The 72089-nt window shown below is 42.2% G+C and overlaps 1 protein-coding gene across 4 annotated transcripts; it reads right to left on the reverse strand.

The window, feature by feature from the left end:
• Positions 1 to 16441: 16441 nt before the first annotated feature.
• oser1 (oxidative stress responsive serine-rich 1) lies at positions 16442 to 50447 on the reverse strand. Of its 4 annotated transcripts, none has more exons than XM_048550105.2 (5): positions 50246 to 50447; positions 32135 to 32252; positions 24700 to 24811; positions 21418 to 21537; positions 16442 to 19534 (listed from the first exon to the last, which is right to left on the reverse strand). In XM_048550105.2, exons 3-5 carry the CDS (start codon positions 24777 to 24779, stop codon positions 18832 to 18834), a joined length of 903 nt encoding a protein of 300 aa, XP_048406062.1. In that variant the 5' UTR covers positions 24780 to 24811; positions 32135 to 32252; positions 50246 to 50447; the 3' UTR covers positions 16442 to 18831. The 4 variants fall into 4 exon arrangements, with proteins under 4 accessions (XP_048406062.1, XP_048406061.1, XP_048406064.1 ...); XM_048550104.2 differs by having other exon boundaries at positions 49973 to 50447; XM_048550107.2 differs by lacking the exon at positions 32135 to 32252.
• Positions 50448 to 72089: the final 21642 nt, after the last annotated feature.

The following is a 72089-nucleotide window of genomic DNA, read 5'->3' on the forward strand; positions in this document are numbered from 1 at the left end:
ACAATCACTTCCTCCTAGAAAGCAGCCCAGAAATCTCCCAATGCAACAATATCCTTAGTGAGATAAACTGTTGTAGTACTTTAAGACAATGGTGAAATATGCCTAGAGTCCAAATTACTTGCCACAGAATCCTCAGCCTCAGACCTGCTCCTGTAGCTACAGCAGTTGTATAGCTGGTGCAGTTCATTCACTGGACAATGGTAGCCCCAATATTTTATATGGTGGCGGGGGTTGATGGTTGCAATGCCACTGGATGTTGAGTGGCAAAGGTTGGATTCTCTCATGTTGGAGATGGCATTGCTTAGAATTCATGCCAAGTCATTAAAGCACAGAGTTCAGGCTCTCAGCTAGAAGTTCATTTGGAGGGCTTCTAGCATAGCATTCAACTACAAAGGAAGCCAGAAGAGTGCATCACATGAAGGTGCACTCTCGACTGTTTTTGTGATATGGAGCCCATCTATGATGTCGTCTTTTGTTGTATACTACCCAGTCAGGCTGGGAGGGCTTGTAGATGTCCAAAGAGCATCCCAGGCTATCATGGGTGCCCACAACCTGTTAGTTGATCTGACCCATCACACCCAAATAAGAGAGTCTAAATGAAAAAGGCAAGTCAACTTGCTCAAACCCCAAAGATTTCCAGTAAGTCCTATTGCTCCAATTCCCCGACCTTGAATAGATGTTGGCCAAAACTGCTGAACTTGGGAAGGCAGCGTGCCAGAGGCCTGGTGATCTATTGGCACCATCCATTCTGCCCTAGAATGATAGCAGAACCTGAGAATAGTGCATGTTCTCTGCAATTATTAGGGCAGGTATGTGGACTACTGGTTTATTAATGCTGCCTGCCATTGTGCAAGTCTAATGCTAAACACTGCACTGAGCAGTACATTTAGCCTGTGCATGATTAGCAAACCAACGGAGAAAGATTTCCATAAAAGCAGCAGTGCACAAAGTTCAGATTTCATAAGAAGAATATAAATTGGGATAACATCTTACATTTTCATTTCAGTGCAAATTATAGCTGTTGTGTTAGGCCACTGCTGATGCACAGAAATATAGGTGCTTAATTTGAAAACCTTTTCCTTGAAATTCATGGCAAGTCTGAGTCAAAGTACCTTGATTTTTAATCTAGAATTATTCACCAGTCAGCATAATACTTCATAGATAATGAGAACTGCAGATGCTGGAGAATCCAAGATAACAAAGTGTGAAGCTGGATGAATACAGCAAGCCAAGCAGCATCTCAGGAGCACAAAAGCTCAGAGAGAAGGGTCTAGGCCCGCAACGTCAGCTTTTGTGCTCCTGAGATGCTGCTTGGCCTGCTGTGTTCATCCAGCTTCACACTTTATTAGCATAATGCTTCAGATACTTAACTAACACATTGCACAGCTGGGACTGTGTTGAAACATAATGCAGCAACCATGGCAAATAACACACCAACTCTAATCTCATCCTAAATTCTAAATAACACTGATAAAAAGTTTGTCCAGCACTTTTATTTATAAGGTTGAATTAATGTCATACAAAATTCACTCACTCATCTTCTGCAATGCCAGGAGTTGGTCCTCCTGACTGAGCCCAGCTGGGCTCAGTCTTTCTGGAGCAGCAATGATAAGTGTTATTGTCATATGCATTATGTTGGAAACTGTGAGAATCAAACAGTATTTATCTAACTCCAAGCATACCCAACATTTTAACTAGAAGACCACCTGCAGATGAATGGAAAAATATGACTTCTGTCATTGTAATATCAATGATACACACTACTGTGAAAGATTTTAAAATCTGTCTCCTGGAGTATTAATGGAAGTTTACTCATGCAATTGGTGGTGGTGGTGGTGGGGGGGGGGGGGGGGGGGGGGGGGGGGAGGGGAGAGAAGAGAAAGGAAATGTCATTGCCACCAGGCAGAGAGAGACCACCAGACAGAGAGACATCTAGTAGCATTAAAAATTTCAAAGCCATCAGGACAATTCCAAGGAAGCCCAACTGAAGTCAGATCCAACTGTTATCTTACCTAGAAAGGGAGATTGTTTAGTGCAGTAAAAGAAAAAAAATCAATTTAATGAAAGAGTAAAGTTTGTGGAACTTCCAGAACAGGAACACTTGTTTCGAACTGCACAGATTATTAAAAACTCAAATTCTAAACTCTTATGGAAAGTAGTCATGAAAAAGGCCTTACAACGCAAGACAGTTGGCCTTCTGCATCAACGAGGCAGTCCTAGCTCCAACTCGAAGTTGCTGTGGTAGAGTGAGTTTGGGTTCCTGGCACCATCTGTGTCCAGTGCAGATTCATGGAGGAAGTATCAGAGATAATGGGAACTGCAGATGCTGGAGAATTCCAAGATAATAAAATGTGAGGCTGGATGAACACAGCAGGCCAAGCAGCATCTCAGGAGCACAAAAGCTGACGATTCGGGCCTAGACCCTTCATCAGAGAGGGGGATGGGATGAGGGTTCTGGAATAAATAGGGAGAGAGGGGGAGGCGGACCGAAGATGGAGAGTAAAGAAGATAGGTGGCGAGAGTATAGGTGGGGAGGTAGGGAGGGGATAGGTCAGTCCAGGGAAGATGGACAGGTCAAGGAGGTGGGATGAGGTTAGTAGGTAGATGGGGGTGCGGCTTGGGGTGGGAGGAAGGGATGGGTGAGAGGAAGAACCGGTTAGAGAGGCAGAGACAGGTTGGACTGGTTTTGGGATGCAGTGGGTGGGGGGGGGGGGGCGGTGTGGGGGAAGAGCTGGGCTGGTTGTGTGGTGCAGTGGGGGGAGGGGACAAACAGGGCTGGTTTAGGGATGCAGTTGGGGAAGGGGAGATTTTGAAACTGGTGAAGTCCACATTGATACCATTAGGCTGCAGGGTTCCCAGGTGGAATATGAGTTGCTGTTCCTGCAACCTTCGGGTGGCATCATTGTGGCACTGCAGGAGGCCCATGATGGACATGTCATCTAAAGAATGGGAGGGGGAGTGGAAATGGTTTGCGACTGGGAGGTGCAGTTGTTTGTTGCAAACCGAGCGGAGGTGTTCTGCAAAGCGGTCTCCAAGCCTCCGCTTGGTTTCCCCAATGTAGACGAAGCCACACCGGGTACAGTGGATGCAGTATACCACATTGGCAGATGTGCAGGTGAACCTCTGCTTAATGTGGAATGTCATCTTGGGGCCTGGGACAGGGGTGAGGGAGGAGGTGTGGGGGCAAGTGTAGCATTTCCTGTGGTTGCAGGGGAAGGTGCCGGGAGTGGTGGGGTTGGAGGGCAGTGTGGAGCGAACAAGGGAGTCACGGAGAGAGTGGTCTCTCCGGAAAGCAGACAGGGGTGGGGATGGAAAAAATGTCTTGGGTGGTGGGGTCAGATTGTAAATGGCGGAAGTGTTGGAGGATGATGCGTTGTATCCGGAGGTTGGTAGGGTGGTGTGTGAGAACGAGGGGGATCCTCTTTGGGCGGTTGTGGCGGGGGCAGGGTGTGAGGGATGTGTTACGGGAGATGCGGTCAAGGGCGTTCTCGATCACTGTGGGGGGAAAGGTGCGGTCCTTGAAGAACTTGGACATCCGGGATGTGTGGGAGTGGAATGTCTTATCGTGGGAGCAGATGCGGCGGAGGCGGAGGAATTGGGAATAGGGGATGGAATTTTTGCAGGAGGGTGGGTGGGAGGAGGTGTATTCTAGGTAGCTGTGGGAGTCAGTAGGCTTGAAATGGACATCAGTTACAAGCTGGTTGCCTGAGATGGAGACTGAGGTGTCCAGGAAGGTGAGGGATGTGCTGGAGATGGCCCAGGTGAACTGAAGGTTGGGGTGGAAGGTGTTGGTGAAGTGGATGAACTGTTCGAGCTCCTCTGGGGAGCAAGAGGCGGCGCCGATACAGTCAATGTACCGGAGGAAGAGGTGGGGTTTGGGGCCTGTGTAGGTGCGGAAGAGGGACTGTTCCACGTAACCTACAAAGAGGCAGGCATGGCTGGGGCCCATGCGGGTGCCCATGGCCACCCCCTTAGTCTGTAGGAAGTGGGAGGAGTCAAAAGAGAAGTTGTTGAGGGTGAGGACGAGTTCAGCTAGGCGGATGAGGGTGTCGGTGGAGGGGGACTGGTCGGGCCTGGGGGACAGGAAGAAGCGGAGGGCCTTGAGGCCATCTGCATGCGGAATGCAGGTGTATAGGGACTGGACGTCCACGGTGAAGACGAGGTGTTGGGAGCCAGGGAATTTGAAGTCCTGGAGGAGGTGGAGGGCGTGGGTGGTGTCATGGACGTAGGTGGGGAGTTCCTGGACCAAAGGGGAGAAAATTGAGTCCAGATAGGTGGAGATGAGTTCGGTGGGGCAGGAGCAGGCTGAGACGATGGGTCAACCAGGGCAGGCAAGTTTGTGGATTTTGGGAAGGAGATAGAAACGGGCCGTGCGGGGTTGGGGAACAATGAGGTTGGAGGCTGTGGGTGGGAGGTCCCCTGAGGTGATGAGGTCATGAATGGTGTTGGAGATGATGGTTTGGTGCTCGGGTGTGGGGTCATGATTGAGGGGGCGGTAGGAGGTAGGAGGTGGTGTCAGAGTGTTGGCGTCTGGCCTCGGCGATGTAGAGGTCAGTGCGCCATACTACCACTGCGCCACCCTTGTCTGCGGGCTTGATGGTGGGGTTGGGGTTGGAGCGGAGGGCTGCCTGTTCTGCGGGGGAGAGGTTGGAGTGGGTGAGAGGGGTGGAGAGGTTGAGGCGGTTAATGTCTCAATGGCAGTTGGAGATGAAGAGGTCGAGGGAGGTTAGGAGGCCTGGGGGTGGTGTCCAGGAGGAGGACTTGTGCTGGAAGCGGGCGAAGGGGTCAGGGGAGGGAGGGTTAGGTTCCCGGTTGAAGTAGGCATGGAGGCGAAGACGGCGGAAAAACTGCTCTATGTCCAATCGTGACTGGTATTCGTTGATGTGTGGTTGTAGGGAGACAAAGCTGAGCCCCTTACTAAGGACTGACCGTTCGTCCTCAGTCAGTGGAAGGTCTGGAGGGATGGTGAAGATGCGGCAGGGTTCAGTGTGGCTGTCTTCTCATGGAGGAAGTGATGGTTTTGGAGCAGGTTTGAGACCCTGTGGCATCAGCAGTGGCTACATTGCTTTGGGTCTACCTCACCAGTCTCAGGGCAGCAGTGGGTCAAGTTTAGGCCAGTGTGGCACCTGGCAGCATCTGCATTGTGAGGTCCAGTAAGGATTCAATGATATGGGCATCAGAGCAGCCAGACAGTGCCAAAAGTAGCACCTTTCATACCAGCAGCAGCACAAAGACGTGTCTGGACACTAGGCCCATGACTGAGCACTTAAATGATTGTAAAGTTTGACACATTTTCTTTATTCTTTCGCCTTTATATTCTGTTTTGGTTTACTTTTCAGTGTTTTAAGATGGTAACACTAAACAACACTTTCCACTGTATTGATAAACAAAATACATGTGACCATAAATAAATCACAAGGCCAGAACTGAAAAGCAGTAAAGTTATATCCACAGATTTGCTAGGGTTCAAAATTACTGTGGGCTTTTGAGAACCGTGATGTGATAACATTGGGGATGAAGTGAGTTTTGTTTTATTGGTTTTTCATAATGTATCTGAGTATAATATTTTTGTTTTATTTTCTTTCATTCTTTTATTTTCTGGGAACAGAATGGGTAGTATTGTATAATTAGAAATTTTGAGTAACTCATTTTTAACATAAAATTGACTTTAAGTCATTAGAAGCAAAGTTGTTGCAGCATTTGAAAATATCACATGATGGAATAGTGAATGTCAGCTCTATATACCGGAACCAAGGGGTTATGGTGAAGCTGTACAAAACTCTGGTGCGGCCGCACTTGGAGTATTGTGTACAGTTCTGGTCACCGCATTACAAAAAGGATGTGGAAGCTTTGGAAAGGGTGCAGAGGAGATTTACTAGGATGTTGCCTGGTATGGAAGGAAGGTCTTACGAGGAAAGGCTGAGGGACTTGAGGCTGTTTTCATTAGAGAGAAGAAGGTTGAGAGGTGACTTAATTGAAACCTATAAAATAATCAGAGGGTTAGATAGGGTGGATAGGGAGAGCCTTTTTCCTAGGATGGTGACGGCGAGCACGAGGGGGCAGAGCTTTAAATTGAGGGGCGAAAGATAGGACAGATGTCAGAGATGTCTTTACTCAGAGTAGTAAGGGAATGGAACGCTTTGCCTGCAACAGTAGTAGATTCGCCAACTTTAGATACATTTAAGTTGTCATTGGACAAGCATATGGACGTACATGGAATAGTGTAGGTTAGATGGGCTTGAGATCGGTATGACAGGTCGGCACAACATCGAAGGCCGAAGGGCCTGTACTGTGCTGTAATGTTCTATGTTCTATAACAGACGGAATCCTGGAGAAACGGGGCAGGTCTAACAGCATCTGTGGAGAGAAAGCACCAACTGAGGCACACCAGACTTGAAACTATTTCATGTTAGTGCACTTGAATTCCTCTAGCATTCTCTACGTTCATTTCAAGTTTCCAGCATCGACAGTATTTCGCTTTTCGACTAATCGTGGTTTCTTTTCCGTATTAAACTTCTGTTTTATTGTTTAAAACAAAACTGCAGCCTTATGGGCTACTGTTTCAGTGACAGGTTGCCACCTTAAAGGAAAAGCAACTTATTGAGGCAGAATGCGAGGTGATGCATTTTGGAAGGTTGAATTTGAAAGCTGAGTACAGGATTAACGATAGGATTCTTGGCAGCGTGGAGGAACAGAGGGATCTTGGTGTGCAGATACATAGATCCCTTAAAATGGCCACCCAAGTGGACAGGGTTGTTAAGAAAGCATATGGTGTTTTGGCTTTCATTAACAGGGGGATTGAGTTGAAGAGTCGTGAGATCTTGTTGCAGCTCTATAAAACTTTGGTTAGACCACACTTGGAATACTGCGTCCAGTTCTGGGCGCCCTATTATAGGAAAGATGTGGATGCTTTGGAGAGGGTTCAGAGGAGGTTTACCAGGATGCTGACTGGACTGGAGGGCTTATCTTATGAAGAGAGGTTGACTGAGCTCGGTCTCTTTTCATTGGAGAAAAGGAGGAGGAGAGGGGACCTAATTGAGGTATACAAGATAATGAGAGGCGTAGATAGAGTTGATAGCCAGAGACTATTTCCCAGGGCAGAAATGGCTAGCACGAGGGGTCATAGTTTTAAGCTGGTTGGTGGAAAGTATAGAGGGGATGTCAGAGGCGGGTTCTTTACGCAGAGAGTTGAGAGAGCATGGAATGCGTTGCCAGCAGCAGTTGTGGAAGCAAGGTCATTGGGGTCATTTAAGAGACTGCTGGACATGTATATGGTCACAGAAATTTGAGGGTGCATACATGAGGATCAATGGTCGGCACAACATTGTGGGCTGAAGGGCCTGTTCTGTGCTGTACTGTTCTATGTTCTAATATAGCTCGATCGGAGATTTCAGCAGATAAATGGCAGATGAAGTTCAATCTGGGCAAATGTGAGGTGATGCATTTTGGAATATCTAATTCACGAGCAAACTATACAGTAATGGAAAAGTCCTGGGGAAAACTGATGTACAGAGAGATCTGGGTGTTCAGGTCTATTGTTCCCTGAAGGTGGCAACACAGATCAAGAGTGGTCAAGGCGGCATACAGCCTGGATTCCTTCATCAGACAGGGTATTGAGTAGAAGAGTTGTCAGGTCATGTTGCAGTTGTATAAGACTTTGGTTTGGCCACATTTAGAGTACTGTGTACAGTTCTGGTCACCACATTACCAAAAGGATGTGGAGCTTTGGAGAGGGTGCAGAGAAGATTCACCAGGATGTTGCCTGGTATGGAGGGCACTAGCTATGAAGAAAGCTTGAGTAGATTAAGATTATTTTCATTAGAAAGACAGATTGAGGAGAGACCTCAAATCAGGTCCATAAAATCATGAGGGGTATAGACAGGGTAGATAGCAGGAAGCTTTGGTCCTTGACGTTTAAAAAAAGAACAGAACAAGCAAGGCAGTTATTCACATACTCTTAAAACACATAATAGAAAATCTCCTGCACATTTCAAAATCCATATTGAAATTCAATGCAGCTATTCAGACAGAGCAACCAAAACAGCATTTTAGTAGATTTGTGGCCCAAGTATCAAATACTAGTCCTTGGAATTGTTTAAATCAAAAACTCAAACACAAGAAGCTAATTCAAGCCTTCTAGAGTTGGGCCTAGTCCAAAACTTGAGTCATCAGCATTTACTAATTTTTTTTTCCTCTTATGTTTGAGGTTTTTTTTCTCCCCCCTTCAAAGAACTAATTTCCAAAACCGCAAACAGATAAAAAACACATCTAGCAAAAGCGGGCATGCAATTCAATTCCTGTTATTTCCACTTTGGAAGCAAGTGCAATGGCTTCTCAAAATAAAGGAACTTGAATCCATGTAGTGCCTCCCACAATTTAGAAGACCATGAAGCATCTCGTTTCAGATTCCCTCCCACAAGTACAGTGGAGGCTAGTTAAGGCTGAAAGTGATGGACCTGTTGCACAGCTGGGCTTTAGATATGGTACTAGCATTGGAAGTTGACAGGAAAAGAGAGGTGGTACTGGCAGTCTTAAGTATTTCTGATGTTGGCACCATAGAGGCATGATGCATAGAGATACAGCACAGGAACAAATTCTGCTGTCCAACTCATCCACACTAAGCTTCCCAAACCAAACTAGCCTCATTTACCCAAGTTCGGCCCATATACCTCCAAACCTTTCCTATTCATTAGTAGGTCTTTGAAAATGTTGTAAACTGTACTTGCATCTACTACTTCCTCTGGTAGTTCATTCCACAGATGAACCACTGTGAAAGGTTGCTCCCTCAGATCCTTTTTGAATCTTTCTCTTCTCACCTTAAAAGATATGCACTCTAGTTTTTAACTCCCACCCTAATGGAACCTTTGCTATTCACCACATCTATGCCCCTTATGAATGCTTTGCTGCCAACAGTAAAGTTCATAACAAGATTTCTCATCTGCATAGCATCAAATTTTAATGATATTCTGCTAAACTGCAAGTGAAGGAAGAGATAGCCATCCTATAACCACAGGAATCATTTGTGCTGCAAGCCTGGCAGAATGTAACTGATAAGGCAACTTCTGCCTACTCCAGACAGAGTGAATCCAAGTGTGCAAGAAAACCAAAGCTGAACACAGCTAAAATAGGCAGCTTCCAAACAACACAAAACATTCTTGATTCCTGCTACTCATCCAGAACACTCATCAACTTACAACTTCTGAATGCTAACATTGCATTGAGGATAGCAGAAGTACAAGTTTCAACTGTAGCCAGAATTAAAAACTGATGAAATGATATGACCTGAAATGTTCACCATTTCCTTCTGTACAGGGACTATTAGACCTGAGTATTTCCAGTGTCTTTTGTCTTTATTTCAGATTTCCAACATCTGCTGTATTTTATATTGTGCCAAGATCTGGAACCGTTGTCACCCATATCAAAGGCAGCAGAGTATTGCACAGAATAATCTGGTGGAGGCTACAGATAAAAACCTTCCATTAACAGATTATGACATTCAGCCCAGTGCAGACTCATTCAGTCAGAGCGTTGTCAGTCTAGATTTCTCTGCTCAAGTTTCTGAAATAGGACCTGAAGACTCAATTTCAAAAAAGTGTTGAGATACAGGAGGATATTTGTTTTTGCACACCAACTCTCCAAATGAGTCTGGTGACAATGACAATGACATTCTTCATACCTTTCCACAATCAAAAAAAACATTTATTTATTGTTATGTGCATCTTGCTACAAAAAGTGTGTTGTGCAGTGGCACCGGAGAAGCAACATATTAAAACACTTAAAAATAAAATCAAAACGTCGGAACATAAAGGATAGAAAAATGAACAAAATTAAAAAAGGGTGTTTAACTTTACAGTCTTTGTTACGTGCTCTGTCATGGGCCATGGCCTGGCAGCCAGATAAGAGTCACCTTTGCTGCGCTGCCACCAGTGGACTGTAAGTCACTATTCTTAGGTAGCAACTTGCCTCCACCTTCTCTCACTAGACTTCAATGCAGATGCCAGTGATGCTATCAGGTACCTCACAGACCCAAAATCTACTCTGCCTCCACACATTCAGAGTACATCTAGCTGGTTCAGCTGATGCTGCCACAGGTCTTGTACTGGGTCCACACGCTCCTCTTTGAATCTGCACTGGATGCAGACATGGCCAGGAACCTAAACTCGCCCACAAGTCTGCACTTCTAGGGCCACACTGTGCAGTTGATGCCGTCGCTGTGACCAAGCTCTTCAAGATGTGGGCGGAACCAAAAGAGGAAAGGGGGCCCAGGCTCAGAAGCCCTACTCCATCACCTTATTGGAAGCTCAGTCTATTATTTGACTAAAAAAAATCTAGCACCTTGGTGAATGCCTCAACTGAACCTCACTTCCAGACAGACAGTGGATTCCAGTCCCAAAACATTTGGAGAAAAAAATCTTCTCCCCCACAAATTCACTGCTTCACGAACCATATTAAATATACGCTCTCTCATTCTCAATTAAAAGCTTGAACAGTCTCTCCCCATTTCCTCAGGAGGAAATGTCTTTCATAACCAGTCCTATACATACACTTGGTAGTTCCATTATTGCTTTTCAATGACACTATAAATTAGAAGAATCATTCACAAATACTTCTGACATGTCACTGTTGTACTGTAGGAAGCATGGTAGTCAATATATGTACACTTTTAGTAGTACTGGTTTAAGGACAGCGTTGCCTCACTAATGTGATTGTGATTTGTTTTGGAGAGGTGACAAAAACAAAAAAAATTGAAGGAAGCAGAGTGGTAGACACTGTCTATATGGCCTCCAATCAAACATTTGACAAGGTTCCACATGATAGGCTGGTAGTAAAGTTAGGTCACATGGGATCCAGGGGAAGCTAGCCAATTAGATACAAAATTGACCTGACAGTAGGGGACAGAGGGTGGAGGAGGGTTGCTTTTTGGACTGGAGGCCTGTGACCAGTGGTGTGCTGCAAGGATCAGTGCTGGAGTCTGCTGCATTTTGTCATTTTATAAATAGAATGTAGGAGGTATGGCTAGGAAGTCTGCAGACAACAAAATAGGTGATGTAGTGGAAAGTGAAGAAAGTTATTTCCAAGTGCAAGATGACCAGATGAGCAAATGGACCAAAGAGTGGCAAATGAGGTGTTGCATTTCAGCAAAGCAACCCAGGGCAGGATTTATACAGTTAATGATATGACCCAGGGGGACTTATCAAACCAAGAGCCCTAGGGGTGTAGGTGCATAGTTCCTTGAAAGTAGAGGCACAGGCAGACAGGGTGTGAAGGCAACATTTGGCACGCTTGCCTTCAATTGGTCAGAATATTGAGTATAGGGGTTACAATTCTGGTCACTTTTTTTAGGATGTTGTTAAACCAGAGATGGTGCAGAACAGATTTACAAGAATGTTGCTGGAATTGACATGTTTGGAGTTATAGAGCAAGCCTAAATAGGTTGGTGCTTTTTTTTCCTCCAGAGCTTCAGAGGCTGAAGTTTGACCACAGAGGTAAATAAAATCATGAGGGGCCTGGATAGTGTGAATAGACAAGCTCTTTTTCCTAGCATGGGGTGTCCAAAACTAGAGGGAATAGTTTTAAAGGTGACAGCAAGAAAATTTAAAACAAAAAGGACTTGAGGGATAATTTTTTCAGGCAGAGGGTGATGTTGTATGCCAGATCAAGTGGAGAGGCAGGTAGGACAATTAGTTTAAAAAAGTACATGAATGAGTATATGAATGAGTATATGAATGAATATATGAATGAATATATGAATAAGAGGGATACGGGCCAAATGCTGGCAGATAGGACTGTCAGATTGGGACATCTGGTTGACTTGGACAAGTTAGACCGAAGAGTCTGTTTCTGTGCTGTACGACTCTGACTAGGGCACCAGAAAGAACAATCTTGCTGTTTAATTAAACTGTGTACCAAAATTAACCCAAAGAAACAGTCAAGGCCTCATTTTAAAATCTGAATCAGCGGCTTCAGCAACACATTGCTCCTAGAGTGTGTCAGCTTAGATTTTGCATAAGTCTTCGGAGTTGGGCTTGAACCCACAACTTTCTACCCACCAAGTGAAGACTGAACACAACAGAATGTTGATACACTGTGTGGGGGAGGAGGCAGTGCTGATCAAAGGAACTCTGCCATGAGCCTGTCTGTTTACCTGGCTTGAAGGACATAAGGTACTATTAGGGTGGAGGTATACATGCATGAAATGAAAATGTGGTGAAAAGTATGCAATGCAATACGGTCTTATGTTTGATGTGGTATCAAACACAAAAACGCATGAAGAATAGCTTTCAAAGGGCTTTAAAATGCACACTCAACATAACTAAGATTAGGTAAGACTTAGTCATGGAGCACAGAAATAATAACCATCATGACAGGCCGATAGATAAAACAAAGTTTGTAACTACACAAGACTGCATGCCAAGTGACAATGAGTCTCCCATTTCCTTGGCAACAGCAGAAAGCAGTAGTCTAGATTGGAAGTGAGAAAGGATGATATACTGCTTTAAAGTCTTGATGCAATATCTATTTCTGAAGATTTTTAATAGTGTGTATTTGATAATAAGATTTAAAAGCCTAGGTATGTTAAAGTAGGGCATGTAAATAAAAAAGGCAAGTTAGCATTATTGATTAGTACAATCCAATGTAATAGAACTGAGATTAATAAACTAAGTTGCACAAAGTGACATTCAATAGTACTATTAAATTGCATACAGATAGTACAGTAAGTTAGGAATTTGTTAATAATGTGTACTCCACTAATTTTGTACAAAGTTATACCAAAGCAAAACAAATTACCAGCTCACATTCCCATCTCAGGAAATCATTAGCACACATACATAATTAAGAAGCATGAAAAGACAAGCTGGTTTATTAACTGTCCACCACAGCACAGGGGTCAGAAGATGACAACTAAACACTTGCTCAGGCATGTAATCCCCAGAAGAAAACCAACACAAACCACTTTAGGATATCACCAGGACATATAGTGCCATTTACAAAGCCATATTCTTCAATCACCAATCATGGATCCTTGTCTTCACAGAGGTGCTGTTTTACAATATACTATAAAAAGAGATCAGGAATTCAAACAGCACCGAGTTTCTTCATTGCAAAGGCCTTATTTATACTTGTGAATACCACAGAATTAGTGTTTATATCTAGTGCATCTCAATGAAATAGCACCTCTAATGAAACCACTAAGAATACAACACCATTGACTCCACCTCATTCATTATATTTCTGCACTATATTTGTCAGGCTACTGGGAGTGTAAGTGATTGGATAGCTTTCAAAAAGCCAGCACAGATACAATGGGCTGAATGACCCTTCGTGCAGTTATGTTAATTGTTTTAAGGGATTACAACGATTATCAATGAACTCAGTCACTCCCCGTTTCAGACAGCAGCTCTTTCATTTAATAAATAATATTTAAGCCACAAGATTCACACCATTGAACAGGAATAGGCCAAACAGTCCCACATTTTAAAATAGCTGATCTCCACTTGCCTGCTTGTTTTTCTTATCCCTTGATTTGACTTTAAGAATCAAATCGTCTCAACCCTGAATGGCTGAACACCTACAACTCTTTGGAGAATTAACCTTGTTTGAAGGAACTTCCTCATCTTAGTCTTAAATAATCATCTCGAACCTGAAACCCTAGGCTCCCACTTTAAATGAGAACCCAGAAAAGGGAGGGTTACAAAGGTGGTCAATGGTATAAACTAGTGTCAAAACGCCAAATGGTGACATTGCATAAGCAAACAAAATGGGCAAAAGAGTTTATACAGAGACAGAGCTTTTAGGGTTGAGTGGAGGTCACTGAATTGTGAGACAAAGGGAGTGGAGGTGGAAGATTGATTTGAGAGCAAGGAGTCACTTGCTGCAGAGTTTAACAGGACAGAACTGCATAACCTGAGTGTGCAGTATTCCATCAGAACAATAGGGCTAGAAAATAGCAAAGATGTTTGAGACAATGAAGTTGCAAGAGGATTATGGGTACAGTCCCTGCTAGTTTGAGAAATAGAGATGGAAGGTGGATTCAGTAAAGAGCAAGTTGTCAACATTCATTAAATCAAAATTTCAGATGCAGTCAGGATACCAAAGCAACTAATCATCAATTAAAGGCCACAGACAAGGGCTCTGGAAAATTTGGAATGTGTTTGTCAAGAAGCATACCTTCACACACAAGGGATAGTGAAAATTCAAATCACACTTTTACAAAAGGCTGTTAAGGTTGGGCATCAAGAGATAAATTTCAAAGTGGACTGTTACGATAGGTTATGAAACCAAGGTAGGCAGATAATGGAAGCGCTTATGATTAAATAAATCAAATAACTTGCATTTATAAAGCACCTTTGTCACAGCAAAGCATCCAAAAATATGAGCTTAAATAAAATTTGATACTGGCATGTCTCAGGAAGAGATTGCACACTTGGTGATGTGAAAGAAGGGATTGCCCACCTCTGGGTAAGCATTCTAAATGAGATCACACATCTGCTAAAAAAGAAAGTTAGGGAAATTCAGGAAGTGTTATGCTAATGGTGCTTGAAACCACTTGTTCAAAAAGTTGTAGGAATGAATTAAGTAAAATAGCATCTTTTTTAAAAAAGTGCCATATCAGTTTAATTCTGAACATTTATCTGACAATGTTTCTTTGAGTGGTGTTCTCACCAATACAAAGACACAGTGACTCCATTAAACAAACATTCACAGTTCGCTTTATTTTTCATGCGTAAAATACTCACTATAAAATGGGAACACAGTACCAGACCAAGATTCGGGAGAAATTCAAACAGGGTTTTGACAGCCCTTGTCGAACTGTGATGCTGTCCAATTAACTGTGCCAAACTAAGAATCTAGACAGTACAGCAATCCAAATTAGCTACTGGATGAAAACCACTGAGCTCTTATGGTTTAGAAAAAATGTTCAGAAAGATACACACATACATGCAGATTTGATTGTGAAACTACTTAATATGTATAAACAATTTCTTGCCTCAACATGCCAGTCATTGATTTAATTAAATGTTAGGGAAGCAAATAGTGTTAAAACTCTTCCAACTACTTCAATGCCACCTTTTGCATTATTAATACCTTTCCATTACAACCATTTTGAATAACACTCAGGGCAGTACTGTTGTGGGGTTAGGTGCTCAATTCTTAGTAAAGATGCAGGATCCAGAAGAATCCAACAGCAGCCAAAGCACACATATTCAGGATCTAGCTCTGAAAGATAATTAACAGGGGGATGGCTTCAGTATACCTGCCTATATGAACAGCAAGCATTCTTACATGCTAATGATCCTATGTTTCTGCCGATGATAGTCCACAATTATTGAAACCTGTAGATCAAAGTACAGGATTAAATGTCTGAGTGAAGGAATTCAAAATAAAGCTCAAAAATCAAACAAATGAACAATAAGCAGCATATTATGGTTCAGGTAATATTACACATTTTGTACAGTTCAGAGGATGTCACGCTGCAATCTACACCATGAACACTTTACATGTCAATCCATAACAGCTCTGTCAAGAGAACTGCCACAGATGATTTCTCAAATAGGGAACTTGGAGGTCTCCTGCACTTCTGAGAAAGTGGCTTCTGAAATCAAGTGAGAGCTCCGCACCTTATTTTGGAAATGAATATCGCACGTTGTGCATAATGCAAACGCATTGCTAAGAGCATCATCTGGGGGTGGAAACAATTAGCACTGCAAAACTTTGAAATGCATAGCAAGGAGGGAAGCAGTTCTTAAACATCAATGGGTTGCAGGTTTAGGTAGCACAAATCATTAAAAATATTATACAAAGTTGAAATACATTTTCAAAAGAGGGAATTTTATTTTTTCTAGAGGAAACTACTGCCTTCTTCACCTTATGAAGGATGCATTTAAAACTCAAATGCACTCTTGGCCACCGACGCTGTCAACACGTTTGTTTTAATTTAGCTTGCAACCTTACAGCAACTTTTCAATATGATTAGCAATATGTTTAAATGATGTTTTATTTTTAATAATTCATTGCATCCAGAGGGAAGAGGACAAAGCAAGAAGGGCACAACCATTAATAGGTGGTAAGCTTATGTAAGTTACAAATACTATTAGAGAGATAAAAGTTACACAGTTTAAAACTCAAAAATGGCTACACTCCATTTGAGTGTGAGCTGCTTTGTGAAAGGACCCTCACTTGGTTGCAGACCACCTTGCAGCCTTTTCAGGGAAATAAGAGCTGGAAATTATATGCCTACCTTGTGGGTGATACCCACACCGAGGGGCGTTTACAAAATTAAAGCTGCATTACTTTACAATCTTCCTCTACCATAAAGATGCTTCACCCAATAAAGTGCTCTAACCACAGCCTGCACTGCACCAGGAACCTCAGCCTGAAGCAGCTCAGGCCAAGGATCTCTATCAAGTCACCACTCCAATTAAAAGCAAACAAGAGGCAGTTGAATAAAAGAAATCTGAAATTTATTCCAAAACATGAAGTTAACAGAGCTTTAGAGGCACAAAGTCTTCCATCTTTTCACAGAGCCAAGTTCAATTTGTCAATTCAAAATGATGCAAATTCAAAATTCTTTTAGTGTAAGAAAGACAACAAATGGCATACAGATCCAGAGTACTCTGACTACTTCAAAACTGTTACTACGATTAACAATACCTTTGAGAACTACCACTGAGGGGGTGGCTGTAATACTGAATGGAACACATTAGTGCAGTTTATCCTCTCTTCAAGGAGAGCTTTAAAAACAGGAAAATGGGAACAATCAAATTTAACAGACTCAGCTCAAACTGTGATGAGTCACAATGCAAACAGAGTGGACAAAATATGCAAACTACTTTTTCCAAATTAGATCAGTTTCTTAGCATTGCACTTTCTCCAATTTTTTTACTAATTCAAATTTCTCCCCCATCTCTGTAATCCAGGAGTGTAAATGGACACACCTCACTGCAGTAGAGAGATCATCTAACTCAGCAGACAAGAGGACTCGAACATTCCTTGGTCTCCTTTACTGTGCTACTCAAAAAACCGCAAAAATCAAACTCTTCAAAAACCGGAGGGGTACAGATTGGATTCGATCAGATCAGAAGCAGCATCAGGTATAACTGCAATTTATAACATTTATCCAATACTGAACACCTGGTAACAACTCCCAAAACAAAGCACTACTGGTGCCAAGTGTCAACACAGCCACTGATATCATCAAGAGCTGATACTAGCAAAGGTCTATCTCAAAATGGATTAGCACCCCATGAACGTATTTATAAATAAGAGCACAAAATATAGGTGCAATATAATTAATGCAGATCATGAGTATATAATCCCTTAGGTCATTTAGTCCTCAGTTTTGTATACCATACAAGTCTAGGTAAATCATTCTCCTAATAGTTAATGTTTATAACGAGGAATTGGCATGAAGCCGAGCAAGAGCCTGACCAGTCTGATATCTCAAAGCGGTAGTGGGGAAATGAGGAACAAAAAGAGGTAACAAAAAAAACAAAAATCCTTTTCCACTGCCCCCAATATTACTCAACTTACACCATAATGTTGCCTGCTGAACAGTGATATTTTTCATCTTCTGACAATAGCCATTTCTCTGGTACTATTGGAGACAACTCACACATTTAGCAGAAACTGAAGAAAGAAGTCAATTAGCCTCATTTCAGGTTACACTTCAAAAAAGATGGACAAATGAGAATGAGTCCAAGTGTCTTCAACTTTCAATAAAGATCAGACTTCAAGCCATTTCTCAGATGGTAAAAGGCAGCACTTAAATACTTACCTGCGATTTTAATTTAGCTATTATAAACAGTTTAATTCATCTCAAGAATAGGTCAGATCTAAAGAACTGGAACCACTCGAAAGAGGACATGTTACAGCATTAAAATTCAGAGCCCTGGCAATCCTTTCTTTAAGCCATCTATTCAATATGGTACAGGTGACCCTCTGCCATCATCTTGAAGGGGCAATAAAAAAACCCACCACGGCAGGGGACCTTGGGATCAAAGCAGTTTCAGTCTTTTTGGCGCCCTCTCATCAAAAACAGCTTTTTTTGAAACTGCAGTGTTGGATCTGCATGCCCGAAATACGTGGCAGATGTACTTCTCGGGTTGCTGAAATTGTGCATATGTTTTGCATGGTGCTGTGTTTACAGTCCAATCTACTGAAGAGACCCAACTTCTGCAAATAATTTAGAAGGCAATACTCATCCCCATACCTCTCTTCTCAACGAAAATAAAATTTCATACAGCTCAGAGAGGAGAGAAGGACACGAGGCTGGATTTAATACTTACAGGAAAAATCAGTCATCAGAAATAACTGTCACACAGATAAAGTTCATTTGAGATCAATAGACAAAATGTATACAGCAATGCAGCTTTAAAATTCTAAACCGATGGAAGTCACAATATTTGTGTGTTGTAGGACAATACACACCTAGTTGACTGGCTGCAAGCAGTCAGCAAACCTCTAGCCCCACTACGTTTTCCTTTAGGTAAAAGTCATCTCTGCCCTGAATGTCACATGTGAATGCAATAAATTTTGCTGCTCAGGATGCTTGCTGACATTATATCAAGAATTAATTTCAGACATCGTAAGCCTGTGTCCTAAAAAAAAACACGTTAGTCTAACAGCTTCATGTTTTTACTTGCGACTTACACAAAGCCTCCAAACTACATCAAGGGCCAACACAAATGGTGGGAGGGGAGCGGGTGCGATTTAAAAAAAAACAAATCAAAATTAGGTCTTGCATAATTTCTTTAAGCCAGTATTCCTTGGGGATTTGTTTTCATTCCAGTCACATTAGTTTGTAAATAAATTGGCCATCGAGGATCGTTCTTAGGTGTACATCATTTCAGCCATATGAGACATTTTCTTTGGAATGTACAGGTAATATTCCATATACCCCGAAAGATCTTCAATTGTGATGTCTTCAACAAATGTCCTGGCCTCCTCAGAGCAGGAACGCGGGGAACCCGAGACCCCAGAGCCTGTCTGAGTTCTTCTGCAAGGTGACGTGCGCTGGCGGACCTCAGCCACGCCTCTCTCACATTCCGATATGACACTGCGAAGCCCAGTGAAGGAGTATACCTGAACATCTTGCCATCGTTTGCAACAGCATTTCTCCTTTTGTGAGCAGCAGCATGGGTTTGTCTGGTGAAGCTTTGACAGGGATTGGAAATCAGAGGTTGGCTGGCTCAACTCCAGGGCTGTTGCTGATGCCAGTTTTGGAAAATCAAGAGGGGAGCTGCTGCCAGATTCAGCATCATTACCAGCAGTGTCTTCTGATGATTCTAAGGTGAAGACAGTGGGAACTTTAGCACCGAACACATCTTCAGGCTGTCCGGCTTTGCAGCACTCTTTTGGAGTTTTGCCAGCAAGGCCCTGGTAGGCCTCTGTTTTGTTGCTATGTTTAACCTGACAACTGGCTGCAGGAGCTGCAGAACTACAATAGGTGAATTTAGGAGGATGAAGAATTGGTGATTTGGAACGTCGTCTTCGCTGTGTTCGGATAGCCCCTCGAGCTGGCTTTCTAGTTGAACTACAGATTTGCATTTTCCAGGAGTGGGTAAGTTAACAAAAAAAAAAGGAAAAAAAGGAAATATTTTAGAACATCTGGTTTAACAGTGCCAAAACTCTTACAATCTGCACATACTGGGTAAATTGACATGGAAAACCAACACAATACAGCTCTGTATAGAGACTAACATTCACTAACTTAATACCATCACTCCACTTTTGAATGGGCAGAGTAACAGTGAATTGTCTGATCTGAAGAGTGGCATTTCTGATTATATACTGTAATGTCGATGTACATGATATGCTCAAACGTTTGAGCTGGGGATTGAGCTTATACCCCACCGAGACAAAGAAGCTCTGACAACTAAAGCAAGCATCCGTTTTTGAAGGTGACTCACTTTCCGCCCTGCAGGCAAGCATTAGCTTGATTAGGAGTCTCATTTCAAGGGAAGTTTCAATTCCCTATTTTGTTAGTGTAGGCCATCAAAATCCATAGAGCAGCAATCTGCATGCACATTCATGATTTTCATATAGGCAGGGAATGAAGGAAAGAAAAACAAACGGAATGATGCATATTTAAATAGCACCTTTCATGTCCAGGGCACAATCCAAACAAACAAGGAAACTTATCACAACTAGTGATTTAAGGTTCTTGCGAAGATTTGCAGCTTGGGTGGTGGATGAGCTTGTTGGCTTGCTCATCGTGCTGGCTGGTTATTGTACAATCACCAGCTAGTTCAGAAAGCAAGCCAACAACCACAACTAGTGACGTTGATAAGGAGGTTGGTTACCTGTTTAAATCAGCTCCAAATTATTAAAGTCAGAAGTCACACAAAACCAGGTTATTGTACAATAGGTTTACTTGAAATCCCAAGCTTTTGGAGGAAATTCCCTCTGTCAGGTCACTTCACACTTCCAAAAACTTGCTATTTCAAATAAGCATGTTGGATTATAACCTGGTGTCTTCTGACTTTGTCCAACCCAGTCCAACAGCAGCACCTCAACATCAAATTAAAAAAAGAGAATCCACCCACTCAATTTAAGTTTTGAATTTAATTTAGCAGAATTTTCAACAGATGCCAGAACAGCAAAAGAAAAGCAAGGTTCCTCTCAAGTGGGATATAAAGCGGCTTCCAAGTCAGATAACAATATTCTTGATTCCACTTAGTAAACTGCTTTCTCAGGACATGGGTGGAATTTTGGCACAGACTGAGGCAGGTGCACTATACAATGCATGCAATGCGTTACCAAATCACAAGTGTTATAGTGTATGAGATAGCCATTCTAAACTGGTTTGCCAAATGAGCACCATAAAAATATGCAGACTTGTGGGCAGACAGGGGAATAACAAATCAAGATTTGAATGTTTAGCACACCCACATTCTCATTTTGAATTGTCACATTCACAAAACCAAGCAACAAGCTTGTTTAAAATGCTGTAATAACTTTTACTTTGTTGATTGTTCAGTTGTTAATGCTAAGAATTTAAGGGACATGGACAGAGAAAAAGATTTTGAACTTAAGGAACACTCAGATCATTCAGGAAGGATCAAAAGATTCCTCATATCTTGTGCAGATTTTTTCAAAAACTCCTCTTACAGAGCATGATTCTCCCCTCCCTTTTCAGTTGGTCTTCATTTTCTGTTCTGAGCTTCAGAACATCAGGATGCTGGGAAAGCAGTAATGTGCTTAGGATACTAAATTGAAGTGCTCTGAAGAAACTACTCCAATATAATTGCTAAAACACAAGCAACCATTCAATCATGAACATTTTAGCCGAGCCGAGAAAGATTTGCAATATTATAGAACCACAAACTGGAACTGGCTCTTACGAATAAGTTTTGGTAAACTGGAGGTGGATTCTATAAAATTTACTTAAATCAATGCTAAGCAACAGACTGTTACCCATGCCAGCTTTCTTTGGAAGTACATGTTGTCCTAGGTTTAGCTCCATCAGGACTGCCTCGTACAGATGTCCTTGAAGTTGTTGTTTCAGGATTTACACGGACTGATGCAGGTCCGGCACTGTGAAAAGAAACACGTATGAAGGCAATGTTACAAATACTGTATTTTAACTAGTTCTCAAAATATAAACTCCATCTACAAATCTTATTACATTCTGTTTTATTTCACTCGTAGAATGTGAGCATCATTGGCTAGCCATTATTTATCGCCCACATCCAACTGCCACTGATAAGGTGGTGCCTTGAAGTGCTGCAGTCCATGAACTGTGGGTAGACCCACAATGCCCCAAGGGAGGGAACTCCAAGATATTGACCCAGTGACAGTGAAGGAATGGTGACTTATTCCCATGTTAGGATGATGAGTGACTTGGAAGAAAACTTGCAGGTGGTGGTATCCCATTATATCTCTTGCTTTTGCTCTTTTGGATGAAATGTCATGGGTTTGGAAGGTGTTATCTAAGAATCTTCAGTGAATTTCTGCAGCGCATCTTGTAGATGTCTGCAAGCAGCAGTTTGCGCTGAGGACTGCTTTGTCCTGGATAGTGTCAAGCTTGGAGTATGGTTGGAACTGTGCCCATTCAGGCAAGTGGAGAATATTCCTTCACACCCCTGATGTGTGCCTTGTAGATGATGGACAGGCTTTGGGGAAATCAAGAGGCGAGTTACTCCATAGTATTCCTAGCTTCTAACTTGCCCTTATAATTATTGTATTTATAATGGAAAGTCCAGTCGATTTTTGTTAACCCTAACCCCCAGGACAGTGCTGAATCTCCCATTATCAACAATATTAAGATTGAATGTCCAGGGGCAGTAATCAAGATTGTCTCTTAATGGAGTTGGTCATTACCTGCCATTTGTCACATACCTCTTGTCAGTCCATAATTAATGTATGATCCTAAACAATTAACCTTTTCAGCTGAATCTAAATGGAAAGCAATATTTCGTGTAGTCTACTGATCAGAGGGATGAAGTGAAAGTAGATGGTCAGGCCCTATAAGATAGGCAGTAAGTGGTCTCGAGAGCACACCAACATGTACTAACTCAGGGAGGCAAGTCATAAAATGTGCTCTGATGTTTCAATGCCAGATCTAGAAATTTAGTTGAAAAGCATAGTAAACACAAGTATTGAACACGTGTTGGTTACTGCAACAATTAATCTGCAATTCTTTCAGTATAAAGAAGCACAGACCTCTACAGCAACATTTAAGCTTTAGCTAATAGCTGCAGTTGAGTTTTCCAAAACTTTAGGAAGAAAAAGCTATGTCCCAAGTGCACCAAGGAACAGGAATATCAAAAGAGGCAGGGGAGCCTACAGGGCAGCAGATGAGAAGAAAGGACAGGGAAACGAGAATTTTTTGGGGGGGCAGTGAGAGGAGATACGCCAGCTTGTTCTTCTGATTGTAGTGGCCTTGACAATTCTAGGGTTTAGACCACAGATCTCTTTAAATGGCACTAACTCCCAAGAAAGTAATTAAAGCAAACTCCAATCACATAAGCACTTTGATACGATACGGCACAGCACAGCACCAGGCCCTTCGGGCCACCACGATGCCTTTCTAAACTGATCCCATGTGGTTGCATATCCCTCTATTTCCTGCCTCTTCACATGTTTGTCTAAAAGCCTCAAACATTGTTACGGCATTGACCCCACCAGCTCCCCTGGCAGCACATTCCAGGCACCTACCAGCCTCAGCTTAAAAAAAAACCCTGTCTCACACATCTCCTTTACACTTTATCCCTCTGATCTCCACCATATTGCTGTGACTCTAATTCTCAATGACAAGCACAGCAAAGCTGAGTAGTTCACTACTGTCACCAAACTGACACCCAAAACATGAGGGGAAAATGGGTACAGCATTCATTTTAGATGCACCAATTAATCCAAAGGGTTCTCCTTCAAATCACACAGATACCACGACTTGGTCCAAGTAACTTGACAGTGTTGAGTTCTTGGAATTTGGCATTTATCACAATATTTGTAGAAATACTTATTAATCATCATCTCCATTGATATTTATCAACTCATTATATTCACTAGAGACATTTTCATTCAGATGCCACTTCCACTGACCTGAAAATCAGTGATGTTTTCTAGCTAATATAAAAATACAGTAATCCTACAGGCTACAATATTTATTTCTGCATCTCTAAGCAAGTGATTTCATCCAGCCACCTACTTGGAAAAACACTCCCAGGGACTAGTCTACAGACTCAGAAACCAAGGATATATTTTTAAAAGCTAACATGACTCAGCAATGGTACCCTTCCTTCACATCTCCTACTGGGAGGATAACAAATTTAAAAAGGTGTTCTACGTAGACAATGCAAGATAAGTCTGGGGCTTTCTTTGGCTGTCCTGGGGAGGCTACGTAACCTTTTCCAGAACTGTAAAAGAATGGCTGGGGTGGGAGGGAGTAGTCCAGAATTAGCATTATCTCCCTCAAGCACATCTCCCACTCCATCTTAGAGTGGTTTCCCTCAGTACTGAACTGTGGCAATTACTTATAGTTCACTAACAGTATCTTTAGATCAAAAATCTCACAATCAAATGCTTTTCTTTTGCAACTACTTTTGTTACTTAATTTGACTATTTCCAATACATAGTCACTTAAACTGACATCCTACCTTACACTACAACAGTTTCATGAACTGATGGTCTGACATCAGGTCTCAAGAAGTGACCACACTGTCTTTTCTAGCAAATATGATGCACTGCAGATGACCCGGGTTCCCTCACAAGCAGCAGGCACTAAAAAGAATCCTGGTGGTATGGAGATAGTAGGAACTGCCAATGCCGGAGAATATAATCTGCGATAACAAGATGTAGAGCTGGATGAACACAGCAGGCCAAGCAGCAGAGGGACAGGAAAGCTTATGTTACAGGTCTGGCCCCTTCTTCAGAAATGTGCCAGAGCCGGAGCGTAGGATGTAAGGTGGGTTAAAAAAGGAACAAATAGGTGGAGAGGAGACAGACAGGCCAAGGAGGCACTTGCTGTGTTCATCCAGCTCTATGCCTTGTTATCCCCAGTGGTATGGAGATAACATTTGCTGCAACAGCCACATCCCTGCACAGGATTTCTGATTCTCCACTCTAATAGTGGATCACTCCTGTACTGTATCACCATACTATATCATCTGGTGCAGAATCTCTAACATTAATGTCATGGCCTACATGCTCAGCTAAATGAGTGGATATTTGTGTATCACTATTATTTCTACTTACTGCTCAGAGTCCACTTTAAGTTTTTTGAACGCCATCTGCAGGCTCTCCTCATCCTCACCACCTTTGCTCTCCGATTCCATGGCTGGAGCAAACGCCTAGGAGTAAATGCTGTCTGAAACAAAGATTACAAGCATACTTTCAATTTTGGGCCAATTCAAAAAGTATGCTTTTTTAAAAAAAGTTTTGTTTTTCACTTTTGAAAGATTTCTTAACAGTGACTAGGAGAAACCCTACATATTCCAACTGTCAATATATTAATTCCCTACCCATCTAAAGTCAAAGCATCAAATTAAATTGAAGTCAGCCAAGTTCAAACTTGGCAAAGTAATTCTCTTTTCTGCCAAGCAAGGCGAGTACAGATGGAGAAATTGATTCACAAGTTTTACCCAGGATTTAAGACAATTACTGATTTTCAAACCTGATCTGTATGATTGTCATTCAAATGATAGGAACAGTCAGTCTTTCCCAGCTGTTCAGATTCTTCTCGGAACATAAACAGAACATTTAACTTTACAAGTATTTTATAATTAGGACCACAAAGCTTTTTGCACGAAGTCCTATGAAGCCATCATTTCTGTAGTTGCCTTCCTAGTTTCCAGTTCCAATAATACCACTTTACAATTTTGGAAAGTTATTGATGAACATGCATTTAACTTTTTAGGTCTTAATTTCTGGAATTCTTGGATAAATCCTCCTTAAAAATCTTATGTTTCTCATTTTAGCTTGGTAGCACTTGTGTTCGACCAAAACAAAATTCCATGAAGTTCCCTGAAATATGTTCAAAACTCTACCATTCCACAGGCTCTCAATCCTCTGTGCAAGAAGTTTTTCTCTCTCCCTTTTCTCCAACCTAAACCTTTTAAGTGCAATTACGTATCAATGACCTTACTACATACACCTCAGTCACAGGAAACAAATCTTTCGAACTACCATGTCTGATCCTTCAACTGTCCTAATCTAACAAATGGACACACTTTCAAACCTCTCTCTGGATTTGCATTGCATGATATTTGTGTTGAAACGTTACCATTACCTCAAAAGGATCAATAACCAGAAAGCTATTAATTCCAAAGGTGATGAAAAAAAGCAGAGGTTACAATAAAAGTTGTTTTAGCCACAGCAAGTGGATTTTAAAGGGAGATTCAATCATAGCCTACCAGAATCTTTCAAAAAGGGAATCGAATAGATAATGGAAAGAAAAACATTTGTAAATATATGGGGGCACAGCAGAGTACTACTACTAACTGGAATCCTTTCCAAAAGCACCGGTTCAGATTTGATGCATCAAAAGGCATTGATTTTTATTCATTAGTGGGATGTGACAGTCATTGGCAATGTCAGCATTTATTACTCATCCCCAAATAACTTAAGGTAGTGGTGAGTTCTTATTTCCTGCAGTTGTTTTGGTGAAGGCAAATCCATGATGTTAAAATAGGGCCTTCAAGGATACTGACTGTTGTGTGCTTCCCTACTGAATAATTCCATACTTGCATACAAGAATCTTTGATCTCTGATTCTTTAAGGGTTTGGTGCCATCATGTGGCTAACAAGATGTATAGCAGCATTTCAAATCACATGGTGTGGAAGCCAACTATTGCGCAATTGCAATCATATAAAAGTATAATTCTACATCTGAAATACATTTAACTTCTTCGATTGTAATATACAATTTGAAATGTAAAAAAATGTAGGCCGTTGGACAAAGAAGAGAGACTAATTATAAAATTAGTGGTGTACCGCAAGGGTCGGTGTTGCGTCCACTGTTGTTTGTCATTTTTATAAATGACCTGGATGAGGACGTAGAAGGATGGGTTAGTAAATTTGCAGACGACACTAAGGTCGGTGGAGTTGTGGATAGTGATGAAGGATGTTGTAGGTTGCAGAGAGACATAGATAAGCTGCAGAGCTGGGCTGAGAGGTGGCAAATGGAGTTTAATGCAGACAAGTGTGAGGTGATGCACTTTGGTAGGAGTAACTGGAAGGCAAAGTACAGGGCTAATGGTAAGATTCTTGGTAGTGTGGACGAACAGAGAGATCTTGGTGTCCTTGTACACAGATCCTTGAAAGTTGCCACACAGGTTGACAGGGCTGTTAAGAAGGCATAACAGTGTTTTAGCTTTTATTAATAGGGGGATCAAGTTCCGGAACCGAGAGGTTATGGTGAAGCTGTACAAAACTCTGATGCGGCCGCACTTGGAGTATTGTGTACAGTTCTGGTCACTGCATTATAAGGAGGATGTGGAAGCTTTGGAAAGGGTGCAGAGGAGACTTACTAGGATGTGGCTTGGTATGGAGGGAAGGTCTTACAAGGAAAGGCTGAGGGACTTGAGGCTGTTTTCATTAGAGAGAAGAAGGTTGAGAGGTGACTTAATTGAAATATATAAAATAATCAGAGGGTTAGATAGGGTGGATAGGGAGAGCCTTCTTAGGATGGTGACGGCGAGCGCGAGGGGGCATAGCTTTAAATTGAGGGGTGAAAGATATAGGACAGATGTCAGAGGTGGTTTCTTTACTCAGAGAGTAGTAAGGGAATGGAACGCTTTGCCTGCAACGGTAGTGGATTCGCCAACTTTAGGTATATTTAAGTCGTGATTGGATAAGCATATGGACGTACATGGAATAGTGTAGGTTAGATGGGCTTGATATTGGTATGACAGGTCGGCACAACATCGAGGGCTGAAGGGCCTGTACTGTGCTGTGATGTTCTATGATAAATGCTTTCAAAGAGAAGGTACAAACTGAATGAATAATCTCTTGTGCTGTTTGTTTTGATGAAGTGATTGGTGATATTCAAGCAGCAAGTCTCAAGCATTACAGATTACACATGGCTAAAAGGGGATTCTTGAAGGGAAAACAGACAGTAATTTTAACGACAGTATATTGTGAAATCATACTCTTTCAATACATAGTGTGCACCATCCAGGTTTACCTCACATTTAAAAAGCTGCAAGTTTCATTCTCCATCAACTGAGCCTTTAAACTACAATACCTTTAACAGAGTCCCAAGCCGCTTCAAAAGGTTAGATAGTAGGCAGCTCAGCACAAGTTTAAAAAAAAACATGCTGAAAATATTCAGCAGCGAAGACTGCATTTCTAGTTCTGAGAAAGGGTCACCGGATCTGAAACATAAACCCTATTTTCTCCTCCACAGATGCTGCCAGACTTGCTGAGCTTTTCCAGCAACTTTGTTTTTGTGAATGCATTTCTGGTGAATGTTTTTAGTTTCAGATTTCAGTGCAACATTTTGCTTTGCAGATTAAGATCGGATTCAGACCCTCAGTAAGGATTGGCATGTTAAAAGGAAGTGAGCAATGCAGACTTTAAAAACAGGTATTGAGGAAAATATACATAAAATGAGCAGATAGGGTCAATTTTTCTCCATTGATGGTGGAACAGAGAACAAAAAAGAAAGATTGGTCAACAAAATGGACAGCCAAGAGGCTGTGAGGAAGTTTCAAAGACAGGATGAATAACGTATTTTAAACGAACATTTGGAACAAGAGGAAACCTGTGTAAATTTAGGAGGATAGGGGTGATTAGAAAGCTGGACAATAGAATATGGATAAATAACAGTTACATTATGTGCAACCAGGTTCCATGAAATGTGTGACATGGAAAAGATCGTTTGGACAAGGAAATTGAGCTTCAGATAGCTGGGAAATTCGGGTAGACTGGCAATCCTGAATAACAAACCAATGTTCATGGTTTGAGCTTCAAATTCCAAACATGTCAGATCATGCACATACAGCTTCAGTTTTGGGAAGGACTGTGGACAATGAACTATTGCTTGGTCGTGTCCAATATGGCAGCTTCACTGCATAAATGTTAATCCAAAAACAAAAAGCTGGTGCTCATCCAGGATGGCAACAGCTAGATGCATAAAATTCAGGCAATAGTTGGAGGAAAGGATGGGCATCCTTAACACAGTCACCTAAACTGTCCCCAAATTGTTTATTAATAGATAACATATAGACATAGACAGGAAGGGTCCAGAATACAACCGCAAGTCAAGCCAGCATTAAATTATGCAGGCAGAAAAAGAAAATCACTGTTAGAGGTGCTCGGATTACATTGAGTTAGAAATAAGATTGGGCAAATCAAAAATGTCATAAGTCATAGAGGTGGCACATTGCATCAGTCAAACATCCGAAAGGATCAATTCATCACAGCTGCACTCATGACTGTTGCAAGACTGTAAATAACTTGGTTTGACCAAGAAAAACAGCACACCAGGAGGTCACACTGCCCAGACAGGGTCAGACACTGTTGGTTGGGCGTAAAATCAGACTGAGGTGGGAATGGTGGGAGCAGCGGATGGTGAAAAATTATTATAGAACAGAGGCTGAAGTTGTACAAAGTACAAACTGAACTGAGAAAGTACAGAGGTCATGGATCCAAACTTTCCAGAGCATCAGCATCATATCAGTAAGTTCATGACATTACTTTGAACATGGCTTTTGGACTGGGCAACAGGAATGAAAATCTTAGAATTATTTTACAACAATTGAAACCAAAGGAAGTTGGAGGGTGCGTGAGTATACCCTCTAAAGTTTCAATGAAAAAAAGCTGCAGAGAAGAAAAATGTTCACAATTATTTTATGCGCCAAAGGGAAAGCTTAAAAATTACAAGGCACAGTAGAAAGCTTACATGACTGATGTTTTTGACGTAAGGATCTTAACTAGTTATTTGCTGATCAACCTGCTCAGATGTTGTTGCATACCTCCACAGTTGATGTGACCTGACCTCAGGCCCCATAGTTCAGCAGTAGGGACACGAACCCGTGCTACAGGAGACCCATGAAACCATCACATAGCAACACATTAAATATCACTCAGATGCAGCAAGTGCCATAACTACAATCACGTGACACCAGTAGAAATGAAGTGTTAAATAATTTGCTACTATATCTTAAGTGACTTAAAACAAAAAATAACGAACGATGTAGTATTGAAACAAACACTACTTATTTCCAAGTAAATATTTTCTTGTCAAAGTTTAAATAATGGATAGTGTAGATAGTGATTTGGACAAAGTCACACCTTTATTGCATAGACAGTAGATTAACAATTGCAGGACTGATGAGCTCAGTTCTAAATAGGAGCCTTTGAACAGGTGGGCAGAATCAGCTGCCAAACTTTAAAGATCAACAAGCAATCAAATCACTTTGCAAATATTACAGAAACATATTCAGGGAATGTGGAAAATGGCTACTGTCTACACTGGGGAAGACCCAGTATCACTTCAGAGTAATGTTACAGCACAGACCTGAAGTCACTGCAGAGTTTAAATGCTAGCTGATTTCTTTCTGCTTTCCTAGCACATCGCTCATTGCCAGCCAAATTGTAATATTAGTGGATTAATAGCACAGTCAGATTTTTACTAACAGTGGAAAAAAAATCACTTAATATAAGTGTGCAAACTGGCATACTTCCAACACTTGACCAAGTTTACTAAAGTGTCAAATTTACAAACTCACTTTAGCGTTCCAAAGAGGAATCATATTGGACTCAATACTAACTGTTTCTCTCCACAGATGCTGCCAGACAATTAGCATTGTTTTTATTTCCCTCGCTATAATAACTTGCACTATCAGTTTTAAAAAATACATTGGTCTACACAAAACAGTTATACTGCTATCTCCCGCCCCAAAACCTTTGAGTTATCTGGAGTTGTTCTCCTCAGCCCACATCCCTAACAAGAGGTAGCAGATGTCCCAATGTGAACATTATTCCTATCTCCAATTTCTCTGCAAATTAATACCACAAAGTTAATAAAAAGTCCTCAGAAACTCAAACACTAATTGACTTAAATTTGAAACAAAGTACTGGAAATACTCAGGGTTGGTCTTATCTGGAAAGCCAGAAAGAGTTAATGGTTCAAGTCTGTCATTCTACAGAGACACACAATTCAAACTATGTCGGTATGACAGTCAAATGTATTTGAAAAGGCTTTTGGTCCTATTTAGAATCAAAATAATACAGCACAGGAGACGGCTATTCAATCCATCACGTTTTGTCATTTCTTTACAAGTTATTCAGTTCCAGCCGATTCTTCTTCCACAGCTCTGCAAATTTCACAATTACCAAATCTGCCTCCACCACCCCTTCAGGCAGTTCATTTCAGCTCATGGCTCACAATAGTTTTTAAAATTACAGCCTTGAATTCTTTTGCCAGTTAATTCTGCAGTGTCTAATTCAACAATATTACACATTTGTTAACTATTATAATGAGTGTCTTTTCACATGCATATATAAGTTAAAAACTAAAGCTATCCGATCTTTAAATCACTATTTATTTTTCTGATGGTATATTTGCTATCTTCCGCTTTTTGGAAGGAACAGGGAAATTGCTGAGGGCATCAGACAAATTCCCCAACAAATATTTTAACAATAATTATTGATCAAAACAGCCCAAGGGAATGTACAAGAGCACAAACTTCCATTTGTAAAAGTTTTTGGCTGTAATAGGAACTCCCATAAACAAGAGCAGAAATCAAGAGAGTCAGGGGAAAAAGTCCAAACTGCAAGAACAGTCACTGCAGGAGCCTTCCAAACATAGTTCATAAACTATTTCAAGATTTCCAATTGCAGCTACTATAAACATTTGAAACAGTTTCAAACATCAGATCACAAAACTGGTGCAAACCAAATAAACAAAAAAAAAAAAGGGCTCATTACCTGTTGCTTACCTTACTTCCATTGAGTGGAGAAGGGACATATACTTGGCTGAAAGCACTGCATGACTCCCAAATTATACAGGGATCTCATTTAGTACTAATGCCAGTATCAAAATAACAAAAAGAAACTAAGTGGTAAATAAGTCTTGTTTTGGCAAAAGATTTTATAGCTGTTAGGTCAAAACTGGCCACTGCAGTAATATACTGCAAGATTCTAGGATGCAGTTTACTTACATGTCCATGTAATGAAAAACAGCTATATTCTATAATGAATTCTTGATCTACTCTGCAAGTTTAATGCCCCACGCAGTGAATGTGAAAAGTGTTCCAGGTGCAGTGAGCCCATGTACTAAAATTGGTTACTAGCAATGCAATGGTCAGCTGAAGAAACAGACATTTTTTACAGCAAGTGAAGTTTAGGCTTTTGTTCAATAAATCTTAATGAAGTATCAAATTAATCCCTTCAAGTGGTGGAAACTTAGATTTCTTCCCTTGGCCAATAATTTATTTGAAACCGATCAATTTTTTTTTCCCCAGTCAGAACACTGAAGGAGGGTCACTGGATCTGAAAGGTTAACTGTGCTTTCTCTCCAACAGATGCTGCCAAAGTTTTCCCAGCAATTAGTTTTGGTTTCGGATTTCCAGCACCCCCAGTTCTTTGGTTTAGGAATTTTTCTTCTTAGTATCACAATAACATTAGCTTAGCTTCAAGTAAACACTCATTTCTCTTTCTTTTCCTTACTTGTTTTAAGTCCTACCTTTAAACAGTTGAATGAACAACTGGAAATTCGCTCATTTTAGTTTCTCGAAGTCCCTGATCTCTCTCTCTTTCAGTTCCATTTTCTATGCAACCTCCCGAAACACTGACTAGTTTTCCTTGTATGTGAAAGAAAGAAAAAATCATGAACTTGACATTTTTAAAAATGCACTCAAAAAACCAAATTTCTCAGATGTTCATCTAGAAATTCTACATTACAAAACAATACCACCAATGGTATGAGACATTACAGGAGCATTTTTACTTTTCATTCCTCTGAAGTTCTGTACAAAAAATGCAGCTGAATTTACCATGTTTCTATACAAACTGTAGATTGAAAGTATTCAAACATTGTATACTTTCAATGCGTAAGGAAACCAGGATCAAAATGTCAAAAGATACCAAAAATTAGAAACACTGCTTTAATTGATGCTAGTTATGTAGCAATGAAGAACTTAACAGGCATGATAAGAGAATATGCATGATTCCAAGAAAACCAGAGCACCTGACACAAGTGATGACTAGACGCACTGCTTGCATGCAGCTAAAGAAGTGACATATTGTTTCCACACCAAATAACCGAATAGTGTTAGCAGAAAAACCATCTTGATTAAGTGCAATTTACAAATTAAAACACATGAAAATCCACATATTTTGTGGAGGTGGTGGTGGGAATTTATTTTTTACTTGATTTCAAGGAAAAATACGAACTATAAATGCTGAAAATCATGGCACAATTAGTCAAGGGAAGTGCAAAGAGATCACTGGTTTGGTTGAAAATCTTTCATTAAAAAAGATGTCAGTTCCAAAGAGTGGGAGGATTCAAGACCAAGATATAATTAGGACAGAGTATAAGGCGGTTTTGGTAATGCAGAGGGTATGGAATAGGTGGCTCATCTGAAGTCGAATAGGAAGCTAAATTTTCCAAGTGGGCTGGTTGATCTCTGAAGGCAATCAAATCGGTGGCTACATAATAGTTGAGGTAATACTGCAGAAAACAGATCCTGATATTTGTGGACTATTTCTGCTTCTTTAGCAGAAATGTCAAACAAATTTGGAGAACTCAGTCAATGCAACAGTTGACAGTCATGAGGTAAATCTAGATACTTATGATGTCACAAGTTAAAAGAACATTAACTGTGCCTTTTCTAAAGATATAAATGGATATGTAATTGTCAAAGTTCTACAAAGTTTTTGCAATATCCATGTGGTAAAATGCCAAGGACTGTCTCCTTTACCTCAGCATATAGGCTTGAATACAACAGGATAATCACCATGATATTGCAAATTTTCAGCTTATAGCACAATACAAAAAAAAGTTAGAGTTTTCACTTCCAGTGTGGAGTTAGCAAACACGACAATGATTGAGCTTTTGTGGTCTGCTGAAATTCAAGTAGAGGTGCCCAGTTTATGCAGAGGGCCCTGCATACCACCAGATCATATTATCATTAGCTTTGTATATTCATAAATTCAAGAGGACAGGGATTTACAGCCTAAATGTGAGGCACAAAGGTAAGATTGCGTGGCTGCAAGCTCAAAGGCTGCTGTGGAGCTCAAACCAAGTTCTGAAAGCTGAGTTCCCTGTGTATTTTTACTATTTTAGCTGGTGGGCATTGTGATAAAACATGTATGGTATATCAAAGTATGGAAAACAAAAACAGCAACACATTAGGATTTCAAAACCTTACACCAACCCTTCATTTACACTGACCTAATTCAGTACGTGTTAGACAGCAAGTGTCTGTAAACCACTCCAGTAACAGTGGAATAAACCAGTGTAGTTTACAAGTAAACATTGAAGGCCACCTTTGATCAAATCTACTAATAACATCCTCAAAAGAATTCCAGTAGATTAGTCCAGCATGATTTCACTTTTATAAATCCATACTGACAGTATCTAATTTTAAACACTTTTTTAAAGTGTACTGCTTTAAAATACTTAAATGGATTCTTGTATCTTCCCCAGCTACTAATGTCATACTTGCAGCTCTATAAATTCCCTGTTCTCTCTCTACCTCATTCTTAAACAGTGGGGTTACATTAGCTATCCTCCAATCTGTGTGGTTTGTTCCACAGTCTAAAGAATCTTGGAAGATGACCACCAATGCATCTATCGCTAGGACCACTTCCTGAAAAAGTATTCTGGGGTGCAAATTAACAGGCCCCAGGGATTTATCAGCCTTCAATCCCATCAATTTTTCCAATGTCATTTCTCTACTAATACAAGTTTGCTTCACTTCCTCCCTTATACTAAACCCTGTGATCCCATCATTTCTGGCACAGACTGGCATTTGTACTTGGGACCTAGGATGAATCATTCCTTTACTTAGGCATTTTAAGCATTTTATATAATCCGAGTAGCATTCTAGGTAATTTCAGAGGGCAGTCACAAAAAAACCACATTGCATGTGATCCAGATTATATGCAAGACAAACCAGGTAAGGATAACAGACTTTCTCCCCTGAAAAGGCAAGGGCAAGCAGGATGGGTTTTCTTTTCAAAAAGCAGTGGTCACCATTAGACTTTGAATTTTGGACAAAAAAAAATTCTGGAACTATAAATACTTGTATGCCATGTTGGGATTGAACCTGGGTGTCCAAAGCATCACCGTAAGACTGAAAGGAGAAGCCATTTGGCCCATCAATTCTGCTCTGCAATTCAACGAGATCATGGCTGATCTTATGAACTTCATCTCCCCTATCCTGCCTTTTCCTACAATAAGATTTCCAAACTTATTAAATATCTATCTTAGCCCCACACAGACCTAATGACCCAGCCTCAAGTGAAGAAATTTCTCATCTCTGCCTTAAATGGGCAGCCCCTTCTGAGACTGTAGACTCCCCAGAGGGTCCTGGACTCACCCACTGGGAGAAACAACTTCTCAGCCTCCACCCAGTCGTCACATGGAATCATCTGTTTCATTAAGATCATCCCTCAATCTTCTCAAGCCAAATCAGTACAGGTTCAACCTACTCAGCTTCTCACAAGTAAATCTTTTCTGACCCAGAACTAACCTAGTGAACCTTTTCTGGACTACCTCCAATGCCAGTATCTTTCCTTAGAGAAAGGGAACAACTCTGTAGAGTTTAGACCAGCAGTGGTCTGACTATGACTTGTAGAGTTTAACAAGTTTTTTTTTTAAATCCATTCTCTTTGAAGTAAAAGGCACGATTTCATTCTTTCAATTTTAATCACTAAAATTATATGCTGGTCTTTTGAGATTCTTGCACAATGAAAGACCATTCCCTCCATGCTATAGCATTTTGCATTCTCTCAATTTTAGTTCAATTCAGCTCATCTATTCTTCCTATTGAAGTACATAACCGCACATTCTCCTATATTTATATACTATCAGCCAAGTTTTTGCCTGCTCACTTAACATTTCCCACCTGTAGAGTCCTTATGTCATCCTTACTACTTGTCCTCTCACCTATTTTTGTCAATCCATAAACTTGCTGAAAGCACATTCACTCCCATCGACATCCAAGACATTAATAGGTAAGGTGAATAACAATAACAGCGAACAGATATTGTGGCCCCTCTTACTCTCCACTAGATACGGGTTGCCATCCTGACAATCCGTCCTTATCTCAACTCTGCCTCCTACCTCACCAATTTCACAAACATGCAAACCTCAGTTACAGGGTCACCCTGCTTTCACTTTAAAAGTTCCTTGTGCAGCTGGCATGGCTTCAAGTTGGAGGTTTATTCTTATGGAATTCAGAGTAAGTGCTCACATTCAGCTTTAATCATTTTTCTGGGTATGGCATTGTATTAGGCAACTCAGGAAATTTTCCCCAGTCTTAATTGTTAGACATCTTCTAATCAAATCTGTTCAGAGCTCTCATTACCCACAATGCTATTGACTTGCTCGGCGAGCTGGCTTGCTTTTGTTCAGGCATTTCATCACCATGCTAAGAGACATCATCAGTAGAGCGTCCGACGAAGTGATGTTATTGCAGTCTGCTTCATCGGAGGTCCAGTGATGATGTCTCCTAGCATGGAGATAAACATCTGAACAAAAACAAGCCAGCTCAGTGAGCAAGTTAACAACATTATTCACAACCCAAGCTACAGATCTTTCCCAAAACTTCTCATTAAAAACTACCTGCTCCAGAGATGTGTAAACTCAAAGTGTTCTGGTTGGAAGGTAGGGATACTATTAGTTCTACATTTTTTAAAGAGTATTTGAATGCATTGCACACAGTCAGAAAAGCTTTCAAAAATCCAAAGACTCAAAAAAGTTAGTGAGCCTTGACCAATTTCAATCTAGGAGATATTGTTTATTATAAGAAGAGAGCTTAAAGAATGGAGAGGCCTGGAAAAGCTCTTCATAACGACAGAAAAATAAATAAATAGCATGATAATCAGACTGCTCAGGTACATTTTTCAAGTATACTTGAAGGACGAGGGGGGGGTGACAGGGCACAGTTTAAGACAGACAAGAAACACTGTAATTTCAAAGAGGGATACCACACTGAGGAAGTGTACAAAAGTGTACCACAGCACAAAATTGGACATTTAAAATAAACTCAGCTGGAGAGAAAAAAAAAGGCCTGACAAAAATTGAAACAGCAGCCAGCACCCATCGGCTACAGGGAACAGTGGAAACAGAAGATTCGGAGAAACCAGTTACAACCGACCCAAAAACTGAGCACTGGGGAAGTATCAATCAGGCTTCCTGGCATTTTGACTTCCAGCCACTGCCTGAGGACGTACACTTTACACCTCCCTGGCATGGCAAGAACGAATAAAGACAGGATCAATATTGCAGTTTTAAAGCAGATGGATGGAGTTGATGTATATTAAACTGGGGTGAATTGGGTGTATAAACATAGGGAGCTAGTAATCAGTGGTGTGCGGTTACCAAATAAAATCTCTCAATGTGTGGACGCGAATTCTATTTAAATACTGCTCTGACTGTGTATAACATACTGGTCTCAAAATCACTTACTACCAGCACATTTTCCCCCACTTCCATAATTACTTCTAATACACACATCCACAAAATTTGAACACCCCTGTGCCATGCAGAACAAATCTGAAATGAAATTAAAATTCTGCCCTTAACATACGCAATATAGAAATAGAAAACCTGAAAGCTTTTATTTTGCTCACTTTAGAACTCAAGTATTCAAATACTACATTATCATCATGAACATTTACCACAAGTTTGACTGGTTTACGCTGGCAATTCCCGTAGCATGAACAGAAAGTTGCAAGTGATTGTAGCATTACGTTTAACTTGATATGGCACTCTATAATAAATATTTGTTATTTCAATCAATTTCCTTTCAACTACTGAATAAATCATATCTAACAATGATTAGATGATTTGAAGTAGAAAATTCAAGGCAAGGAATCATGAACCAAGGGCTGTAGAGAGTTGGATCCAATTTTACTTTAAGCAAGACACTTTCAGCTATTCCTCAATTTACATCAAATGATGAAACCCAAGATTATTTTTGTTTGTTGGGCTTCAGTTCTGGAATGAAGAGGAGGATCTCTTCCCAGTTCCAATTCACGTGAGGGGTGTCGTAACCAAGTGCGAAACATGGCTGTCAAAATAATAAATGAAACGACCAACAAAAAAATCTAAGTTGCTTTCAAAATTTCTTTTGGGAAAGTGTATACCTTCGACTTGATATCTATACATAGTAGCACAGTTGAAACAGTACGCAAGTGGCAATATACTTTCCAGTGAAATATTCTGAAGCATTCTTGAAAAAACCTCAAACGAGGATAGCAAATGTGGTTCCCCTGCTCAAGAAGGGGAGTAGAGACAACCCTGGTAATTATAGACCAGTGAGCCTTACCTCAGTTGTCGGTAAAGTGTTGGAAAAGGTTATAAGGGATAGGATTTATAATCATCTAGAAAAGAATAAATTGATTAGGGATAGTCAGCACGGTTTTGTGAAGGGAAGGGTGTGCCTCACAAACCTTATTGAGTTCTTTGAGAAGGTGACCAAACAGGCAGATGAGAGTAAACCGGTTGATGTGGTGTATATGGATTTCAGCAAGGTGTCTGATAAGGTTCCCCACAATAGGCTATTGTACAAAATGCGGAGGAATGGAATTGAGAGAGATATAGCAGTTTGGATTGGAAATTGGCTTGCTGAAAGAAGACAGAGGGTGGTAGTTGATGGGAAATGTTCATCCTGGAGACCAGTTACTAGTGGTGTACCGCAAGGGTCGGTGTTGGGTCCGCTGCTGTTTGTCATTTTTACAAATGACCTGGATGAGGACGTAGAAGGATGGGTTAGTAAATTTGCAGACGACACTAAGGTCAGTGGAGTTGTGGATAGTGACGAAGGATGCTGTAGGTTGCAGAGAGACATAGATAAGCTGCAGAGCCGGGCTAAGAGGTGGCAAACGGAGTTTAATGCAGACAAGTGTAAGGTGATGCACTTTGGTAGGAGTAACCAGAAGGCAAAGTACAGGGCTAATGGTAAGATTCTTAGCAGTGTAGATGAGCAGAGAGATCTCGGTGTCCATGTACACAGATCCTTGAAAGTTGCCACACAGGTTGACAGGGCTGTTAAGAAGGCATACAGTGTCTTAGCTTTTATTAATAGAGGGATCGAGTTCCGGAACCAAGAGGTTATGGTGAAGCTGTACAAAACTCTGATGCGGCCGCACTTGGAGTATTGTGTACAGTTCTGGTCACCGCATTATAAGAAGGATGTGGAATCTTTGGAAAGGGTGCAGAGGAGATTTACTAGGATTTTGCCTGGTATGGAGGGAAGGTCTTACGAGGAAAGGCTGAGGGACTTGAGGCTGTTTTCATTAGAGATAAGAAGGTTGAGAGGTGACTTAATTGAAATATATAAAATAATCAGAGGGTTAGATAGGGTGGATAGGGAGAGCCTTTTCCCTAGGATGGTGACGGCGAGCACGAGGGGGCATAGCTTTAAATTGAGGGGCGTAAGATATAGGACAGATGTCAGAGGTAGTTTCTTTACTCAGAGTAGTAAGGGAATGGAACGCTTTGCCTGCAACGGTAGTAGATTCGCCAACTTTAGGTACATTTAAGTAGTCATTGGACAAGCATATGGATGTACATGGAGTAGTGTAGGTTAGATGGGCTTGAGATCGATATGACAGGTTGGCACAACATCGAGGGCTGAAGGGCCTCTACTGTGCTGTAACGTTCTATGTTCTATACAAGTTGCAGCTTTTTCCATGAAACAGAATTATTCGTTTAAAAGTGATGAAATCAAACATAACTAATTGAAACTATCTTATAAGCTGCCTCTGCCACTCTCATACTTCTAGCTCATTTGGCCAAATATCCTTTAATGATTCTCTTTGCCCTGAACTTACACCTTTTCTCCAACTCGTCACCACTGACCTCCCACCCCAATCTCTTGACTAGCCTCCCTCATGCTCTGAGATGTACTTCCTGACCCCTGTCAAGCTATTCTGACTAAACTGATCACCTAACTTCCCCTCCTGTCCATCATGCTAGACAGCATTGTAAACAATTCTGTAACTTTAAAAAGACAAAACCTTTGACCCTGCTGCACTTTCTAACTCAATATTTCATCTTGTTACATAGGGTGTGAGGTGTTTTTTTTGGTGCTTAAGATTTTGAATTACCGACAGTTTTTCTTGGATGCCTGTAGGGCTTTTTGATGACTTATGATTTTCTGAGGGGAGGGTGCTTTTCTTAAAGCAACTTCGAAGAGTAGTAGTCTCCAGAATGAACTGTCTTTGGTTTGCAGAAAGTCTTTAACAGAAGAAAGTAAACAATTGTGCATCAAGATTTTATTTAGAAATTTCTGGATTAGCTCTTTTAAAAAAAAAGGGTAACAAGGGTAAAAACCAATAGCTTGGAAAAAATGGAGTTCAATTACAAGCCAGTCCTGCAGAAAACTTAGAAGAAAATGAAAGTGTAAAAACAGTGCTCATGAGAGAGAAGATACTAAACTAAATCTCAGAATAAAAGAGTTTAGTAATAATACCAGACCAGAACTGTTCGAATAAAATTCAGAGAGATTATGTGAATTGAGAACATTTAACCTCGGGTGAAATTTGCTCCACAAAGCAGTTCAAAATTTACCAGATTGGGAGTGGATGCGCTATTAAAAAAGGCTAACTTCCTGAGTGCTGTACCAAAAAGCGTTTTAGGATCAATGATTTATGTTGCCATGTGTTTCAAAATCTTTAAAGCATGTTTTAAGTAAATAACTTGGCTTATTCTGCTTTATCATTTCTTCTTTTGCTTAAATACATTTTTTTTGTTCAAACTAAACATTAAAACAAGCATGCAATGACAGACCAAAACAAGACCTACTGAGTCAGATTTCAATTTGGGACTGTCAACTGGGATCATAATCTCTAGGACCCCTTGCGCCTCAAGTCCTTGAATGCATTCTGCTGCCTGCCATCTATTCCAAGTATTTGCCAGAAACTCAGCTTGAATTCTTCAAATTAGTTTCCAGCTCGGCCACAATACCAAAAGCTACAGTTCGTAAAGTTGTTGATGAAATGCAACATGATTGTGATAAAGGTAAAATCTTTATCTCCACATGACTACAGCCTTTGACTTTTGATCACATCATCCTCCTCCTACACCTTTGCATGAAAATTCAACTAGGCGTGACTGTCTATCAATGATAAATTCTTGGTTCTTCTCCTATTCCTCACCTAGATAGTGTCCTAGTCAACATCATTTGAAGGCAGTGCATTAAAGTTTTCTTATACTCTGACACCCAATCTACCACACCAACATTCCTCTCTCCTCCATTGCTGCTGTTATATTCGCAGACTACGTACCTACATCTCAGCAGAGATTACCTCCAAATAAATTCCCAGAAAACCACCATTTTCAGAACAGTTTAGTTTGGGTCTATAATTGTTTATTCCATCCTGCTCTCTAGCAACTTAGACTCTTGCAATCTTGGTGTCAACCTTCTCCCCTCACCTCTTCAGTTATCCAAGCTCAGCTGCTGTTGAAATCTTTGCTCATGCCATTGCTAAGTGGACATTGCCTGGCCTATTCATAACTCCAAACCTATGCAACACTTTTTCTTCACAGATGCTGCCAGACCTGCTGAGCTTTACCAGCAATTTCTGTTTGTTTTTTTTATATTTACATCTGCAGTTTTCTCTCCTTTTTTAAATTAAGTGTTCTTTCAGACTTTTCCCCATCCTTTATTCCCCCCCCCCATTTAAAAATCCAGTGGTCAATTGCCGTGATTTAGGAGAATAAACTTAATTGCCAGTATCTCAGTAATTACAGTAAAGACCTCAATCTTAAGAGCAGCAATATCCCCTCAACATAAACCTTACTCCCAGAAATCAATGTAATTAAATGAAACAGGTTTTCTGTGCTTTACATTTTACTAAAGTAATTAAAAATTGATCTTCCAACATACTTGAACAAACCAATATGAAACCCACCCCACAACTCTTCCCTGTATCTCACTGGCCAAAAGTAGGGTACAAGGGAAGAACTTTCCCCTCAAAGTCAATAACCAGGGTCACAGTTTAAAGATGAGGAACAAATGGTTTACAGGGGGTTTTTGAGGGAAAATATATTTTCACTGACAGTGATGAGCATCTGGAACCTACCTAAAGGGGTGACAGAGGAAGAAACCCTTAAGACATAGAAAACCTATTCAGATACCCTTGTTTGCCATGGCATTTCAAGTACTAATAAGCCAAGTGTGATTAGAATAGCAAGAAGCTTGATGACCGAAGAGATCGCTGAAAGACCACTTTCTATACTGAGAAAATTGATCACAGTTAAATTAAACACCCGCTCATTTGCTCATTCTGTTACTATTGTATACATTCCCATATCTTTGACAATCTTCATTAGTTTCAATTCTCCCACTTTGTTGGATCAAATCACAAGGTTATGTTCCTTACATCCTTTAGCATACACCCACCCACTACTTGCAATAAATCTTGAATTTTATCTCCACTCAAAATTAAATCCCATAGGATTGAAGAGTTGGGTGACCTTACCATTAATAGGTGTATAAATCGACCCTCAATTTGCTTTTCTAAAATGCAGCACCTCACATTTGTCTCAATTAAACTCCATCTGCCACCCCTTGGCCCAACTGATCAAAGTCCTGTTGCACCCCTTAGATAATCTTCTTTGCTGTCCACTACACCAGCAATTTTGGTGTCATCAGCAAACTTACTAACTCTATCTCCTATACCAAATCCTTTATATCCAAAAAGCAGTGGATCCAGATCGATCCACGTAGCATATTGTTTGTCACAGGCCTCCAGTTCGTAAAGCAACCTTCCACCACCCTCTTCTGTCTCCTACCAACCAAATGGCTAAGCTCTCCCAGACTTAATGTAATCTAACCTTGCTAACCAGTCTGCCATGCAAAATCTTGTCAAACACCTTGTCGATGTTCATAGAGGCAACATTCACCACTCTACTTCAATCTTCTAGGTCACTTCAAAAGAAAAACTCAAATCAAGCTGGTGAAATCTAATCTCCCCAGAGACAAAGCTGTGTATTCCTAATCAGTCCATGCCTTTCCAAATACACCTAAATCCTGTCTCTCAATTTCTTTCAACAACTTAGCTACCATTTGCATTAGGTTCACCAGTCTATTGAAAAAATTACAGCATAGGGGCAGGCCCTTCAGCCCTCCAAGCCTGCAGCGCCTATCAGAATTAAAAACCCCTACTACCCTCTGGAGACCGCATCCCTCTATTCATGCATCCGTCAAGACACCTGTTAAAAGTCACTATCGCATCTGCTTCCACTACCTCCTCTAGCAGCGACTTCCAGGCACCACTCTCGGTGTATAAAAAAACACTTGCCCTCATACATCAACTTTTAACATTGCCCCTCGCATCTTAAACTTACACACCCTAGTAACTAAATGTTCCACCCTGGGAAAAGCTTCTGAATGTCCATGCCCTTCATAATCTTGTAGACCTCTATCAGACACCTCCCTCAACCTCTACCGTTCCAGTAAGAACAACCCAAGTTTCTACAACCTCTCCTCATAGTTAATGCCCTCCACACCAGGTTACATCCTGGTAAATCTTTTCTGTACCCTCTCCAAAGCCACCACATCCTTCTGGTAGTGTGACAACCAGAACTGAACATAATATTCCAAGTCTACCTAAAGTTCTGTAAATTGCAACATAACCTGCCAATTTTTAAGCTCAATACCTTGGCCAACAAAGGCAAGTCTGCTGTATTTCTTGACTACGTTCTCCACCTGCGTTGCCACTCTCAGTGACCTGTGTACCTGTAGACCTAGATCCCTGTGCCAGTGTTCTTAAGGGTTCTGCCACTTACTGTATATTTTTCTTCTGGATTAGACCTTCCAAAATCCATTACCTCACATTTTTCTGGATTAAATGCTGCCTGCTATCTCTCTGCCCGAGTCACCAATGGATCTACATACTGCTGTATCTTCTGACAGCCCTCATCACTATCCACCAACCTCTGTCATTCGCAAACTTACTAAGCAAACCAATTACAAATAGCAAAACATTCCCAACACTGATCCCGGAGCACTGCTAGTCATAGCCCTCCATCCAAAAGCACATGCTTCCACTGCTACCTTGTCTTCTATGACTGAACTAGTTTAAAATCCATCTTGCAAGCTCATCTCTGACTCCGTGCAACTTTACCTCTGTATCCGTCTGCCGCAAGGAACCTTGTCAAAGGCTTTACTGAAGTCCATGTAGACAACATCCACTGACCTACCCTCAATAATCATCTTTGTCACTTCCTCAAAAAAACTCAACCAAGTCAGTGAGGCATGACCACCCCTTCACAAAACAGGGTTGCCTCTCGCTAATACAGTGACTTATTTCCAAGTGGGAGTAAATCCTGTCTTGAAAAATCCTCTCCAATAATTTCCCTACCATTGACGTAAGGCTCACCAGACTGTAATTAGCCAGATTATCCCTACCACTCTACGTAAGAGAAGATTGGCCCCTGTAGCCAGTGAGGATGCAAAGATTTCTCAGCAATTTCCTCCCTTGCCCCTCTCAATATTCTGGAGTACACCCCACCAGGCCCTGGGGACTTGTCTACCTTGAATGGTATTCAAGACCCCCAACACCACCTCCCTTTTGATCTCAACATGACCCAAATTATCTACACACCCTTCCACCCCCCCCCCCCCCCCAAAACCAGCAAAGTACTCATTAATACCTTGCCCATTTACTCTGGCTCCACACAAATTCCATTCCCAGTCGTGTCCTTGAGTGGGCCAATCCCTCCCTGATTACCCTCTTGCGCTTTATACATCTATAAAAAGCCTTGGGATTTTCCCTAATCCTGTTGACCAATGACTTTTCATGACCCGTTTGCCCTCCTGACTCCTTGCTTAAGTTTCTTTCGACTTTACTTGTTTTCCACCTTTGCTTTATGTTCCCAGCCTCGAAACCTTGACAAATGCTTCCCTTTTCTTTATGACTAGGCTCACAATGTCCCTCACTATCCTTACGGGATGTGCCAGTCCTGTGTTCCCAGCAGCATACACTCGTAAGCCTCCCACATATCAGATGTGATCTGCCCTCAAGCATCTGCCTCCAATCTATGTTCTTCAGTTTCTGCCTAATTTTGTTGTAATTAGCCCTTCCCCAATGCAGCACCTTCACCTGACAACTACAGCTATCTTTATCCATCAGTACCTTAAAGCTTACTGAATTGTGATCACTGTCTCCGAGCCGTCCACCACTTGGCCAGGCTCATTCCCCAATACTAGGTCCAGTACAGCCCCTGTCTTAGTTGTACTATCTACATACTGTTTCAAAAAACCTTCCTCGATGCTCTTTACAAACTCTGCCCCATCCAAGCCCCAAGCACTAAGTGAGTCCCAGTCAATATATGGGAAGTTAAAATCACTCACAACAACAATTGTTTCTTTTACATCTGTTCTTCTATCACCCACTGGCTGTTGGGAGGCCTGCAGTAAAACCCAAACATTGTGAATGCAACCTTCCTATTCCTAAGTTCTACCAATATTGCCTCACTCTATGAGCCATCCGAGGTGCCCTCCTACAGTACAGCTGTGATATTTACCTTAACTCATGAAATTTCCCCACTCCTTTTACATCACACTCAATCTTGTCTGAAACATGTGTATCCTGGAATGTTAAGCTGCCAATCTTGTCCCTCCCCTAACCAAGTCTCTGTGAGTAACAGTTTCATAGCTCCAAGAATAGTTCCCTGGATTTTCCTTACCATCCTTCTTAGATAATGGGACCACATTAGCCAAGCTTCAGTCTTCCACACTTCACCGTGGTTATCAATGAAACAAAACTCTCGCCAAGGGGCCTAGCAATCACTTCCCTACTTTCTCACAAATTTCTGGGTTACACGATCAGATTCCAGCTTTCATCCACCAATTATGAGTTTTACGACGTCCAGCACCACCACCTCTAATGTGGAGGCTTTAAGACATCACTATTTATTTTGCTAAGTTCTCCAGCCTTCCATGTCGTTCTCCACAGTAAAAACCTGCACGAAATACTTGCTTATTATCTCACCCATTTCCTGCGGTTCCACATAGACAGGAATGATCATCTTTCAGGGGCCCAATGCTCTGCTCTCCCTTGTTACTCTTTTGTCCTTTATGTAAGTGAAGAATCTCTTTGCACTCCCCTTAACCCTGTTTGCCACATGCCCTCTTTTCACCCTCCCGATTTCCCTAGAGTATAATCCTACTGGCCTTCTACTTTTCTGGGTATTCACTCGATCCCAGTTGTCTATACCTGACATATGTCTTTTTTTTTTCCTCCCCTTGACCAGAGCCTCAATTCCTCTGGTCATCTAGCATTCCCTACACCTATCAGCCTTCCCCTCCATACTAACAGAACTAGAATCCAGAGGTAGTGTTTATCTCCATTTTCAAAAGCTTCCCACTTTCCAGCCATCTCTTGACCTTCAAATAGCCTCCCCCAATCAATTTTGAAAGATCTCACCAATACCATCAAAATTAGCCTTTCTCCAATTTTAATACTAACTTTTATATCAGGTCTCTCCTTTCCCATAATTCTACTAGTTTTAAAGTAGTTATGATCACTGGCCCCTCAGTCACTTGTCCTGCCTTACTTCTCATAAGATCAATTGTTTCTCCTTCTCTTGTAGGTGCGTCCACATACTGAAGAAACTTTTCTTCTACACACAAATTCCTCTCCATTCAAGCCCTTAATACAATGGCAGTATCAATCTACGTTTGGAAAGTTACAATCCCCTACTCATCCAGCCCTATTATTCTTACAGACACTGTAGATTTCCTTACAAAGTTGTTTCTCAATTTCCCACTGACTATTGGGATGGCCTATAAGTACAATCCCAATAAGATGATCATCTCTATTTCTCAATTCCACTCAAATATCTTCACTGGAAGTAGTCCCGGGAATATCCACAAGAACAGCCTTAATGTTATCCTTAACCATTTCCCCCTCCTCTCTTGCACCCCCTTTCTATCAATCCTATATCATCTCTACCCTGAAACATTAAGCTGTCAGTCCTGTCCATCCCTGAGCCACATTAAACTGTCAAAATTGGGCATACCCACTATGAGATGTAATATGCACAGTGGAGCTCTGTAGAGCGATTCCTCACAAAACATTGTAAATGATGCAGCTGGCGAGGCCTCTAAAGAAGGGGTGCATGTTATCTGAGACAGAACTGGAAGAGACAAGGAGAATTGCGGTGGGAAATATTGTGGAGTTTCAAACAGTTTGGGGATGAGAACGCCAAGCTACAGTTTAAGAGTGTAAAGTGGAGCAACAGTGGTAATAATGATAACATCACTCAATTAGTAAGTAAGCCAGAAGTCAGGCGAATGTTCTGATGGCACAGGTTCAGATCCCACTGTGGAATTTAAATTCAATTAAGATCTGGAAATTAGAGTTCATTTTAATGACAGTGATCATGAAGGTAGTCATTGTGGTAAAACCCAATCTGGGTCACTAACACCTTTTGGGAAGGGAATCAATCATCCTGGTCCGGTCAACTATCAAAGGTCAACTAACTTGTCCTAGTCTAACAATGCACACTTCTACAGATTGCAACTTTTATCCATATTGTTTTGTGTCTAAATATTATTTCAGTACTCAGCCAATCTGCTACAAGTGACAATAAAATTTCATCTCATCCATCTGTATTCTATTCTGTATACAACAAATGTCACCCCATGCTCATTCCAATCCCTGAAGAGCCTAAATTTTCAATTCTCATTCAAATTTTGAATTGTCCAAGGCCTTTTCCCTGCTAATGTCTAGCCTCATTCAAGTCTGCAATCTCATTTCCCTTAACTGTCCATTATCTTCATTCTGGCCTCCAATTCCAACATTTCCCCCAATCTGTGCCATACCTTCAGGCACCTCTGATGTATGTTTAAGTGCTCTTCCTAAATTCCTCCATTTCCTTTTCTTCTTTTCAGACCCTCTTTGAAGCTCAACTAACTAATCTTTAGTTCTGCTACAAATATTTCTGTAAAGCCTTGCCATAGCTACCTGTGCAATCAAACACAGTGGTGGTTTTGACCAGTTGACATTAGGAGCACTAGAACAGGATACATACAGGGGGTCCCTCACTTACAAATACACATACTTACAAATGAGATCTCACAGCACACCGAGAACCCAAAATACAAAAGTTTGCTCGAATATTTTTTATCATACTGTACTTGTTCTGACTTGCATACAAGTCAATTTAGAAGCGCACTCAGAAATGGAACCTGTTTGTGATTCTGGGAGCACCTGTAGATACACAAGAGTCTTTGAAGTATAATGCTATCTTACAGCACCTTTTGCTTTTGCAAGAGAACCGTATTGACCTGGTTTCAAATGCTGAGCTTTTGTTCGGTGATGTCCACCCATCCAGAGACCAAAGCACATAACTTGGTTTTATCTTCACTGCAGTACTGAAGATGTGTTCTGCTGTTTAAGGTAACATTTTTCAGGTGAGACTTTAAACCAAAACCTTGAATGCTTTGGCTTAGGGGAAAAAAGTTTTCCAGTGTTACTAGATTTGGGTGGCTACTGAATCATAGAATCCTGCAGTGTGGGAGCAGGCCAATCAGCCCTTTGAGTTCACACCAACCCTCTGAAGAGCATCCCACCCAGTCCCACCACCTGACCATATCTGTAACCCTATATTCCCCATGGCTAACCCACCTAGACTGACATCGATGGACAACATGGGCAATTTAGCACTGTCAATCCACCTAACCTGCACAACTCTGGACTATGGGAGATAACTGAACCATTTGGAGTAAACTCAGGCATTCACAAGGTGAATGTCTGTGCGGAGTTTGTACAGACAGTCACCAGAGGTTGCAATCAAACCCAGGTCCCTAGCACTGTGAGGCAACATGGCTAACCACTAAGCCACCGTACCACCCATATTGATTCTAACTTCACGTGTAATGCACCTTTATGTTCTTCAAACGTCCCAAATGCAATTCAAACTTCACAGCAGTCAGCTACTTCAGAAGCCAAGCAACTTGACAAAAATTTATATCCCTAAAAATTCATTAAAACATTTAATTGATTCTTTATCCATAAACAGCATTAAGTTAAACTAGCTGTTCTATGTCAGAACTTCTAAAATAGCTGACTAAAACTGATTAAGCAGATGCATGCAGATTACATTACCTGCTTTCAGATTTATTTTAAAAGTTATGAATGCAGATCAAATTAGTGTATACACACACACAGCAAGAATGCTGGTAGTTATGTTGAAGCAGGAAGATACGCCAAGTCAAAAACATTTCCATAAACTAATCACTTGTCCTAATTGAGAATACTCAATTTAAATCAACAATACACAATATGCCCAGTTATTGATGTTAACCATTAACTAAATTCATTGCTAACACCATTTGGTAGTGTAGTAGGCAAATGGATCTTTTAAAAGGTGTAGTACCAAGGTAAACATAACTGAAAGAGCAAGGTTCAATCATACTATTTTTTGACGGATTAAATAGTGAGAATTCAGCTTGCTGTGACATCCTCAAAATACTGTGGAAGAAACAACAACAACAAAACAACAAAAAAAACCTCACATCCCACTCCAAATTGCTGTCTGGTAATTCCTGTAACAGAATGCATGATTAGGTACAAGTAGCCTACTGGCTGTATTACTGATGCTTAGTCCAGAGCTCTGGACTAAAATTCCAGCAAACAGTTCAAATACCAAAACAGTAGTTAAGAGAATTCAGTGACATAAATATGGAATTTAAAATGGCTCACAGTAATAGTAAGCATGACACTTGAGGCTTTCTTATACGATAAGAAAGTTAGATTTACCATACTGGAAATCTGTCATCCTTGCTTGGCCTAATCTACACGCTTCCAACACCACAGCAATATGGTTAACTCAACTGCTACAACAAACCACACAGGTTGAACGAAGCTCACCATCTCCAACTACAAATGCTATACTTTGGCACTTACATGATGAATTAAAATAAAATACACTGTTGACCCTCTTGCCTCTTTTCAGACTTCGAATCCAGCGCGGATGTGATACCCCCACCACAGTTGGATAGCCTAACAAAAGTTTCTTTTTTTAAAACAAATACACGGCGCGGATCTACGCTGCAAATGGATTTTAGAATAAAACACGACACATTACTGACAACGAAATTAATAACAAAAATAAGGGCTTGGGTGAACAATCGAGACAAAATTAAATCCTGGCGATGACATTGCACTTTCGGATTCTGACAGCACCAAACAGCCCGACTCTACATCCAATGATGAGTCAGGTCAAGAGGGAAATATAAAAGGAACAATTATTCACATAAGTGAGCATACAAGAACGCTTTTGATTAATGAAAACAAACCAAACGCAAGGCTCTCCTTTCATGTAGTCTTTTACCTTTCGTCTCCTCTCGTCAAGCAGGTGGTGATGGTGGAGGGTGTGTATGTGTGTGTGTAGATGGTGGAGGCTAGCCTGAATCAGCAGCAGCGATGCAAAGGGCTGGGCCGCAGGTTGACGGCGAGTTTACTTTTTTTAAAAAAAACCTCCCTCCCCCTCGCTCGCTTAGAGCAGGAACAGAGTGAAGAGCAGACCGGAGCCTGAGGCCTAGGCCCCGCGCCGTTCCTTCCCCGCCCCCCGTCGCACAAATAGCGCCAAGACGAAAACACGCACCACTGCTGCTTTCGAAAGGCCGGACGGCGTATCAAAAGAGGTGTAGAGGGGATGAAAGAAATGCCAACTACCACCCCGAAGTCAAGGAGTTAATGGTCGGAGGGTTTTTTTCTTTCCTTTTCCCCCTCCCTTCCTCGCGTGCGTTTCGCCCGACGCCTCTTGTTTACATTGAAACGGGCAGCTCGCGAGAGCGCGCACGCACGGACGGTCGGACACGCCCCCCCAACCTCTTGCAATTGCGCGCCGTGGGCCAGCGCGCGCAGGCGCAGCCGCGACTGCCCACCCACCTCTCGCGGTGCGCAATGAAAGCGCGTGACACCGCCGTCTGACGTCAGGGGCATTGACGCGTTCCCCATCCCCGCCCGTCCCCGCCCCTCCAACCCACACGCACTCAGCAGCCTCGAGGTGGTTTGAAATTCCCGCCCAAACCGCCACCTCGCGAAAGGCGGCGAGGAGAAGGTGTCGGTGGAGGGTCACGTAAATTAGGGGTTAGGGCTCAGCCAGAGTGCTGTAGAACCGTCTAGTGTAAAAGTCGGCCCGTCGAATCTTTACCGCTAAAGCAAAAATACCGGGCAGGTAGTACCCGGGCGGTGAGGCGCTTCCCTTGCGGAGTCCGTTGGCGAGTCGATTTTTGACAGGGATTGTTCCTACGTCTCTTTAAAATTTCACAAAACAGTGCTGGAAATCTGAAACACAAAGCAGAAATACCCGGAGATGCTGCCCAGGTCTGGCAGTGTCTATGGAAAGAGTCATCTGACCCTGGGGCCCGGTGACCCTTCCGATCTCTGCTTTAAAATTACACCCAATGCTCGTAAGTACAGGTGATAACCTATCTGGACTCCATTTTCTCCCCTTTGGTCCAGGAACTCCCTACCTACGTCCGTGACACCACCCACGCCCTCCACCTCCTCCAGGACTTCCAATTCCCTGGCCCCCAGCACCTCATTTTCACCATGGACGTCCAGTCCCTGTACACCTGTATTCCACATGCAGATGGCCTCAAGGCCCTCCGCTTCTTCCTGTCCCGCAGGCCCGACCAGTCCCCCTCCACCGACACCCTCATCCGCCTAGCCAAACTCGTCCTCACCCTCAACAACTTCTCTTTTGATTCCTCCCACTTGCTACCGACAAAGGGGGTGGCCATGGGCACCCGCATGGGCCTCAGCTATGCCTGCCTCTTTGTAGGTTACGTGGAACAGTCCCTTTTCTGCACCTACACAGGCCCCAAACCCCACCTCTTCCTCCGGTACATTGATGACTGTATCGGCGCCGCCTCTTGCTCCCCAGAGGAGCTCGAACAGTTCATCCGCTTCACCAACACCTTCCACCCCAACCTTCAGTTCACCTGGGCCATCTCCAGCACATCCCTCACCTTCCTGGACCTCTCAGTCTCCATCTCAGGCAACCAGCTTGTAACTGAAGTCCATTTCAAGCCCACGGACTCCCACAGCTACCTAAAATACACCTCCTCCCACCTACCCTCCTGCAAAAATTCCATCTCCTATTCCCAATTCCTCCGTCGCATCTGCGCCCACGATGAGGCATTCCACTCCCGCACATCCCAGATGTCCAAGTTCTTCAAGGACCGCAACTTTCCCCCCACAGTGATCGACAACGCCCTTGACCGCGTCTCCCGCATTTCCCACAACACATCCCTCACACCCCGCCCCCGCCACAACCGCCCAAAGAGGATCCACCTCGTTCTTACATACCACCCTACCAACCTCCGGATACAACGCATCACCCTCCGACACTTCCGCCATCTACAATCCGACCCCACCACCCAAGACATTTTTCCATCCCCACCCCTGTCTGCTTTCCGGAGAGACCACTCTCTCCGTGACTCCCTTGTTCGCTCCACACTGCCCTCCAACCCCACCACACCCGGCACCTTCCCCTGCAACTGCAGGAAATGCTACACTTGCCCCCACACCTCCTCCCTCACCCCTATCCCAGGCCCCAAGATGACTTTCCACATTAAGCAGAGGTTCACCTGCACATCTGCCAATGTGGTATACTGCATCCACTGTACCCGGTGTGGCTTCCTCTACATTGGGGAAACCAAGCGGAGGCTTGGGGACCGCTTTGCAGAACACCTCCGCTTGGTTCACAATAAACAACTGCACCTCCCAGTCGCAAACCATTTCCACTCCCCCTCCCATTCTTTAGATGACATGTCCATCATGGGCCTCCTGCAGTGCCACAATGATGCCACCCGAAGGTTGCAGGAACAGCAACTCATATTCCGCTTGGGAACCCTGCAGCATAATGGTATCAATGTGGACTTCACCAGCTTCAAAATCTCCCCTTCCCCCACCACATCCCAAAACCAGCCCAGCTCTTCCCCTCCACCCACTGCATCCCAAAACCAGTCCAACCTGTCTCTGCCTCCCTAACCTGTTCTTCCTCTCACCCATCCCTTCCTCCCACCCCAAGCCGCACCTCCATCTCCTACGTACTAACTTCATCCCACCTCCTTGACCTGTCCCCTCCCTACCTCCCCACCTATACTCTCCTCTCCACCTATCTTCTTTTCTCTCCATCTTTGGTCCGCCTCCCCCTCTCTCCCTATTTATTCCAGAACCCTCACCCCATCCCCCTCTCTGATGAAGGGTCTCGGCCCGAAACGTCAGCTTTTGTGCTCCTGAGATGCTGCTTGGCCAGCTGTGTTCATCCAGCCTCACGTTTCATTAGCTCGTAAGTACAAGCTTTCGAAGGTCAGATCACGGACCCTCGTACTACCTGCATTAGACCTACTTTGCTATACTACCTCCATAGCCATGACTTATGACACGTCAAAGTGTTCACTTTGAAAGGTTGTGAGGTTACCTGCCTTAACTAGTACATTCTAGATCCAGAAGCCCCCCTTCCCCAAACCTCTGGGTGCACACTTCTTCCTCAAACCCTCCTATTTTTCAGTTTGAAGTTGTGTCCCCTTAATCTTGACCCTTCAGCTATGCCGTATGCAGAAAATCTGTAAGCAAGACCAGGCCATTCTGCCCCTAAGGCCTGCTATGTGTTTTTTTTGACAATCCTGCATCCCAGTGCCAGATTCCCACTTTATCCCCATTTCCCTTGATGCCTTTAAAATCCAAGTGACCACATAATGGTTGTCATCTCTCTGTCCCTGCCTGCCTCCTTCCAACCAAGGTAATTCTAGTTGCAACACTGTAGGAAGGAGGTGATTGCACTCAAAGGGCCAGAAGAGACTCACCAGATGTTGCCTGTGCTGAAATGATTCAGTTGGGAAGAGAGACCTGACAAGGCTGTAGTTGTTTTCCTTAGAACAGAGAAGGTTGAGGGGTGAGCTGAATTCAATTCTACAGAGCTCTGTGGAGCATAGACAGGATAAATAGGGAGAAATGATTTCCCCACCCTTATTAGAGGGGTGAATAATCAGGAGACACAGTTTTAAGATTAGGGGTCAGAGGGATTTAAGGAAAATCTTCTTCATTCAGTGGTTGATTGGTATTAGGAATTAAATGCCTTAAAGGGTAGTTGAGTCATGACCCCACAGGACATTTTGGAAGTATGTAATTTAAGAATGTAAATGTGCACTCGCAGTGCCAAGACATACAAGGCCAAGTGCTAGAAAATGGGATTAGAATAATTCATAGTTGTTTTTGACTGGTGTATGCGCAATGAGCTGAAGGGCCTTTTTCTCTCTCTTACCTCTCTCTCCTTCCTGGACCTCTGTCTCCATCTCTGGCATTCACCTGGAAACCAATATCCATCTCAAGCCTACCGCCTCTCTCAGCTACCTAGAAAACACCTCCTCTCACCCACCATCCTGCAAAAAAGGCCATCCCGTAATCACAATTCCTTCGCCTCTGCCACATCTGCTCCTGATATGAGGCATTCCACTCCCGGACATCCCAGATGTCCTTGTTTTTCAAGGACGGCAAGTTCCCCTCCACAGTGGTCGAAAATGCCCTCAACAGTGTCTCTCACATTTCCCCGAACTCATCCCTCACACCCCCTACCCACAATAACAGCCAAAACAGAACCCCCCTTGTCCTCAAGTACCACCCCACCAATGCCCGAATCCAACGCTTCATCCTCCGACATTTCTGCCATCTGCAATCAGACTCCACTACCAAAGACGTTTCCCCCCCCCCACCCTTAACTGCTTTCTGGACGGACCACTCTCTCCATGACGCCCTTTTCCTCTCAATATTCCACACCAGCCCCACCACCCCCAGCACTTTTCCCTCAACTGCGCTAGTGTTACAACTGGCCCTACACTTTCCCCCTCGCCCCCATTCCAGGCCCTAAGAAGACCTTCCACATCAAACAGATGTTCACCTGCACATCTGCTAATGTGGTTTCCTGTCTCAGCTGTTCCCGTTGTGGCCTCCTCTACATCGGGGAAACCAGTTGGAGGCTTGGGGGCTGTTTTGTGGAACACCTACACTCGGTTCGCAACAAACAACTACACCTCCCAGTCGCGAATCATTTCAATTCACCCTCCCAACTCCTTGGACGATATGTCCATTTTGGGCCTCCTGCATTGCCACAATGATGCCACCAAAAGGCTGCAGGAACAGCACCTTATATTTCACTAGGGAACCCTGCAGCCCAATGGTATCAATGTGGACTTCACAAACTTCAAAATCTCCCCCCGCCGACCGCATCCCAAAACCAGCCCAGCTCGTCCTGCCTCCCTAACCATTCCTCCCACCTCAAGCCCCACCCCATCTCATACCGACTAACCTCAACCTGCCTCCTTGACCTGTCCATCCTCCCTGGACCGACCTATCCCCTCCCTCACTCCCCACCTACATTCACCTTTACTGGCTCCAACCCCGCCTCTTTGACCTGTCTGTGTCCTCTCCACCTATCTTCTCCTTTATCCATCGTGCATCTGTCTCCCCCGACTTCCTATTTATTTCAGAATCCCTTTCCCCTCCCCCATTTCTGAAGAAGGGCCTCAACCCGAAACATCAGCTTTCCAGCACCTCTGATACTGCTTGGCCTGCTGTGTTCATCCAGCTCTATGCCTTGTTATCTTGAATTTAAATCTGATGGTTTTGAGAACCTCTGACCAATGCTGTTGTAAGAAAATTGATGTTAAGGTAGGTTGGCTCGCCAAGCTGTTTTGTTGTTCCGCAGCTGTTTCATTACCGTGCTTGGCAACCTCCTCATGTCCAGCCTCTGATGAAGTGTCGGTGTGTTTTCTCGCCTGGCTTTTAAACTCTGACATCCATCGCGATGGATTGCCTCACTTCCGGGTTTCCTCCATAGTGGAATGTATATGGAGTCGCGTTCAAGGTATTTATTAGTAGCCTGCTTCATGGAGTGCCATGCTTCCAGGAATTTTTGTGTTTGTCTGTGCCTAGCCCGTCCCAGGATCTTGGTGTTGTCCCAGTCAAGGTTGTGGTTCTCCTTGTCCGTGTGGATTGAGATGGGTGAGCATTGGTCATGTCTTTTTGTAGCCAGTTGGTGTTCATGTACTCTTGCTGTTAGTTTCCTTCTTGTTTGTCCGATGTAGTGTTTCTCACAGACTCTGCAGGGGATCTTGTAGATGACATTGGTCCTGTCCATGGTGGGTCTTTAGTTTGGGTGAGCTCACTGTCTACAAAAAGACGCGACCAATACTCACTGATCTCAATCCACATAGACAAGGAGAACCACGACTTCGACTGGGATAACACCAAGATCCTGGGACAGGCTAGGCAGAGACAAGCACGAGAATTCCTGGAAGCATGACACTCCACGAAGCAGGCTATTAATAAACGCATTGAACTCGACCCCATATACATTCCACTATGGAGGAAACTTGGCAGTGAGGCAATCCATCGCAACAGACCCCAGAGTTTAAAAGGCAGGCAGGAAAACACACCGACGCTTCAACAAAGGCTGGACATGAGGATGTTACCAAGCACGGTATTGAAATGTCAGCGGAACAAACCAGCTCAGCAAGCCAACCAACCTCGACACCCACAATCCAAGCTACAAATCTACTCCAAAACCTTAGAAAATTGATGTTATCCAACATATATAAGAAGATCTTAGCCATCCGAGAAATCAGCACCTAGGTCTGTGTCAATACCGCTAAGCTCTCTAAGAAAGCACCATCTCATCCATAAAAGGTACCATGGCACTCTCACTAAGAGTCTTTGCAGAGAAAACATTTCTGACAGCAGGATCATCGAAGAAAGGTGTTTATGACACGAAAAGAGCAGAAGAAAGGTGTTTATGATTGGAAAGACAGTGGAGAAGGCAGAGCATTCTGGAAGATAAATTCTATGTGGATCTTGAGAGACTTAATTTTAAATTACTTTTTCCTTATTGCTTGGGTTTTATAAGTGGGACTTGTGTTTATTGGAGTAGCATGCCAGTAGAATTTTGTTCAGTTGGGGAATTGTTAGGAGTTAGGGGCAGTTGTTCAGTTTGTTAGTAGTTGTGTTAATTTGTTTACTGTTAGGGTTAAATAAATTGTTATTTATTACTTATGAAGTGAATCAGAGATGTTCTTTCACTCAACCTCCCCTTCTCTATATGACTTATTGTATGGTCATATAGGCCTAAGGGACTGAATGACCTACTCCTGCTAAGATCAACAGAGAGAAAGCATTGGCAGAAGGATCAAAGTTTTGAGGACACTGATTTAGGGTTCTTGACAAAAGAGCAGGAAGCAATCTGCATCTTAAATTTCTACACAGCAAATAGTCAGGATTGTGGATGTAGGATTTTCAACAGAAATTAGATAGCACCTAAAGAGAACGACGTGTACAGAGCTATGGAAGAGGGAAAGTGTGGAATTATAGGAGGAACCACTGGATTTGTGAAGCCAAATGGCATCTTTTTGTTCTGTAACCTTTTTATCATTCTAGGATAAGCACTAGGTCTTGTTTATTTCTTCTGCATTTCATGCATTTAATAGGACTGACTTGCGCTCATTTTGTGCAGGTACGTAAGTTGCTGCAATGACTGTGCAGGTTAGAAGGAACATTGCTTTCTCTCTGGCTTTCCTCCTTTTAAGGTACTCTTTAAAAATTAATTTGTTAAACATGGTTTTGGTTACCTGACCTGATATCTCCTTATGTGGTTTAGTATCACAATGCTCCTGGAAGCAGTGGAAGCTTTTTACATTAAAAGTACCATATAAATGCAAGTTTATTTCTGCAGGTTTGTGTAATCATTGTGATATCCAAAATATGGGAGATATTGCATTCAGCCAGGAGAGGGTGCTCCAGTATCACAAGGTCTGTTAGAGTCTTTGACATGACAAATTTATGCCCATTGCAAAGCACTTCCTGTCATCACCAAAGTTAGCATGGATGGAGCATGCCATTCAGCTCAACTAACTTTTCATTCTATGGAAACCTATGGTTTGCATCAAGTTGCAGAATCAAACTCTGAAAGAAATTTAAAGTTTTGACTCTACTAAAGACTCTTCTTAATAATCATTTTGTCTAAAGTATGACCAATCATTACTTATTGCAATGTGCCCTTTATCTGTCAAGCATGCTTTGAGGGGAACAGTAACTATTGGAATGGTATTAAAAATGTGGTTCACCAAAGGTTACTTCAGTAAAGAAGATCCCATACATCTCCATTTAGGCCTAAATGTGACTTCAAACCTCCACTGATATGTTCGACCCTTCACCACTCTTTGAAGTGACTGAATAAGCCATTCAGTTGTAGTAAAATTATTACTGATAGATGATGAAGAATGCTCACCTCCATCTTTTCAAGGAAAGTATTAGTGAGTAATTATAATGCGAATGAGAGACGCTTACTGAAAATAAATTGGAAACTAAACTTGTTTAGGATTTACTTGTTCTGTAGTGCTTAGAATCACTGTAATTCATTTTCTTGATCACCTGCTTTCAAGACTTTCTTTAGTGCTGTGGCCAATATCTATCCATCAACCAACATCACAAAAATAGATTATCTGATCAATATCACATTGCTCTTTGTGGGATCTTGCTCTGCACCAATTGCCTGCCGCACTTCCTACAATACAGTGATGATTATACTTCAAAAGTGCATTGTTGATTATAAAACTCGTTGGGACATGTAGAGATTATGAAAATGGCTGTTCTGACTGGAAGATGATGGCCTAGTGGTATTATTGCTAGATTATTAATCCAGAAACTCAGCTAATGCACTGCGGACCTGGGTTCAAATCCCACCTTGCCAAAAAAATCTTGAATTAAGAATCTGTCGATGGTCATGAAACTATTCCTGATTGTCAGAAAAATCCATCTCGTTCACTAATGTCCTTCAAGGAAGGAAATCTGCCATCCTCACCTAGTCTGGCCTATATGTGACTCTAGACCCACAGCAATGTTCTTGACTCTCAACTGCCCTCTGAAATGGCCTGGCAAGCCATTCACTTGTAACAATTGCTACAAAGCCTCAAAGAAATGAAATCAGACACATCACCTGGTATTGACCTGACAGAAGAAAGACAACAGCAGAAACAGCCCTGTCGACCCTGCAAAATACTCTTTACTAGCATCTGGGGGCTAATGCCAAAACTAGGAGAGCTGTCTCTCAGACTAGTCAAGCAACAGCCTGACATAGTTATATGGAATCATACTTTACAGACAACACCCCAGACACCACAATATGTCTGTCCCACCGGCAGGACAGACCTGGCAGAGGTAGTAGCACAGTGGTATACATTTGGGAGGGTGTTGTCTTGGGAGTACTCCACATTGATACCAGACCCCATGAAGTCTCATGTCTTCAGGTTAAACTTAGGCGAGGAAACCTCCTGCTGATTACCTTGCACCATCCTCCCTCAGCTGATAAATTAGTACTCCTCTATGTTGAACAAAACCTAGAGGAAGCACTTAGTATAGCAAGGGCACAAAATGTATTCTGGGTGGATTTCAACATCCGCCACCAAGAGTGGTTTAGCAGCAATGCTACTGATCAAGCTGGTCGGGTCCTAAAGGACATAGCTGCTAGACTGGGTTGGTGGCAAGTGACGAGAGAGCCAACAAGGGGCAAAAACATACTTGACCTAATCCTTACCAATCTGCCAGCTGCTGATACATCTGTCCATGATAGTATCTGTAAGAGCCACCACCGTACAGTCCTTGTGGAGTCGAAGTCCTGCCTTCACATTGAGAATAACTCCATCTTGTTGTGTGGCACTATCACTGTGCTAAATGGGACAGACCTTGAACAGATCTAGTAACTCAAGGTTGTGTATTCATGAAGTGCTGTGGACCGTCAACAGCAACAGAATTGTACTCCAGCACAATTCGTAACCTGACGGTCTGGCATACCCCCCACTCAACCATTACCATCAAGCCAGGGAATAAGCCCTGGTTCAATAGAGAATACCCTGATACATGCCAGGAGCAGCACCAGGCATACTTGAAGATGAGATGTCAAACTGGTGAAGTCAACAAACAGGACTACTTGCATGCCAAACAGCATACACATTAAGTCATAGACAGAGCTTAGCAATCCTACAACCAATGGATCAGATCTAATCTCTGCAGTTCTGCCACATCCAATTCTGAATGGTGGCGGATAATTAAACAATGGAGGAGGAGGAGGAGGCTACATAAATATTGCTGTCCTCAATGATGGAAGAACTCAGCACATCAGTTCAAAAGATAAGGCTGAAGCAATCTTCAATCAGAAGTGCTGAGTGGATAATCCATCTCAAACTTTTCCAGTGGTCCCCAGCATTACAGATACCTGGTTTTAGCCAATTTGATTCACTCCACATGATATCAAGAAATAGTTGGGGACACTAGATACTTCAAAGGCTGCAGGTCCTGACAACATTCTGGCAATAATCCTGAAGACTTGAGCTCAAGAGCTTGCTGCACCCTCAGCCAAACTCTTCCAGTACAGTTACAACATTGGCATCACCCTGGCAATGTGGAAAATTAACCATATATATACTGAATATAAAAAGCAGGACAAATCCAACCCAGCCAATTGCTGCCCCATCAGTTTATTCTCAATCATCAGTAAAATGATGGAAGGTATCACCGTCCGTGCTATCAAACAGCAGCTGCTCAACAATAACCCACTCAGTGATGCACAGTTTGGGTTCTGCCACAGCCACTCGTTCCTGTCCTCATTATATGTCTTACCAACTTAATAGAATTCTTTGAGGACGTGACAAAGTTGATTGATGAGGGAAAGGCTGTAGATGGCATATACATGGACTTCAGTAATGCATTTGATAAGGTTCCCCATGGCAGGCTAGTGGAGAAAGTGAAGTCACATGGGGTCCAGGGTGTGCTAGCTAGATGGATCAAAAAACTGGCTAGGCGGCAGGAAACAGAGAATAGTAGTGGAAGGGGGTTTCTCAAATTGGAGACCTGTGACCAGTGGTGTTCCACAGGGATCTGTGCTGGGACCACTGTTGTTTGTGATATATGTAAATGATTTGGAGGAAGATGTAGGTGGTCTGATCAGCAAGTTTGCAGATGACACTAAGATTGGTGGAGTAGCAGATCGTGAAGGGGACTGTCAGAGATTACAGCAGAATATAGATAGACTGGAGAGTTGGGCAGATAAATGGCAGATGGAGTTCAATCCGAGCAAATGCGAGGTGATGCATTTTGGAAGATCAAATTCAAGGGCAAACTATGCAGTAAATGGAAAAGCCTTAGGGAAAATTGATGAACAGAGAGATCTGGGTGTTCAGGTCCATTGTTCCCTGAAATTGGCAACGCAGGTCAATAGGGTGGTCAAGAAGGCATATGGCATGCTTCCCTTCATTGGACGGGGTATTGAGTACAAGAGTTGGCAGGTCATGTCACAGTTGTATAGGACTTTGGTTCGGCCACATTTGGAATACTGTGTACAGTTCTGGTCGCCACATTACCAAAAGGATGTGGATGCTTTGGAGAGGGTGCAGAGGACGTTCACCAGGATGTTGCCTGGTATGGAGGTGCTGGCTATGAAGAGAGGTTGAGTAGATTAGGATTATTTTCATTAGAAAGACGGAGACTGAGGGGGGACCTGATTGAGGTCTACAAAATCATGAGGCTTATAGACAGGGTGGATAGCAAGAAGCTTTTTCCCAGAGTGGGGGACTGAATTACTAGGGGTCATGAGTTCAAATTGAGGGGAGGAAAGTTTAAGGGAGATATGCGTGGAAAGCTCTTTACACAGAAGGTGGTGGGTGCCTGGAACACGTTGCCAGCGGAGGTGGTAGACGCAGACACGTTAGCATCTTTTAAGATATATTTGGACAGGTACATGGATGGGCAGGGAGCAAATGGACACAGACCGTTAGAAAATAGATGACAGGCTAGACAGAGGATCTTGATCGGCACAGGCTTAGAGGGCCGAAGGGCCTGTTCCTGTGCTATAATTTTCTTTGTTCTTTGTACAGCCTTGGTTCAAACATGAATAAAAGAGCTGAATTTGAGAGGTGAGGTGAGAGTGACAGCCCTTGACATCAACACTGCATTTGACGGAGTATGGCATCAAGGAACCCTAGCAAAACTGGAATCAATACCTAATGGAAGTGGTCGGAGTCATACTTGATAGGTAGGAAGATGGTCATGGTTGTTGGAAGTCAGCCATCTCAGCTTCAGAACATCGCCGCCGGAGTTCCTCAGGGTGGTGTCCTAGGCTCAACCATCTTCAGTTGCTTCACCACTGACCTTCCCTCGATCGTAAGGTCAAAAGTGGGGATGCTCACAAATGATTTCACGATGTTTAGCACCATATGTGACTGTTCAGATACTGAAGCAGTCCATGTCGTAATGCAACAAGATCTGGATAATATCCATGTGTGGGCTGACAAGTGGCAAGTAACATTCTTGCTACACAAATGCCTGGCTATGAGTATCACCAATAAGAGGCAGTCTAACCTCTGCCCCTTGACATTCAATGGTGTTACCATCACTGAATCCCCCATTATCAACATCCTGGGGCTATCATTGACCAGAATCTCAACTGGACGCACCACAGAAACACAGCAGTACAGAGGCAAGGAATACTGCAGTGAGTAACTCAACTGTTGACTCCCAAAACCTCTCCACAATCTACAAAGCACAAGTTCGGAGTGTGCTGGAATATTCCCCACTTGCCTGGATGAATGTAGCACCAGCAGCACTCACGATGCATGACACCATTCAGGACAAAGCAGCCCACTTGATTGACACTACATCCGTAAGAACTCACTTTCTCCACCATTGTTGTGAAGTTGGATAGAGTATTTGTGGATTGGGAGATAAGTCGTTTGAATTTGGTGTTTGTAAAATATTGGTGTTCGTAAAATGCTAGGGGGGAAAGCATTGTGTGGTTCCTTTAAAAGGTTGTTTTTTTCTATGCTTGGAGATGGCTGTGAAAAGCTTAGAAGTTTGCAAATACAGAGAACACCTGAAGTGAAACATCTGTATGGAAAGGCCGTACCGCTATCAGGCCAAGCGGCGTTTTTACAAGACAACAGGTTTTTTGAATTCAGCCAATCAATTTGAACCAGGCACTTAGATACCAAAAACATATCAAATTTAAATCCGCGAGCTTTGACAACCTAAGACCAATCTAATTGTAAGAAATTGATATGACATCAAGGGTGTAAAAGAAGGGGACACTTGGAAAATCAACATAGCTAATTGCTGTCTGTCAGAGATAACAGCCTTCAGCTTTCAGAGAAAACTATCTGTTCACAATGGTACTACAGCACTCCTAGCTAATATTCCTGACAGAAGAATCATTGGAGAAGACACGGAACATTCATAAGATATAATCTGGCTATAATTTCAAGGCTAAATTCCATTGTTTTGTTGTACAAGTATGACTGGTATTTATTGGAATGGCATACACTAGAATCTTGCGTTATTTGGGAATAGTAGTTAGAAGGAGTCTATTCAGTTTGTTAATAGTTTAGTTGGTTTGTTCACTGTTAGAGTTAGATAAATAGATAGTTACTTGTTGATTGTACAGTGAATGTCAGGGATTTATTTGATTTAACCACCAGAAGTTGCTGAAAGACACGTTACACCCCTCTTCACACTCCTTTTAGCAGATTATGGGGGAGGTGCTCCTGTTCTGTGGATGTTTTGGTTTTACTCCTTGGTGGTTTGTAGAGGAGGCAGGGGGTCAACTTCTGCTTTGTAACACCGTTGACACTCAGTAGCAGCAGTGTGCACTATCTACAAGATGCACTGCAGAAATTCACCAAAGATCCTCAGGCAGCATCTTCCAAACCTATGTCCACTTCCATCTGGAAGAACAAGGTCAACAGACATATGGGAACACCACCAGCTTCAAGTTCCCCTCCAAGCCACTCACCATCCTGCATTGGAAATATATTGCCATCCCTTCACTGCTGCTGGATCACAATCCTGGAACTGCTTCCCTAATGGCATTGTGGGCCACAGCGGTGGACTGCAGCGATTCAAGAAGGCAGCTCACCAGCACTTTCACAAGGGCAACGAGAGCTAGGCAATAAATGCTGACCAACCAGCCACGCTCACATCCCACAAATGAATATATTTTCAAGAGAAAACACTTTCCTCTCCCCCCAGCTTGTACTCTTGTGCTAATGTTGAAAATCTGCAATTTCAAGAAAAGAAGCCACACATCAGTGGAGGGAAACAGCACCGCAGAGGCTAGGAATACTGCAGTGAGTAACTCAACTCTTGACTCCCTTAAAACCTCTCCGCCATCCACAAGGACCTAAGGTTTTCCACTAAAACTGGGAAATGTTACACATGTAATAGGATTTAAGAAAAATAAAACTTTTTTAAGACAGGAGAAATGTAACTTCTCTCTCCGCAGATGCTGCAGTGTTTTCTGTTTGTATTTTGTTGTTACGATTTCCTGAAACCTACATTTCCAGTCATCTATTTCTTTCTTTTACTAAATGAACAAAGGAACAGGTTGATTTTGTGGTGGCATTCTGCCAGAGGAACATGGCCTCATGTTTTGCTCAATTTTAATTTCAACTGGAGTTAGGAAGAACTGCCAGTGCTAGAGTCAGAGGTACCACAGTGTGGAGCTGGATGAGCACAGCAGGCCAGGCAGCATCAGAGGAGCAGGAAAGTTGATGTTTTTTTGAAGAAGAGTCCCGGCCCGAAACATCAACTTTCCTGCTCCTCTAATGCTGCCTGGCCTGCTGCATTTATCCAGCTCCAAAGTGTGTTATCTAAAATTTCAACGAGTCTCTTAGCGAGGGACTGCTGCACTGTTGGAATTAGCCATCTTCAGATAAGTCTCTGTGTGCGTGTTCGGGTATTGTAAACGATTTCCAGCTTGAAAAAGAGCATCAGAAGACCAAAAACTCAGTTTCCTTTGTGTTTGCAGATCCTTGTTCTGTGTGACTTAGGTGCTTTGTATGGCTACATAACAAATGACTGAACTCCAATAGCAGCACATTAACTGTAAAGCACTATAGGATGCCCTGAGAAGGCAAAAGGCAAGGTATGAATGCAATCGCTTAATTTAAACTGTGAATATCAGGTGACTGGTGCAGAAATTCGTACTCAGGGTAGTAGGAATCATTAGTTATTCAACTAGCACTCTCCAGCAGTTCTTTTACAAACATCCTGGTCACAAGTAGATGTCAAACTCAAAATACCAGGGTTGAAACGTTAGCATGCCACTCTACACCATTACCCAGTGTTTGTGAATGTTAGCATATTACTTATATTTCTAGTCCAGTAATCCAGAGCTTTGAACTATGATCCTGAAATGTTGGTTCAAAACTCATCACAGCACCTGGGGAGTTTAAATGCATTTAAGTAGGTATATATGGAATTTTAAAAGCTACTGCCAGTAATCGAGAACATGTCCTGTACTTGTTTTCTTCCCAACTAAGCAGATCAGAGAAAGTACCCAACTCTGCGGAACTGACTCAGGTAAAAGTGCCCCTTTTAAGTCATTCTAATTTTGGTTCTTGGGGGAATGTGTTAACAGCACACAATCCTACTGTTCCAGAAACAGTTAGGAGGCACCCTTACTAGCTGCCAGGTGCAGAAGCAGGTGTGAAAGACCCACCTTTATGATAGGAGACTTTCAACTCAGCTGTTAACAAAATATCACTCTGCAATCCCCACTCTTCAGACTTGCTCCCAATGCCTCATGGGATAGTACGTGACTTGGAGAGGTGGAGACTTTGGAGATGATGGTGTGCCCTTGATGAAACATCAAATCAATAATTACCACAGAGTTTTGAGACGATTTGTAGCTCAGGTTGAGTTTCTGGATGTAAGTTTGCTCGCTGAGCTGGAAGGTTAGTTTTCAGACGTTTCGTCACCATTCTAGGTAACATCATCAGTGAGCCTCCGATGAAGCGCTGGTGTTATGTCCCGCTTTCTATTTATAAATGGTGTTTTATGAATTAGTCTGAAAACTAACCTTCCAGCTCAGCGAGCAAACTCACATACACAATTACAACAGAGATAGAGTGCTGTTATATTGGTACTGTTATATTGAGACATGGTACAGTTATATAATATGTTTTGGATCCAATTTGAACTGAGTACGTGCACAGGATAGATAGTTCACAGTCAGATTCCAGCATGGATTATTCTACTTAGACTTCTGTAGATTTACATGTGTACCACAAATGTTCCTCCATTCAACAGTTAAAACTTGTGGGCCTGGTGGTTGAGTAAACAATGGTCATATCCACCTAACATTTAAACAAATTGGATTTTAGAAAATATTTAGAAGGTCTCACGGTCTCTCCATTGTTAAATATATTCTGGCTGTAATCAGAGTTATGAGTGGAACCAAGGGAGGGCAGTGTTACCCAATATTTTATAAAGGAAAATAACACTTTGTTTCTTACATGGGAAATGCAACATGAATGATTTCCACATTGATTCATTTATGTAAATAATTTAATAATGTATGACAACCAGGTAAAGAAGCTCCTGAAACAACTTCACAGTGGCCAGTATCTCATCACCAAGTAACCCTTTTATTTACACATGGAGAGCCAGCTTTCAGATCAAAATATCTGACATTCCTGTCTATATCTGTCAGACAGAGCTCCCTCATTGGACCATATTGACAGCCCTAATCAGGGATCTCCTATGAATCCACCTGGTTGACCTTGTACAATCACTGCAGCTCCCTTCTATTTCAGGAGCAAAATCAGAAGTTGCTGGAAGCTCAGCAGGTCTGGCAGCATTTGTAGGGAAAAAAAAATCAGAGTGAATGTTTCAGGTCTGGTGACCCTTCCTCAGAACTGGGGAAGTCACTTGCTCCAAAATGTTAACTCTGATTTTTTTCTTCACAGATGCTGCCCGATCTGCTGAACTTACAGCAATTTCAGTTTTTGTTTCTGATTTACAGCAGTTCTTTCAGTTTTTATTCCCTTCTATTTCACCCCATCTTAGTCAGTCACAACAATTTTTTCACCGATTTTTTTTACGCATGTGGCTATCACATCTTAATTAAACCTAGTTAACTAGATTAAATTTGAAGGACAGCCTTAATTGTGGAGCAGACTTAATGGTCCAAATGACATACCTCTGTTCCTGTCTTTAGAGCTGATTTCCAGATTTTCTTGAGTGAAAAGCAATGGTGTTTTATTACCTGAAAAAGAATACTACGTATCAACAAACAGAAGACACACGTAATGATGTTACAAAAAATGGAAGGGGGATGCGGTGGGTGGTGCATGTAGTTCCAACAGGAGAGCAAGAGCAGTTGCAGTTCAGTCTTTTAGAGTTCTTGAGTTGCAAGAGTGCAACCTGACTCCCAACAGCTTAGCTGTTGCCTTGTTTCCTCAGGAGTTGTGAAACTAGCATTACTCTTGATTTCTCAGTTAATGAAGGCTTCGAGTTTTTTGTTTCACTGTCATAGTTTATTAAAATAGAAAGGGAGGAAGAGCGAGAATCTTTCTGAATACTCAAAAGACCCATGCAGCTTTGTTGCCTTTGTTGCTTAAAGCAAAGTATTGACATAAGGTTTGTTTATGCATGTCAAGTCTTTTCCATACTGAACACTCTACAGGTAACTTTCATCTTGAATATGTGAAGTTATCATGCAAGTGTAAATAAAAGCGGTGTGAATTTATTACTGAGTTTTGGTTTGATTAAAATGGTAATTCCAAGGTAGCCAGTTTTTTATATTCCATGTGCGTTTCCTGGCCTGTCATGGTGATCACAACAGTCGTTTAAGTCAGCAATGCCTGTTCTTTAAAATCATTTTTAGGCCATGAAAATCTCAGACATTAAAATAAAAAGATAACAGTTGTATATTGATTTGCTTTTAATTACAATGGTAACAATGTGCAATATGTTCTTTGAGGATGTGACTAGAAAAGTTGATGAGGGTTGAGCTGTGGATGTGGTGTATATGGACTTCAGCAAGGCATTTGATAAGGTTCCCCATGGTAGGCTCATTCAGAAGGTCAGGAGGAATGGGATACAGGGGAACTTAGCTGTCTGGATACAGAATTGGCTGGCCAACAGAAGACAGCGAGTGGTAGTAGAAGGAAAATATTCTGCCTGGAAGTCAGTGGTGAGTGGTGTTCCACAGGGCTCTGCCCTTAGGCCTCTACTGTTTGTAATTTTTATTAATGACTTTGATGAGGGGATTGAAGGATGGGTCAGCAAGTTTGCAGACGACACAAAGGTTGGAGGTGTCATTGACAGTATAGAGGGCTGTTGTAGGCTGCACCGGGACATTGACAGGATGCAGAGATGGGCTGAGAGGTGGCAGTTGGAGTTCAACCTGGATAAATGAGAGGTGATGCATTTTGGAAGGCCAAATTTGAAAGCTGAGTACAGGATTAAGGATAGGATTCTTGGCAGTGTGGAGGAACAGAGGGATCTTGGTGTGCAGATACATAGATCCCCTAAAATGGCCACCCAAGTGGACAGGGTTGTTAAGAAAGCATATGGTGTTTTGGCTTTCATTAACAGGGGGATTGAGTTGAAGAGTCATGAGATCTTGTTGCAGCTCTATAAAACTTTGGTTAGACCGCACTTGGAATACTGCGTCCAGTTCTGGTCGCCCTATTATAGGAAAGATGTGGATGCTTTGGAGAGGGTTCAGAGGAGGTTTACCAGGATGCTGCCTGGACTGGAGGGCTTATCTTATGAAGAGAGGTTGACTGAGCTCCGACTTTTTTCATTGGAGAAAAGGAGGAGGAGAGGGGACCTAATTGGGGTATACAAGATAATGAGAGGCATAGATAGAGTTGATAGCCAGAGACTATTTCCCAGGGCAGAAATGGCTAACACGAGGGGTCATAGTTTTAAGCTGTTTGGAGGAAAGTATAGAGGGGATGTCAGAGGCGGGTTCTTTATACAGAGTTGTGAGAGCATGGAATGCGTTGCCAGCAGCAGTTGTGGAAGCAAGGTCATTGGAGACATTTAAGAGACTGCTGGACATGCATATGGTCACAGAAATTTGAGGGTGCATACATGAGGATCAATGGTCAGCACAACATTGTGGGCTGAAGGGCCTGTTCTGTGCTGTACTGTTCTATGTTCTATGTTCTAAAACAGCCTTTCAGACAATTGTTCACCTCTAATATCGGTCATCAACTGTTGTGCTGCAGCATTTCAAAACCCTCATCTGAAACTCACTTGAAGTACTGTGACCAGATCTGGGCATCCCACCTGAGGGAAGATTTATTGGCCTTGGAGGGAGTGCAAGAATGACAGTGGACTTGAAAGGTTAGATTATGAGGAGAGATGATACAAATTAGGCCTGTTTTCACTAGAATTTAGAAGATTAAGGGTGATTTATTCACAGCCTTGCAGACATTAAGAGGAAAAGACAGAATGAATAAAATAATCTAATTTCACTGGTTGGGGATTCTAGAACTAAAGCAGAGTTTAAAAATTAGGACCAGACCCTTCAGGAGCTACGTTAGGAAGCACTTATGTACTCAAGAGGTGGTGCAGGTTTTGAATTCCCTTCCGTAACAGCAGTTAATGCTAGATGGGTTGTTAATTATAAATCTGAAATGGATAAAATTTTGTCAAGTAAAGGCATTAAGGGATATGGACCAAAGATACGTATATGAAATTAGGCTACAGATCTCATTGAATGGGAGAACAGGGCCAAGGGACTGGAAGGCCTACTCCTGTCCCCATGTTCCTATGAAAAATTTTAGTCTGTATATAATAATTTCTTATTAGTGCTGAAAAAGCATAAACACCTTCACTTATTAATGGTTCACTGCTTGTTTTACCTTCTAAAGCATTCAAAGAACAAAGAAAGTTACAGCACAGGAACAGGCCCTTCGGCCCTCCCAGCCTGTGCCGATCAAGATCCTCTGTCTAAGCCTATTATCTATTTTCTAAGGTTCTGTATCCCTTTGCTCCCTGCCCATCCACATACCTGTCCAGATACATGTTAAAAGACACTAACGTGTCTGCATCTACCACCTTCACTGGCAACGCGTTCCAGGTACCCACCACACTCTGCGTAAAGAACTTTCAGCGCATATCTCCCTTAAACTTTCCTCCACTCACTTTGAACTCATGACCCCTAGTAATTCAGTCCCCCACTCTGGGAAAAGCTTCTTGCTATCCACCTTGTCGCTCCCCCTCATGATTTTGTAGACCTCAATCAGGTACCCCCTCAATTTCCGCCTTTCTAATGAAAATAATCCAAATCTATTCAACCTGTCTTCGTGGTTAGCACCCTCCATACCAGGCAACATCCTAGTGAATCTACTCTGCACCCTCTCCAAAGCATCCACATCCTTTTGGTAATGTGGCGACCAGAACTGTACACAGTACTCTAAATGTGGCCAAAGTCTTATACTACTGTAACATGACCTGCCAACTCTTGTACTCAATACCCCGTCCAATGTCAAGGAAAGCTTGTCATATGCCTTCTTGACCACCCTATTGACCTGTGTTGCCACCTTCAGGGATCAATGGACCTAAACACTCAGATCTCTCTGTACGTCAATTTTCCCCAGGAATTTTCCATTTACTGTATAGTCTGCTCTTGAATTAGATCTTCCAAAATGCATCACCTCGCATTTGCCCGGATTGAACTCCATCTGCCATTTTTCTGCCCAACTCTCCAATCTATCTATATTCTGCCTGAATCTCTGACAGTCCCCTTCACTATCTGCTACTCCACTAATCTTCATGTCATCTGCAAACTTGCTAATCAGACCACCTACACCTTCTTCCAAATCATTTACGTATATCACAAACAACAGTGGTGCCAGCACAGATCCCTGTGGAACACCACTGGTCACAGGTCTCCAATTTGAGAAACCCCCTTCCACTACTATTCTCAGTTTCCTGTTGCCTAGCCAGTTTTTGTATCCATCTAGCTAGCACACCCTGGACCCCGTGTGACTTCACTTTCTCCATCAGCCTGCCATGGGGAACCTTATCAAATGCGTTACTGAAGTCCATGTATATGACATCTACAGCCTTTCCCTCATCAATCAACTTTGTCACGTCCTCAAAGAATTCTATTAAGTTGGCAAGACATGACCTTCCCTGCACAAAACCATGTTGCCTACAACTGATAAGCCTATTTTCTTCCAAATTGGAAAAGATCCCATGCCTCAGTATCTTCTCCAGCAGCTTCCCTACCACTGACGTTGGGCTGACCGGTTGATAATTACCTGGATTTTCCCTGCTACACTTCTTAAACAAAGGGGCAATAGCAATTCTCCAGTCCTCTGAGACCTTACCCATGTTTAAGGATGCTGCAAAGATATCTATTAAGGCCCTGGCTATTTCCTCTCTCACTTCTCTCAAAAACCTGGGATAGATCCCATCCGGACCTGGGGACTTGTCCACTTCAATGCCTTTTAGGATACCCAACACTTCCTTTGACATCAAGACAGCATTTGACTAACCGATTCTGAGTGAAATTGTAGCTAATGTCAGTGAGCAGATAATTTCTTCATTGGCTGGATTCAAACCAAATGATTGTGGTGATTGGATGACAATCATCTTAGCCCCAGGACATTGCTGTAGAAGTTCCTCATGACAGTGTTCTAGGTTCATATATCTTCAGCAGCTTCATCAATGATTTGCTCATTATCATAAGGTCAAATGTAAGGATGTTTGCTGTTGATTACATGTTATTATGTTTCATTCACAATTCCTTGGATAATGATTTGCATGCAACAGGATCTGCACAATAATCATGTTTGGCTGTTTGTCCACTTTACACAAGAAAATGTCTTACTAGTTGTGCGTGATGTTCATTACAATCATTAGACCCCTACTATATGTATTCTTAAGTTCACCATTGGCTAGAAAATTAACCAGATTAATCATAGATTGGACCCTCTTGGAATGAACGATCACAATATGGTTGAATTTAGAATACCGATGGAAAGTGAGAAGATAAAATCCACTACCAGGTTCCTGTGCTTAAACAAAGGAAACTACAATAGGTTGAGGGAGGAGCTGGTTAAAGTAGATTGGAAGCAAAGACTGTATGGTGGGACAGTTGAAGAATAGTGGAGGACTTTGAAAGCAATTTTTCAAAGTGCTCAGCGAAAATATACACCACTGAAAAGGATGGACTGTTGGAAAGCGGGTAATCAGCCAACTATGTCCAAAGAAATAAGGGAGGCTATCACATTGAAAGATAAGGCATGCAAAGTGGCAAAGACCATTGGGAAACTAGAGGACTTGGGAAAACGTTAAAGGTCAACAGAAAGTCACAAAAAGGCTATAAAGAAAAGTAAGATAGATTATGAGACTGAACTAACTCAGAATATAAATACAGATAGCAAAGGTTTCTATAAGTGTATAAGTCAGAAAAGAGTGGCTGAGGTAAACATTGGTCCTTTAGAGGATGGGAAATGAGGAAAAAGCAGAGGTTTTGAATTGATATTTTGCATCAGTCTTAACAGTGGAGGACATGAATAACTTGCTAGTAATTGATGACAAAGAGGCTAAGGTGTGTGAGGACCTAGACACAATCATTATCAGAAAAGAGG

The sequence above is a fragment of the Stegostoma tigrinum genome, chromosome 19 (assembly GCF_030684315.1).
Source record: "Stegostoma tigrinum isolate sSteTig4 chromosome 19, sSteTig4.hap1, whole genome shotgun sequence".
Taxonomy (NCBI): Eukaryota; Metazoa; Chordata; class Chondrichthyes; order Orectolobiformes; family Stegostomatidae; genus Stegostoma; species Stegostoma tigrinum.

Coding starts and splice junctions, on each gene's coding strand:
- oser1 (XM_048550107.2), bottom strand. CDS start 24,779: ATGGAATCGGAGAGCAAAGGTGGTGAGGATGAGGAGAGCCTGCAGATG. Junction 21,538..24,699: donor CTTAAAGTGGACTCTGAGCA/GTAAGTAGAAAT, acceptor TTCTTTTCACAG/TGCCGGACCTGCATCAGTCC. Junction 19,535..21,417: donor TCCAAAGAAAGCTGGCATGG/GTAACAGTCTGT, acceptor GCAAATCTGTAG/TTCAACTAGAAAGCCAGCTC.